This window comes from Hyaena hyaena, unplaced genomic scaffold (genome assembly GCF_003009895.1).
Source record: "Hyaena hyaena isolate Hyena2069 unplaced genomic scaffold, ASM300989v1 scaffold_3, whole genome shotgun sequence".
Classification (NCBI taxonomy): domain Eukaryota; kingdom Metazoa; phylum Chordata; class Mammalia; order Carnivora; family Hyaenidae; genus Hyaena; species Hyaena hyaena.
This window is the reverse complement of record NW_024080635.1, coordinates 8567841-8638883: the sequence shown is the minus strand read 5'-3', so window position 1 is coordinate 8638883 and position 71043 is coordinate 8567841. Positions and strand designations below refer to the sequence as shown.

The 71043-nt window shown below is 43.0% G+C and overlaps 3 protein-coding genes and 1 pseudogene across 12 annotated transcripts in view; 1 reads left to right on the top strand and 3 right to left on the bottom strand.

Moving 5' to 3' along the window:
* The window catches only part of CNR2 (cannabinoid receptor 2), a 25190-nt gene extending 19526 nt beyond the window's left edge, over window positions 1-5664 (bottom strand). For 2 of the 4 annotated variants that reach the window (XM_039234205.1, XM_039234215.1), the window contains exons 1-2: window positions 5455-5664; window positions 4868-5102 (exon numbers count right to left, since the gene is read on the bottom strand). In XM_039234205.1, coding sequence (XP_039090136.1) covers window positions 4868-5038 — 171 coding nt within the window. In that variant the 5' untranslated portion in view covers window positions 5039-5102; window positions 5455-5664. The remainder of the gene's footprint in view (window positions 1-4867; window positions 5103-5454) is intronic. The other 2 variants (XM_039234234.1, XM_039234238.1) reach the window with 1 other exon arrangement.
* Window positions 5665-35546: 29882 nt separating this feature from the next.
* PNRC2 (proline rich nuclear receptor coactivator 2) lies at window positions 35547-39733 on the top strand. Of its 2 annotated transcripts, none has more exons than XM_039233358.1 (3): window positions 35547-35720; window positions 37198-37403; window positions 37677-39733. In XM_039233358.1, the coding sequence occupies exon 3, from the start codon at window positions 37695-37697 to the stop codon at window positions 38112-38114; it is 420 nt and encodes a 139-aa protein (XP_039089289.1). In that variant the 5' UTR covers window positions 35547-35720; window positions 37198-37403; window positions 37677-37694; the 3' UTR covers window positions 38115-39733. The 2 variants fall into 2 exon arrangements, with proteins under 2 accessions (XP_039089289.1, XP_039089280.1); XM_039233349.1 differs by lacking the exon at window positions 35547-35720 and adding an exon at window positions 36145-36331.
* Window positions 39734-41371: 1638 nt separating this feature from the next.
* SRSF10 (serine and arginine rich splicing factor 10) lies at window positions 41372-58382 on the bottom strand. Of its 6 annotated transcripts, XM_039234282.1 has the most exons (7): window positions 58174-58378; window positions 56628-56732; window positions 52987-53090; window positions 47509-47671; window positions 47231-47284; window positions 46996-47097; window positions 41372-43615 (listed from the first exon to the last, which is right to left on the bottom strand). In XM_039234282.1, exons 1-7 carry the CDS (start codon window positions 58236-58238, stop codon window positions 43555-43557), a joined length of 654 nt encoding a protein of 217 aa, XP_039090213.1. In that variant the 5' UTR covers window positions 58239-58378; the 3' UTR covers window positions 41372-43554. The 6 variants fall into 6 exon arrangements, with proteins under 6 accessions (XP_039090213.1, XP_039090202.1, XP_039090194.1 ...); XM_039234271.1 differs by lacking the exon at window positions 46996-47097 and having other exon boundaries at window positions 47231-47281; XM_039234263.1 differs by lacking the exon at window positions 46996-47097 and having other exon boundaries at window positions 58174-58374.
* A 10702-nt stretch (window positions 58383-69084) lies between these two features.
* LOC120231078 lies at window positions 69085-70095 on the bottom strand (annotated as a pseudogene).
* Window positions 70096-71043: the final 948 nt, after the last annotated feature.

Genomic DNA, 71043 nt, shown 5'->3' with positions numbered 1-71043 from the left:
TTTTAAGAGGCAGCCCCAAGTCACAGTTGTGAGTTCTGATTCTGCCTCTTATTAGATCTGTTGTCTCTTTTCAAATTGCCTCACCTCCCTGAGCCTCAGTGTCCTCATCTGTAAAACAGGGATAATGGAAGTACTCAGGGTTGTTGTGAGGAGTATATGAGGCAGGTAGCATGTAGCAGTGGCGTACGTGGCTCAGTACCTGGCTGGCACTTAATCTCCCTTCAAGTAATGTTAGCCACGCTCTTTATTGTCTGTGTGTTAGATTATCTAAGGGTCGTGCCCAAAGCTGAAAAAAGTAAAATAAGGGCCACCTGGGTGGCTCAGTTGGTTAAGCATCTTGACTTCGGTTCAGGTCATGATCTCACGGTTCGAGGGTTCGAGCCCCGCGTCGGGCTCTGTGCTGACAGCCAGCTCAGAGCCCGGAGCCTGCTTCAGATTCTGTGTCTCCCTCTCTCTCTGACCCTCCCCTGTTCATGCTGCCTCTCTCTCTCTCTCAGAAATAAATAAAATATTTTAAAAAACCTTTTTTTTTTAAAAAAGAAAAAGTAAAATAAAATAGAGTGAGGGGGTCAGACTAGAATATCTCCAACCTCTTCTGACTTTGGAACTGCTTCCCAGTAATATGTAACGTTAGAAACCCCAATAGGAATTATTTGAGCCATTTTGTAATTTTGTATGGCTCGTGAAAAAGGAAGTGATTTTAAGTTAAATGTACTCTTTTCAATATGTGTATCATTTCAGAATTTTTCCTAAGATTTATTTTAAACCATTTAAATTATATGCATGATGTGTGAAGATTAACTTTTGACTTCTCCCCTCTTTCCAAGTGGCTTGATCTACTTTACAGTCATAACAGAACAAAATACCTGGTTGGTGAACACATTTTGTAGCGATGCTACGTTGGGACCAAATAGACATTACAATAGGCTGACATGTAATGAGAGGCTGGGAATCACTTGCATGACCTGAGGGGTTGAATTCTTTTTTATTAAAAATATTTTTTTAATGTTTATTTATTTTTGAGAGACAGAGATTGAGAGTGAGTGGGGGAGGGTAAGACAGAGAGGGAGACACAGAATCCAAAGCAGGTTCCAGGCTCTGAGCTGTTAGCACAGAGCCCCGACGTGGGGCTCAAACCCACGAACTGTGAATCATGACCTGAGCCGAAGTTGGACACTTAACCAACTGGGTCACCCAGGCACCCCGAGGGGTTGAATTCTTGCATTTAATGCTTAAAAAGCCAGTTTGTTTTTTTAAAAACATTTTTAAAAATACATTATTTAAAAATAATTTTTAAAATTCCTCATGGCTTTATTTTATTTTATTATTTTTTAATTTTATTATTTTCTTAATGTTTATTTTTGAGAGAAAGAGAGACAGAAACAGAGTGTAAGTGGGGGAGGGGCAGACAGAGAGGGAGACACAGAATCCAAAGCAGGCTCTAGGCTCAGAGCTGTCAGTACAGAGCCTGACACAGAACTCGAACCCAAAGCCATGAGATCATGACCTGAGCCGAAGTCAGACACTTACCCACTGAGCCACCAGGCACCCCAAATTTGTACCTTTTTAAAAAGAATCTTATGTTTGTCAAGAGAAAGTAATCTCAGGTCCCTATTTGCAAGCCTCTCTCTGCATTTGCCCTGCAGGTGTGGATCACCTTTATGCCCAACACGGGAGAAGAAAGAACACATATTATTTTCTCTTTTTAACAATCTTTGAAATGCTGGGAAGCATAAGAATTTCCCTGAAGTGCTTTGTAAGAAACTTGATCAGATAAACACAACTTATGAATCTTGAGCAAATTTTCAGAGGAGGTATCATCTTCCTTCTCATTTTCTTGTGTTTTTGACATCAGAGTTCCTTTTGCATCCTGTCCTTAATCATTGGTTCAAGAAGGGTATAAATTAAATAATAAACAATTAAGAATAAGACGAGTGTAAAGCCATATATATCAGCCAAAGCCACTCTAGTCGCCAAATAAGAAACATCCTGGGTGGGAATTCATTAGATCACCATTCATCTGATCACTGCTAACTTCTGCTTTTGTTTTTTTTTATCCTAAGAAGCTCTCACACTGAGAAAAAAAATCTTTTAAAGAGAAAAATAATAATTCACTAATTTTTTAAAAAATGGAAAACAAGCACTATGAACCTCTAGTGTGTGAACCTTCTGGAACCCCTTCCTCCTTGTTGGGAAAAGCTGGTAGAAAGTAGAAATACAGACCTGAGCCTGACTCTGGTCTCTGCCATTTACCGGCTGTGACTGAGCCTCAGTGACCTCATCTGCCAAGTGGGTATTATGAAGATCGGACTCACGTGAAGTCTTGGAGAAGGTTTGTGAGACACCCTGCACCCCCTCCCAGTTCTCAGCAGCCTCCCATCCCCTGCCCTCAGCTCCGTCAGATTCCCCAGGACCCAGACAGATCCACGAAGACACACAGAGGATGATTCGCTGTCTAGCAGAGGCAACACCGTGAACGCAGCTGTGGTTCTCGGAGGAACTTTGGGGCGGCCCCAGTCCCCCAGGGAGAGGAGGGCGGCGGCGGGGCCGGTAGCTGCAATGGGAAGGGCTGCCTCTGACTCACTGTGTGAGCAGAAGACTGGGGGCCTCCTCTGGAGGGGTAGGAGCAGGTGGGGCGAGGTAGAGGGAAGCAGCAAAGCCCACAGGACGCTCGGCCCAACCCATTTCTGTCCGAGGGTCTCCCCAACATTCTTGTGATTTGGGTGAGACCCCAGCAGCCTTCCTTCCTGAGCTTGGCTTTAATGACACTGGGGACTTCTCCCCTTCTGACCTACCCTATTGATGATCTGCCCTTTTCTGCCATTTTCTTTCCTGGGCATTTGGGGTGTTCCCTAGATGGGGGTGGGGCAGGATACACCCCATGCTCTGTGGACCCTATCTCTGCCCAGGAGATGGAGGGAAGAAGGAATTATGGTCTTCAATTTTCTTTTCCGTGCTCAGCTGGAAGAGGGTTCACGGTTTCTCAAGCCTGCATTGCACCTTAGCATTTGCAAGGCGCTCTCCACACCCGTTCTGTTTGCTTCTGACTACGGTGTAGCCAGTTCTAGATTCAGACAGAGCCGGGCTTTCTAGATTCAGACAGATCCAGGTTTTCTAGATTCAGACAGATCCAGGTTTTCTAGATTCAGACAGATACAGGTTTGAGTCCCGGCTTTGCCACGGATTGCCAGCTGTGTGACTGTGGGCAAGGTCTTAGTTCCGTGTGAGCTTCAGTTTCTCACCTCGCAGATGTGGGGGGTGACAGCAGGCCTCTCCCTCACGGGCTGTTGTGAGCACTGGGCCAGGTGAGGCGGCCCAGCTAGCGGAGTCTAGGACATAGTGAACTCTTGCTAAATATTAACTTAAGAAAATGAACTTCCCTTTGTGGCAGGTTGGCAATGTTTTGCTTCATTTTTCGAGTTGGAGAAACTGTAGGTTAGAAAGGTGATGTGACTCACCCAAGGCCACCTGACTCATTGGTGAGGGACACTTGTGTCTTCCACAGGATTCAGTGACTGCTAGCACAGGTGGAGCCTAGCGTGCTGGACTTGACACTGGCCGCACTCTTCCTTGGCTGGTCGACCTTGAATGAGTCACCATTACCTAAGGGCCTTGATTTTCCTTCTCTGCCTGTCTCCCTTCAAAAAGCAGCCTTGGTGTCTCCAGGCTCAGGGACTTTTTGCAGGGGAGGAGGTCGAAAGCAGAAGCTGTCTGAAGACAGCCCTTCTTCCTGTCCTTTGTGAGAACCTGAGTTCTGTGAGGTTAAGCGGGGTTCCCAGGTAGGTGGGGAGAAGAGCCTACATCTGTGATTCAAAGCCAAGGACACAGGAGAGATGGCCCCGGAGTATAAAGGGACCAGAGGTCACGGGCCCCTTGAGTGTTGACATCCTAGGCTCTGCTGCCTTGGGGAAATGGGTGGGGGGGGGTGCTCGGGGGGGATGTTCCCGGGTGGCTCACCCTGAAGTTGAACCCAAGGCACAGTGCTTTCAAATCTTGGCAAAGAATCTAGACTCCAGGCCTGCCAGGGAAGTGGACAGGGCTGGACTTCAAGGGATCAAACCCCTTTGGACAATGGCATCTATGACAGGAAAGACCAGGGTGGCACGAAGGCCAGGCTGCCTCCCTCGTTCTCTGCTCTGAGTCCCTAGGATGCCATGCGCGATGCTGGAAGGCGAGGAACGCTCATTACACACCAAGACTCAATTTCTGGTCAGCCCAGTAGGGTGAGAGCTCGGAGTCCTACTGAACGTGCTTTCATAAGAATGAATAAAAGAACATTCTGTGCATATCTGAGAGCACAGGGTACGCAGGATTGATAGGTGCACCAAGATGAGGAGGGAACAGAAGAGATACACTGCGCGGCTGGGCCTTGCTGCCATTTTGCCCGCGTTAACCACCTGGTCTCAACCTTCCCAAAGGTAAAGGGCATGCCCCACCCGTTCAAGGGAAAAACAGCCTGAGCCTCATGGCCCTTATCTCTGCTCCACAGCAGAAGCTCGTAGTGTGAGGATCAGAGTCTCCGCTGCAGTCATTTGCTGAGCCCGGGTACCCGCCTGGTGCCAGCATCAGCCCGCCAGCCCCCACCACAGGCCCCCGCGTGCTGGTCTCCCGCCCAATGTCCTCAGAAGAGGGAGTTGAATGAGAACGAAGGGGGCTGAGTTTCCTGAGGCCATGGAGTTACCAGCACTGAACTCCACCTGGGTGCTGGCCCGGGGCACACTCGCAAACACGACTGTCCTGCTAAGTGGAACCGCTTAGCCTCCTGGGGCTAGAGGGGCTCTAACACCACCCAGCTGCCCCAGACAGGCGAGCTGTGCTCCCTGAGCCTCAGCCTCCCCCCTGTCAAGCGGAGGGGCCCTGTACTCACCAGCTGATCTCTAAGGCCTCTTCCAGCCGATCTTTTGGGGTTCTTTCTGGGCCCCACGGTCTGCTCATTAGGCCTGACCGTGTAAGGCAGGACACCCTGGTGGTGAAAGGGTGGCTGTGGAGCGGAGAGTCTGAGTTCAATCCAGTGCCTCGCCGAACGGTCATGTGACATTAGGTAAGTCACTTACCCCCTCTGTGGGCCGGGGAGTGATAACGGCACTGACTGCAGACAGCTGCTGTGAGGGTTAAATAAGTCAGGCCCCGTAGGACGGTGCCGTCTGCATCGGTGACTATCTCCTGTCCTGACCTTGCTGGTCCTGTCCAAAGGGGAGGCCCGCACCAGCCCCGAGCGTTGCTGTGACTGGTCCTCAAAAACCTTAGGAGTCATCCTCATATACCGTCAATTTCCTGGCCCCGGGCAGGCCCCCCTCCCAGCTTCTTACGTCCCTGGAGGGAAGGGGTAAAGTAAGAACACGGGTTTTCTGGAAGGCAGCTATGCTAACCACTCCACCACCAATGGCACACACAACACAGTTTTCTGCAATGAGGATGAAGCCCCGAACACAACAGCTACAGAAAGCTACTCACGGTGGTCTGTGGCTGAGCTCCCCGATCCCACTGGGCGTCGCAGAGTCCTGGAGGGACCTGGCCCCGGGTCCCGGTCAGATCTCCTATTGAACACCCACCCAGTGTTCAAGTGAACGTTGAACAGCTTTCACTTGCTTTTGCTCTTTCTCACAGATGAGTGAGTGTGGGGAGGCCTGGCCTTCCGTCCCGTCACCACTTCCCTTCTGGGTCACCATTGCCACAACATTCTTGTGCCTGTAGCTGAGGTGTTTCTCACAAGGAACTCTGGCCAGGGTAGGGCAGAGGTATAGGCCCTGGGGTCAAGGGACTTGGGTTCTAATCCAACAGAGCGGTTATGACCTTGCGCAATTCGCTTAACCTTCCTAAACCTCAGTTTCTTCATCTGCAAAGTGGAGATAACGCACCAGCCTTACACAGATCACCTCGAAGGACATTCCATTCCAATCCCTCTTGCCTGCAGATCAGAGCTTTGAAATCCAATGCCTATAGGCACCTGCCAGAGAACATAAACAGGTGAAGGGTGCTGGTATGGGGTAAGAGAAAGTAGTGGGGACTGTGGGGGAGCGGAGACATATGACCCCGTCAGAGGGGGCCGGCACCTCTCAGTTCCAGCCAAGCCCTGCTGCATGGGAGTGAAGACCCCAAATGCCAGCTGGCCCAAGCATTTGGAACACGTGCCCCTTTTTCCAAGAGATAATAGAAATCCTGACCTTTGCATAATGGCTTCCAATTTTAGAATGTTGACCACATAGTCATATATTTCAAAAATGCTATGTGGGTCAAACCAACACTATTTTTCATTCACATTTGCTAGATCATGGGCTCTCTGAAGGCAGGGATTATGTCCCTAATGCCCTGGTTTTTCATACCTGTTATCAGATAGGATATTTATGTATTTTTTTATTGTTTCAGGTTTTAATCTAAATTCCAGTTGGTTAACATACAGTGTAATATTAGTTTCAGGAGGAGGATTTAGTAATTCAGGACTTCCATACAACACCCAGCACTCATCCCAACAAGCACCTGCCTTTATCTCCAGCACCCATCTGGCTCATCCCCCCCACCTCGCCTCCAGCAGTCTGTTTTACGGTTTATCAGATACAATATTTAATGAGATCTACTTCTACCTACAGGTACAGAGATGAGTATGATAAAGTGCCTGCCTCCAAGATGACTGGCATTTGATTATCTCGTTAGATCTTTTTAGTTACTGCCCCCACTTCCCAGACCTCAGTGGATGGAGCTAGGCCTTCTCAGGAAGGGGGATTTTGCCCTTGAGGCAGAAATGCTGGACTCAGCAAGAAAAATACAGGGTGGGAACATCCGACATACAGCTACTAAAAATTATTTGTTGTTTATCTGAAATTGAAATTTAACTGGGCATTCTGTATTTTGTCTAGCAACCTTGCACAGAGGGGACATCTGGCAATGCCTGAAGACATCACAACTGGGAGGGGTTCTACTGATGCCCAGAGAGTGCAGCAGAGAATGCTAGAAAACACCCAGCCCAGTGGCAACAGCGCTGAGGTGCAGAGGTGCCACTGTGGGCCAAAGCGAGTAATGACAGATCAAACGCATGCATGATAATGAATGAATGAATGAATGAAGAGAAGAAGGCAGCTATTTAAAGGCAAAGGTGGAGGGGCACCTGGGTGGCTCAGTTGGTTGAGCGTCTGACTGCGGCTCAGGTCCATGACCTTGCGGTCCGTGGGTCTGTGAGTCCGTGAGTTGGAGCCCTGCATCGGGCTCTGTGCTGACAGTGTGGAGCCTGCTGGTGATTCTCTCTCTCTCTCTCTCTCTCTCTCTCTCTCTCCTTCTCACTGTCCCAAGCCTCCTTGTTCTCTCTCTCTCTCTCAAAATAAATAAACTTGGAAAAAATTTTTAAACAGCAACAGGATGGCTCAGTCGGTTAAACATTTGACTTCAGCCCAGGTCATGATCTTGAAGTTCTTGAGTTCGAGTCCCACGTTGGGCTCTGTGCTGACTGCTTGGAGCCTGGAGCCTGCTTCAGATTCTGTGTCTCCCCCTCTCTCTGCCCTTCCCCCACTCATGCTCTGTCTCTTTCTCTCAAAAATGGACAAACATTAAAAAAATATATAAAAAAAGATTTTTCAAGGCTGGGGTAGAAAGAACACTGGGAATCTGTGGTCTTGGCGACTGCCTGGCCACGTGATGTTACTTCCTCTGTGTAGCAGCATTTCCCCATTCCTAAAATGAGGAAGTCGGAGCTAATCGATGTGTCTATAACTTCCGCATGTATCTGAATGGCCCTGAGGGCTTGTTCAAACACAGATTGGCTGTCCCTTCCACCCCAGGTTTCTGACTGAAGTATTCGGGGTGGGGGGGGAAGGCCTGAGAATCTGCATTCTTAACAAGTCCCCAGGTTGGCCCTTGGACACTTTTTGGGGAGCCTGGAGAAGACAGTGGATAAGGCCCCTCTTGCCCGGTCAGCCCAGGATCTCCAAATTTCCCGGCTACCCTGGGCAGGGCTGATGGGACCCCCAAAGGAAGTCTGTTCTCTTTTTTTTCTCTTCCGGAGAGGGCTAGGTGCCTCTGCAGGGGAGGGTCCAGGAGCTGGTCTCCCCTCTGGACAGCCAGCCTCACCAGCCCGTGCACTGTGAGACTCCGCCACCTACTGGTGGCATCTGTCCCATGCTGGGCCTCTCACGGGGCTACCTTCAGGGCCTGATTGAAGGAGGAACATTTGGGGTGACATCTTTCCCATTGGGCCCCAGGGAAGCAGACTGTGTAACGTCTGGACCATCTGACCCCTTCCAATGACTCTGTTTCCGGTATGGATGCCGGTGCCTGAATTAACCAAGGAAAATGAAAACAAAATGCACTTGCAAGTACGTAGGATAGCAGGTTTCACCAAACTGTTACTCTTTTTATCTTCTAAAAACCCAACGCCCAGTTATTTTAATTCACTAGATGCAAATGGTGGTGGCGATATTTATATGGAAAAGGATTGTGTCTCTTATGAGTCTTTACTGCATACAGGTCCTCTTTTAGGTGGTTGCGTAAGACCTGTTTAAAATGTGGTGATTCATTGATCAAACTCAGGAACAAACCAAACCAGTAGCAATGTTGGCAGGCAGGCAGTGACACAGACACTGAGCCCACTCAGTGGGAGTGTGGCCTGAAAGGAGGTCGGCTCCGGGCTTTGCAGAGTGGGATAGCGGTTCGAGTGCAGCCTCTGGACATGGGCTACACCTCGGTTTCAATTCTAGCCTGGGGGGAACATACTATACTGGTCAAAGTACTTTCTTAATTTCTTCAGCCAGAGACGAGCAACTTGGCATCTGCTGATGTTTGTCAAACTTCATCAGATCACCAGGACGGCTGGAAGAGTTCGAAGTACAGAGATGCTCCTTGGACAGGTCCAGGGGCCCTGGTAGTACACTTGTCTTAACCAGGTCCCTTGTCACCTACGTGACACCCTGGTCAAGCCCTCCTGCAAGCCTTAGCTTCCTCACCCGGGCATCTTCAAAGGGTGATCGCAGGTATTAAGTGAGTCAGTCCTGCACAGAGCTGTGGCTCGTCTCGTGAATCTCAAACATGCCCATAGCATTTGAGATGGTAATTAACTTGTGGAAACTTATTTTAAGAAATTAATCATATGATCAAAGATGTTACGTTGGCATTATGTATGATAATGAGAACCAAGAGGCATTCTAAATATCCGATAATAGAGGAATTATTTAATAAATTATGGTACATCCATGTGTTGAAAGGTAATACAGCTTTTTGAAATGAAGCTTCCTTTTTTTTTAATGTTTATTTATTTTTTTGAGAGAGAGAGAGAGAGCAGGGGGAGGGGCAGAGAGAGAGAAAGAAAGAGGGACAGAGTATCTGAAGCAGGCTCTGAGCTATCAGCATGGAGCCTGATACGGGCCTCGAACCCACGACCGTGAGATCGTGACCTGAGCAGAAGTCCGACACTTAACCAACTGAGCCACCCAGGCACCCCAGAAATGAAGCTTAAAAAAAAAATCACAATGACTTTGGAAAATGCTCACAATATAAATGAAGAGAAAAAAAGCAAAAGGTGTGGACATTATGAGATGATATCCACATGTTAAATATATGAAGAGGTGTTTAACAGGGGCAGGGGCTGGAGGTAGGGATTTGGGATGGGGGGATAGGCCTCCTCCCCACTCCCTTCTACATTTGAGCCACTGGGGCATCGGTCCTTATCTTAGCTTCTCAAAGATACCACACGTTCTCTAACCTTAGGGCGCTCAATGCCATTCCCTCAACTAGAAAGCTCTGCCCTGTAATTCATTGTTCAGGTGTCAGCTGCAATGCCATTGCCTCCCCTGCGAAGCCCTCCTTGACTACCAAGGTAAGGTTAAATCCCACTGTTATAAGCAGTTCTTATATTTATAATTTTTGTCCTTCCTTGTCTGATGACTACACACCCCAGCGCATCACAGATCTGCCTATTGTACTCACTGCTGTATCCTTTGCAACGGGCCATAGTGTCTGGCACATAGTAAGCACTCTAGAAAAATTTGTGAACGAGTAGTCTTTGGTGAGGTCACTCAAGTGTTATTTGGGAAGCACATGGGAATCAGGAGTAGACTTGATCAGCATAATGTTAATAATCCTTAGGCAATGTTGTCTTCAAGCTCTTCCAGACCTTGGGCGGGTCCTTTCTCTTCTCTGGGTCTCAGTCTCCCCCTCTAGAAAATGAGATAGTCGGGTTTCCAGGACTGGCAGATAGATTTTAGCTTCGGTGCCAGGTCAGGTATTTTGGTGGTTGTTACCAGACCATAGCATTGGGAAGGATTCTGGAGCTGAGTGTATAAGCTCAGTAGGAAACTGTGTCATGATCAGTTAATGAGGTCTGTGGCCGTGGAAGACGCGCAGCAGTAGTCCGCAAGCCGAGTTTTGGTGTCCTCGGAATGTAATTCTTAGGGTTTTGGGGGGGTCATGGCTCTCTGTAAGAATCTGATAAAATTTGGAGTGCCTGTGTGGCTCAGCCAGTTAAGCATACAACTTCAGCTCAGGTTGTGATCTCGCTGTTCTTGAGTTTGAGTCCCACGTCGGGCTCTGTGCTGACAGCTCAGGGCCTGGAGCCTGATTCGGATTCTGCGTCTCCCTCTTTCTCTGTCCCTCCCCTACTCGCACTCTGTCAGTCTCTCTCTCTCTCAAAAATAAATCAACATTAAAAAAATGTTTAAAAAAAGAATCTGATAAAATGTAAGGCAGGTATTGCAAATGCAGCTTTGTGTAGGTGCTGGTAGAGGGCTGGGTATAACATCAGAATGGAGGCTCACTGCTAACCAGACAGCCCTTGCCTAGCTCTGCTGACCGGGCCTTGTGGGAATGGGCTCTCAAGTGGCCAAACCATAGATTTTTCAAAAGAAGTAAAAAAAAAAAAAAAAAATCTGGATTTGTGTGTGAAATCCCTTGACTTTTAAATCTAACCCTGTGAGGAACAAATAACACATGACAGTGGGCTGGACCCATCTTGCCGGCCTCCAGGCTGCAACCTTTGCCCGACGGCCCTTTCCTCGTGTTTCCTCATTGCGCATTTGCTCCCGCACCTGCCCCTCCCAGTGGGGATAGCTGAACCCTTCTAGATGAATATACCCACGTCCCCTCCCCAGGGGTACCTTCCCTTTTCCAAACTGTTGCCTGTGTATTTCAGAGGAAGGAGACAAAAGACTTCACATCCATTCACAGCTACCCCTGAAATCTATCAGACTCAACCTTTGTTATTTGTTAGTTCTTTTTAAAATTTTTTTAATGTTTATTTTTGAGAGAGAGAGAGGAGAGAGAGACGGAGGACTAGCGGGGCAGGGGCAGAGAGAGAGAGGGAGACACGCAGGCTCCGAAGCAGGTTCCAGGCTCCGAGCTGTCAGCACAGAGCCTGACGCAGGGCTCGAACTCATGAACTGTGAGATCACGACCTCAGCTGAATTCGATGCTTAACTGACTGAGCCACCCAGGTGCCCCTAGGCATTTTCTTTCTCACTATGAAAGTAGACAGAAGTAACAGACAATGTCCACGTATGTGCCAAGGTGAAAAAGACAAGTAGCAGAATAAGACATGTAGGACACTACTATTTTTGCAGATTAGAAAACACACTAACAAAACACTACAGCATATTTTACATGCGTGCATTTAAAGTCAAGGATACTTAGCCATCAAAGAGGGACCCCAGAGGGGTTATCTGTGGTAGGAGTGTGGGGAGACAAGGGGATAAAAGAAGCCTGGTATGTCAATAAATCAATGCGCGAAAGGGGCCTTGTGCAGAGCACAGTGGCAGCAAGCCGCCTGCTTCAGACAGTCAACTCACCCAAGCGTCCCCCAGAAAAAGTAATAATTTTCAATGCAGCCTTTTTAGGAATTTTAAAAAATACAAGGAAGAAGACCAAAAAAATGCCCCCAGATGGGAGGGAGACATTGCTAACTTTTAGATGTGTTTCTCTCTAGGCGCTCACATATCCAGGCCAGAGGTGTTGAGGGGTTCAGCGTGCCCATGGGGGCCGTGAGCACAGAGGAGAGACGACAGTTGAAGAGATGAAGTACAGGGTTGATCAACAGAACCTGGCTTTGGAGCCAGCTTTGAGCTCCGGTGCCCAGGCCATTCCCCCGGGGTATTTCAGCCTGTTCTTTGTTCTTGTGGTCCAGCCCCAGCAGTAAACAACCAATGCTATAAATAGCAGCGTGGGTAGGGGCTGAGGGCAGAGTCTGAGCCTGGTACATCAAAGTGTCCAATAATAGCCTCGACTCTGGTTGAGGGTTTCAGGCAGATAACACCCGGGCTCCGGAACAGCGCGGTGCAGGCGCCTTCAGTAGCTGACACTGGATATGAACTTTCAAGCTGGGTTCTGGCTGTGAGAAGCAACACAGCACAGTGGTTAAGGGTCTGGACTGTAAACACAGATGGACCTGGGTTTCTTTCTGCCAGCAAACAGCTGTGTGACCTTCGTCAAGTGACTTGATCTTCTTAAACCTCAACAGTTCTCCCATCTACCGATACTACCTAGCGTTTAATGCAAGAATCAGAGAGGACCGAATAAATATCAGAGACAAGATATCTAAGACCCATAGAAATGCTGTCAGGGACAAAGACTCTCTCTGACCAAACAGAAGTTGGGTTCTTCTGAGCCCTTTTTCCTAGTAGGCCTTGATCTTGGCCCCTGTGCTGTCTCAGGCCTGCCCAGCCTGGTCTTAGCAAAGAATCGTGCTAAATCATTCCTCCACCTGTGATCCCTGATTAGGTTATTTGTCTCGCACCTTTGATGTTTAAGTCCTTGGCCTCCCTTCTGCAAGAATCCTGTTATGTCAGTTTAGTGAGAGGGTCCCCTACCCTGGATGTCTCCTGTCGGTGACCATCTGTCCACTGACCCCCTCACCTCGCTCCTTGGCTGTAAATCCCCAGCCGTCAGGGCAGTGTTGAGAGTTGAGCCCCATCTCTTTCTGCATTGCAAGATTCTTTTTTTTTTTTTTTTATTGTCTTATTTATTTCTGAGAGAGAGAGAGACAGCATGAGCAGGGGAGGGTAAGAGAGAGAGGGAGACACAGAATCTGAAACAGGCTCCAGTCTCTGAGCTGGCTGTCAGCACAGAGCCCGATGCGGGGCTCGAACCCATGAACTATGAGATCATGACCTGAGCTGAAGCCGGACGCTTAACTGACTGAACCCCTCAGGCACCCCTCTGCATTGCAAGATTCTTTAATAAAGTCTTCCCTGCTGTTGAAACAAGTGTCAGAATACTTCTTAACATCCCCAATCTGAAACAAAAAGTTTAAAAAGGTAACCCAGGTATGAGGCAGTAAATCCTACACTTGCATTGGGAACCCCATAATATTCCTGTACCTGGCACAAAGGCCCAGCCCAGGGTAGGCCCTCAGCAAGGATTTATTGAACTAATGAAATTGGAGTGTCCTTTGTGAAAAGATGCTCAACATTGCTCATCATCAGGGAAATCCAAATCAAAACTACAATGAGATACCACCTCACAGCTGTCAGAATGGCTAAAATCAACAACACAAAAACAGCAGGTGTTGGCGAAGATGCGGAAAAAGGGGAGCCCTCTTTGCACTGCTGGTGGGAATGCAAACTGGTGCAGCCACTCTGGAGAACAGTATGGAGGTTCCACCAAAAGTTAAAACTAGAACTACTCTAGGATCCCGCAGTTGCGCTACTGGATATTTACCCAAAGGATACAAAAATACACATTCAAAGGGGTACATGCACGCCAAAGTTTACCGCAGTGTTATCTACAGTAGCCAAACTATGGAAACAGCCCAAGTGTCCAAATGACAATGACTAAAGAAGATGTGGGCATGCGTTACACACACACACACACACACACACACACACACACACACACACACAGTGCTATTACTCAGTCATCAAAAAGAATGAAATCTTTTCATTTGCACCTGTGTAGATGGAGGTAGAGTATTATGCTAAGTGAGAAGAATCAGTCAGAGAAAGACAAATACCATATGATTTCACTCATATGAGGAATTTAAGAAACAAAACAAACAAGCAAAGGGAACAAAAGAGAGAGAGTGGCAAACCAAGAAACAGACTTTTAACTATAGAGAACTAATGGTTACCAGAGGGCCGTTGGAGGGGGGCATGGGGGAAATAGGGGGCAGGGATGAAGGAGTGCACTTGTGAGAGCGCCGGGTCATGTATGGAAGCGGTTGATCACTATGCTGTACACCTGAAGCTCATATTACACTGTATGTTAACTAACTGGAACCTTAATAAAATTTTTTTAAAAAGTGGAGGCATGCCTGAGTGGCTCAGTCGGTGAAGCATCTGACTCTTGATCTCAGTTCAGGTCTTGATCTCGGGGTTGTGAGTTACCAAGCTCCATGTTGGTCTCCATGCCGGGCGTGAAGCCTACTTTAAAAAGGAAAAAAAGGTGGGACATTAGACTTCATAGGAGCCAGAGTGTTAAAGAGCCGAGTTCCGATTGTTCCGTCAGCTGAGGAAGGTGGGATGGGGGGCAGGAGATCTGGGTCCAGGCCCTAGTTCTGCTTGAGCTTCCTCTCTGAGCCCCAGTCTCCTCATCTGTAAGATGAATAGGGGTTGGTAAGAGGGCTGTTTTTTTAAAAATTCTTTTTAAGTGTAATCCACGACAGATTCATGTTACATCATGACCCAGTACACTTATAATACTTAACACTGTATATAAAATTGCTTGCAACATCAATTTTATGAAATGTTCTGACATTTTCGTTTCTTTTATTTGCTTCCACTCTATTTCATTAAAAAAAAAAAAAGGTATTTGTAGCCAAAGAAATAATTTTGATCACTCACCACCAGGTCACAAAGTGAAGTGGGAAAACCATGAGTTAGAGGGAGGGCTTCTGTCTCAGTGTGAATTTTTATTTTTAAAAAAATTTTTTAAATGTTTATTTATGGGGCGCCTGGGTGGCTCAGTTGGTTAAGCGCCCGACTTCGGCTCAGGTCATGATCTCGCGGTTCGTGAGTTCCAGCCTCACATTGGGCTCTGTGCTGACGGCTCAGCCTGCTTCAGATTCTGTGTTTCCCTCTCTCTCTGCCCCTCTCCTGCTCATACTCTCTCTCTCTCTTTCAGAAATAAATAAAACATTAAACATTTTTAAAAAAAATAAAAAAATTATTTATCTTTGAGAGAGAGAAAGACAGAGCATGAGTGGGGAAGGGGCAGAGAGAGAGGGAGACACAGAATCCGAAGCAGGCTCTGAGCTGTTAGCACAGAGCCTGATGTGGGGCTTGAACTCACGAATTGTGAGATCATGACCTGAGCTGAAGTCGGACACTTAACTGACTGAGCCACCCAGGTGCCCCTCAGTATAAATTCTAATCTGCTGTGTATTGCTGCCTGCACGTCTCGGTTTTGCCACTCTGCCAGCCTGTGGGCCCATCCCTCCGGCTCACCTGTTTGATCTCTGCTCTTCCAGGCCTAACTCAAGTCCTTCCTCGCCGGGAGCGTTGTCTGCCACAGCCCTGGTCTCACTTCTCAATCGGGTTTGCTTGTTTTTCTCAAAGGGCCATATCTACCAATTAGTACTTGTGTCCTCAAGTGTCTCCACCTGTGCTTGGGACAGTGGGGGCGTCCTAAGTCAGAAAGGTCCAAGACACATTTGGGGTCCAGGTACCGAGTTGGCGGGAGTAAGACTCAGGGAATAGGGACCATGAGAAGCACCCATGAAGTGGTGACAATCTCCTGTAGGAAGTAGGGACCCTCTTCACTCATCAACTGCACCCCTGCCCGAAAGAATTCAGAGGCGAGGAAGGAGGGCAGACAGGGGGCTGTGGACAAAATGAGCTGCTAGCCAGGCAGGGGAGGAACAGGAAGAGCTGTCTCTTGAACAAAGAGGAGCCAGCATCCAAGGTCCCAGTGCAGGGGTCAAGGGAAATGGGTCAGAGGGAGGCGCCTCCTGCCACCTGGCTGGCTGGGCCTCTGGTCATCCAGCAACCCCGGGGTCAGCAGCTGGGACTTCCACTCTGGGCGGACGCCAAGGCGTCCACTGGCTGGATACTCCTGACCCAGGGTGGGCTGGAGAAGCTATGGATCGGTTTAGCTGGAACCTTCCAAGAAAGCAAAGTTATTTCATGGTTTTAAATCGTCCACTGAATAGTGACAAAGACTCTCCCTTGACCAGACTCCATTCAGTCTCCCCTGAGCGTCTCAGGGATTTCTGTGTTTGTTCCTGCGTTGTCCTGTGGCAGCGAGAATCCTGTTAGGTCAAGTTAGCCAGAATCCTTCCTTGTTCCTGCTGTTTTTCCTCCTCCTCCTCCTCCTCCTCCTCCTTCATCTTTTACATTTTTTCTATTTGCCGTTCATTTATTTTTGAAAGACAGAGACAGAGGATGAGCGGGGGAGGGGCAGAGAGAGAGGGAGACACAGAATCGGAAGCAGGCTTCAGGCTCTGAGCTGTCAGCACAGAGCCCGACGCGGGGCTCGAATTCATGGACCATGAGATCATGACCTGAGCCGAAGTCGGATGCCTTACCGACTAAGCCACCCAGGCATCTCTGTTTCTTCTTAGTCACTGTTCATCAACAAACCCCCCTCCCGCCCCCCCGCTGCCCCTTATCATCTTAAATAAGTGTCGTGAATAATGTTCTTTAACAGTAGCTTGCAGGGCCCGTGAGTGGACGTAAGAAACAGTCTGCAAGCGCAGGGGCGCGGGGAGGCGGCTTGGGGGACGCTTGGATGGACGAGGAAACAACAATGCAGGGATGAGGGACGGAGTTCTAGTTCTGGCTCTGCCTTGCTGTGGCCGCGTGATCCTGAACAAGTCTCTGCCTTGGATCCCTCTTCCATAAAATTAGAGAAGGGGACGGACCATCCAGTTCCGACTTTCTGTGGCTATTTAAATGCACACTGAGTACACGAGAAGAAAAAAATAACCATCTCCACGTGGTGAGCTGCCTACAAGGCACAGAACTCATCCCAGATATTTTCTTGTTTGATCCTCACAACACTTAGCAATAAGGACTTTTGTGTCCATATGATGGTATATATGGAAATGTAGTATTCTCCAGAAAGGAGTGGGATGAGCTCCAGGTGCTTTGGGACAGTCCTTGGCGCCCTGAACTCTCATCTTCACGTGGTGCCATAGGCCAGGAGGTAAAGCTCCGCTCACCTCTCCCCAGAATCCCATCTCCCTGTTTTCCCAAAGCATGTATCATCATCTGAAACCCACCGTATACTTCACTTAGTCGTTCATTTGCCTGCTCCTCCTTGAAATATAAACTCCCTCAGGGCAGGGATCTGTGTCTGCTTTGGTGCTTGGTACTAACAAGGTGTTCAGCTATTATTTGTTGAATGAAGAAATGAATGGAGACAGTAGCCGAGCCTGAGGGAGGTTAAATAATTTACCCCATGTTATCCAGCCAGCAAGGGGCAGAGCTGAAACTCAAGCCCAGCACTGGGACGCCCTTGGCCTCAGCCCACGTGACGTCTATTCCGTAACTGCCGCATTCATTCTGAGAATGTTTAGTGAGATCCTAATGCCTCTTGGGCACTGTTCTAGGTGCTGGGGACACAGCAGTGAACAACACAGACCAAAATCCTCGCCCCGCTCGCATCCTGGTATCCTCTCGTGTGAAAGGAGGTGTGACATTTTGAGATTGGGAAGGTGGATGCAAGGCCCGAGGCTCCTAGTGACATGTCAATGGTAGACAGGACTAGTTGATCGAGGTCTTTATTTCTGTGGAGCCCAGATGCTGCTCGCGATCATCCTCAGTGTAGCGCTCCAGGCTGCCACTGTCGGCTGCAGGGGGCACCAGATAAACCCGGGTGTCAGGCATGAATCCACAAGTCAATAAAGGCAGGAACCCTTGTGAGCCTGCACTGTGTGGCCAGAACCTCTGAGACCACAAATGGTCCTATGGTTGCCAGCACAAGACTTGGGGTTCGTTCCCACTTGCCCCAAACATTGTCTCTCGATTCCTTTCCCAGCTACTGACCTGCTCCTGGGAAATGGAGGGCAAGGAGGTTTGCCAAGGTATGGATGAAAAGGCTCTAGAGTTGACCAGATTATGTGGAGGCTGGGAATGTAGTCTGATGTAAAGAATGGGCAAAGGCTTTAGAATGGGCAGTTGTGGGTTCAAATCATGGCTTCTCTGTTCGTGTGACTTTGGGTAGATCACTGACCCATTGTGAGCCTCAGTTTCCTCACCTCCTAAATGGGGATAATGCTGGGGGGCGCCTGGGTGGCTCAGTCCATTAAGTATCAGACTTCGGCTCAGGTCATGATCTCACGGTTCATGGGTTCAAGCCCCGCGTCGGGCTCTGTGCTGACAGCCAGCTCGGAGCCTGGAGCCTGCTTCAGATTCTGTGTCTCCCTCTCTCTGTGACCCTCCCCTGCTCACACTGTCTCTCTCTATCTCAGAAATAAATAAAACATTACAAAAATTTAAAAAAATAATAAAAAACGAAATGGGGATAATGCATGGACTTCCAAGGGTTGAAATAAGTGAAGACTAAGTGAAATAATCAACATAAAGGGCCTAGCTTAGTGCCTGGCACATAGTAGGTGCTCAACAAGTGTCTGATGAGTGAACACATTTATACATGAGTGTTCTAGCAGGGAAGGCAGACACAAAAACACGTCTGGCAGATCATGTTTTCGAAAGATGACCTCAATAGATAACTCCCATCCATATGACTTCTCCCGCACAGAGGTAAGGTCTGTGTTCCCTCCCCTTGAAATTAGGAAGACTTTTGTGACGATTTCAACCCATGGAGTATTGCACAATTAACTCTATGTGACTTTCAAGCCTCAGAATACTTCCTCTTGGGGCCTTCAGTTTCCAAGTAAGCGATCTGACTGCCTGGGGTGGCCATGCTGTGAGGCACCCAAAGTCTCCCATGTGGAAGGACTGCCGGGGGAGCCTCTGAGAGGTACATGAAGACACAGACATGACCAGTCAGCTCCCAGCTGTTCCAGCTCCATCTACCACCCCTCCACCAGAGGTTCCATGATAGACCCCAAGTCAGGCCGCCCAGCTGATCCCTTCCTGAATTCCTGACCCTCAGAAACCTTGAGAGGTGATAAAATGCTTGCTGTTCCTTTAAACCACTAAGCTCTGGGGTGATTTATTATGCAGCAGCCAAAACCAGAACAGCAGGTAACCCAAATGCCCTAGACATACAGCGTGTTGGAGAACACAGGGCGGGGCAGGGTCAACCATTAAAAGTGGTGGAATGTTCTCCATGAAGAAAGAAATTACCCTAATATATCTAAGAGGATACACCATCAGGGTGAGTTGTTGGAAGTAATCTTCAGGTGAAGGCTTTCTGATTCTGGAGCTTAAGAAAAGTCTGCACTTCATAGATCTTAGGAACTTTCCGGGCTTCCACCCCCCACCCCCAGCTCCATCCTTTTCCCTAGCCCCAGGAGGGAAAGACTCCCATAGCTTTTTGGCTGCCAGACAACGGAAAGAGCACCGGACTTGGAGTCCTGGGTCCAAGCCCCACCCCACCACTCACTAGCAGAATGATTCTGGGTCAGTTAACTTAAAGCCCAGCCACCTCATTTATAAAACAAAGAGACCATAACTGCTGACATTTCTTGAATGTTCTACACATCCTGGCGCACAGCTGGTTAAATGGACCGCTTCACTTAATCCTCACAACCAGTCAATGAGATAGAGAATATTATCTCCATTTTGCCAATGAGGAAACTGATGCAGATGCATCAGAGTTGAGTAACTGATGCAGAGAAGTTGAGTAACTTGCCCAAGGCTATGCATCCTCCCAGAGCTGGGATTCAAACGCAGACCATCTAGCTCCAGAACTTGTGTGTATGTGTGTTGTTGTTGTTTTTAAATATTTATTTATTTTTGAGAGAGAGAGAGAGAGAGGGAGAGAGAGAGAGAGAATCCGAAGCAGCTTCAGGCTCTGATCTGTCAGCACAGACCCTGATGTGGGACTCGAACTCATGAACCTTGAGATCATGATCTGAGCTGAAGCTGGACACTTAACTGACTGAGCCACCCAGGCGCCCGTCCAGAGCCTGTGTTCTTAACATTGTGCTGATCCAGCCGGGCTGGGCAAAACTCAAGGAAAGCTTCACAAAGTAATCAATAGTGGCACCTCGTGCCAGGGTGAGGAGCCCTCGTCATGGTGTTTGCAGCTCCCTCAAGGCACTTGGCATGCTCTGCCCCACCGTAGACACAGCTGCTCCCATTTCTGGATCCTACTGTCAAGGCTCCTTAAAGGCAAGACCCAGGATTCGTCTCTGCGCCTGCACAGCACCCATCCCTGCTCCAGGGACTGAACCGGAACTCCGAGATGAAAATGTGGACCGTGTGGCTTCCTCTTTTAAGCTGAAGCATGAAGGCAATTATACCTGCTCGTAGAAACATCATGAAAACAAGAACACCTTGGAAAAACACGTGTGAAAACACTCTCAACATTTCTGAACCACTTTTGACCCAAGATTTCTATCCCGGGCTTTAAAACACAACCCAATGTTTTCCTTCTCAGGGTTTGCAGATGTAATCACAAAAGAAGGGGAGAGAGAGAAGCAAGGAGTCTTTGGGACTCCTTTACATACTCCCTGAGGCACTCCTCAGGCTGGGAAAGAGGCCTTCTATCACAAGTGGCAGAATCCAACCGGGGCGGGCGGGGATGGGGTGAGGTCCTTTGAAAGCAGAATTCTCTCAGGCCAAGAAGTTCTGTGGAAACTTGTTTTCACAAAGTTCTCTTGTGTGTGACCTGAGCCAGAAACTCTGGGGAAGTTCAAGAGAAATTTGATGTTAGGAGGCAGCCGCCCCTGAAATAGGGTCCAGAAGCTTCTGTCAAGCTGAGAGGTCCTTCGTTTAGAAGCCTGGAGAACCTAAATAGTTTTCAGGAAGCCAGAAGGGAAATTCTTCAACGTGTTCAGTTAGTGAGTTTGTCCTTCCTTTTCCACAGTGGGTGGCAAATTTCCCTAACAAGTTGACATCGAACCAAAATAGAAGAGTTTTTCAAATTCATTTGACTAGTGCTAAATACAGCTGAAATAGCTTATTCTACTCATGAGCAGTCATCTGAGATTTGGCCAATCATAGAGGTAAGCTCTAAATTATAACTAATAACATTTTACAAGCATCTGAAATATTGAGGCAGCAAGGGTGCATGGTTCATACAGTGCTTCAAGGTACAGCTTTGGATTTAGACAGGTTGGGTCTGGATCCCAACTCCAGCATTTGTAGCCACGGGGGCATTGGTAAAATAATTTAATCTCTCTCTTTAAAAAAAAAATTAATGTTTATTCACTTTTTGAGAGACAGAGCAGGAGTGGGGAGGGGCAGAGAGAGGGGAAGACACAGAATCCCAAACAGGCTCCAGGCTCTGAGCTGTCAGCACAGAGCTCGACGTGGGGCTCGAACTCACGAACCACACGATCGTGACTGGAGCCGAAGTCGGAAACTTAACTGACTGAGCCACCCAGGTGCCCCAATAATTTAATCTCTTTAGATCTCAATTCTTTCTGGTAAAAATTAGGTGTAATAATAGCTCCAGATTCCCAATGTTACTTTCAGGATTAAATGACGATATCGATATATATATATATCGCTTAAGTATTAAGTCCTTAATAACTGTTAGCTATTGAGGTAGACAGCCCCTAAAATGGCTCCAAGGAATCTTTGTCTCCTGGTATTCACAGCCTTTGTGTAATCTCTTCTTGATTGTGGGTCAGACTCAGTGACTAGCTTCCAACAAACAGAATATAGCAAAAGTGATGAGGTGTTAGGGACTCCAATAGCCAAAACAAACTTGAAAACAGAAGAACAAGGTCGGAGGTCTCACACCTCCTGATTTCAAAACTTACCACAAATCTCTAGGAATTAAAATATATGATACCAGCATAAAGATAGATATGCAGGCCAATGGAATGGAATAGACAGCCCAGAGGTAAATCCTCTTGTACACGGTCAAATGGTTTTCCACAAGGGGGCCAGGACCATTCAGCAGGGAAAGGACAGACTTTTCCACACACGGTTCTGGGAAAACTGGAGATCCACCTGCAAGAGAATGGAGTTGGACCCGAATCTTACACCATAGACAAAAAAGAACCACAAACGGAGAAAGACCTAAACATGAGAGCTGAGACTCTCAGGAAAACGTGGGATAAAAGCTTTACCGATTAAGATTTGGCAATGATTTATTGGATTCTGACACCAAAGGCACAGATAGCAAAAGAAAAGATAGAACGGATTTAATGAAAATTAAAAAACTTCTGTGCATCGAAGGACACTCACTATCAACAGAGTGAAAAGGCAACGCGGGGCCCTTATGTGTCCACTCCAGGGCCCTTCACAGGACTATTGGACACTCCACTAGGTCTCGATTTCATTTGTACCAGATTTTAGGGACACATAAGCAGATACATTACCTTCTATTTCAGGCAAAAGGGGCCCTTGCTCTGGGCCCGATGATTTAGAAGGCCTCTATCACAGCCACACACAAAATACATGTATTGAATAAGAGGTAAAAATGAAATATCAAAATCAAATTACAAGAAGGGATTGTTATCAGTGAAGCACACAAGCAGGCGATCAGCACCCTGTTTCTAAATGAATCCAGGAATGCGAACCAGAAGGTCTGAATAAACCTAATTCTGTCAGCCAGGAGTTAAATGACCAGGTGGCCACATGGGTGGCTCCGCAGGACAAGAACACATGGGCACTTCTGGCTCCTCGGGCTGGCACGACACTGCCCTCGGCATCCACTACGTGCATATCTCTTGCCCCACAACCTCGAAACAAAAGGCAAGTGCATCCATGATATGAAGGTTTGAAGTTGATTCCGTCGTTATGAATGTCAGTTTGACAAGGTAGGAATATAGAACAACTTTTAGTTAGTTTGCCCCATTTAAATATTTAGACAAATATACGTGGGTCTCCGTTTGTACCCTCACTTCAGACCCCATATATGTCAAGCAAGTGTAATGGTATGTTGAAAAAGAAGATCCATGGTATAAAGAAATACTGGGGCGCCTGGCTGGCTCAGTAGGAAAAGCCTGTGACTCTTGATCTCGGGGTCATGATTTCCAGCCCTGTGTTGGGGGTGGAGATTACTTAGATAAATAAAATTTACAAAAAAATAAAGAAGTATCTCTATTTTACTTTTTTGGGGGGTCAATTTAGCATTTGTCAATTTTAATGTCAATTAAAATATATACGGCATAAAATACATTAATTTACCAACTTAATCAAAAGAAGGTGTGCAGTCCAGTGATTAAGTACACTCATACTGTTGTGCAGCCATCAGCTTTACCCACCTCCAGAACTTTTTCATCTTGTAAAACTGAAACTCTACACCCATTAAACAATAACTTCCCATTCCTGCCCCTCCCCGCCGAGTCCCCACTTTCCTCCCCCCTCAGCCTGAATCCCTGGAAATCACTGTTCTATTTTCTATGATTCTGATTACTCAAGGAACTGCGTGTAAGTGGAATCACACAGTATTTATCTTTTGGTGATTGGCTTATTTCACTTACCCTCACGTCCTCAAGGCTGATGGACTGAATAGTATTACACTGTATGCGTATTGTATATCCATTCATTTGTCCATGTATATTCGGTTGCTTCCATGATTAAGCTGTTGTGAATAATGCTGCTGTGAACAAATATCTTTTCAAGACCCCACTTTCAATTCTTTTGGGTATGTGCCCAGCAATGGAATTGATGGTTTATACGGTGCTTTTATTTTTTATTTTTTTCAGGAACCACCATATGATTTTCCCATCCAAGAACTAACCAGGCCCGACCCTGCTTAGCTTCCGAGATCAGACTAGATTGGGAGCGTTCAGGGTGGTATGACCGTAGACTACCAAATGGTTTTCCACACTGTTCCCCCTAACAATCACAAAAGTTACAATGTCACCCCATTCTTGCCCAGACTTGACATTTTCTGTTTTTTTGTTTTTGTTTTTATGATAGTCATCCTGATGGTTGTGGAGTGGTGTCTAATTGTGGTTTTGATCCCACATTATGTATTTCTCTAATGATCACTTATGCGAAGCATCATTTCATGTACTTATTTGTCATCTCTAGATCTTTCTTGGAAAAATATCTGTTCAAGCCTTTCACCCATTTTGGAATTGGGTTGTTTTGTGGTTGTTGATTTTTAGGAGTTCTTTATGTATTTTGGATATGAAGCCCTTATCAGATATATGGTTTTCAAATACTTTCTCCTAATCCAGAGGTTGCCTTTTCTTTCTGTTGTTAGGGTCCTTTGATGCACAGAAGTTTTTAGTTTTCATAAAATCGAATTTGCCTATCTTTTCTTTTGTGGTCTGTGCCTTTGGTGTCAGAATCCAATAAATTCTTGCCAAATCTAATGTGGTAAAGCTTTTATCCCAAGTTTCAGCTCTATCTAAAGTTTCTTTAGGTCTTTATTCATCTGTGTTTTTTTTTGTTTTTTTTTTTTTTTTGTCTATGGTGTAAGATTTGAGTCCATCTTCATTCTCTTGCAGGTGGATCTCCAGTTTTCCCAGAATCGTGTGTGGAAAAGACTGTCCTTTCCCTGTTGAATGGTCTTGGCACTCTTGTTGAAAATCATTTAACCATATACACAAGAATTTACCTCTGGGCTGTCCATTCTATTCCATTGACCTGCATATCTATCTTTATGCTGGAATCACATTGTTTTGATTCCTGTAGATTTGTGGTAAGTTTTGAAATCAGGAAGTATGGGACCTCCGATTTTGTTCTGTTCTTGAAAGATTGTTTTCACTATTCATTTTTTTTTAGTTTCACATAAGTTTTAGGATGGATTATCCTATTTCTGAGAAAAAATATCATTGAGAATTATCTGTAGATCACTTGGGCAGTATTGACATCTTAGCAACATTAAATCTTTCATTCTATGACTATAGATACCTTTCCATTCATTTATGTCTTCTTTAGTTTCCTCTAGCAATGTTTTATAGTTTTCATTATACAAGTCTTTCACCTCCTTGGTTAACTTAATTACTAAGTATTTCATTCTTTTTGATGCTATATAAATGGAGGTGTTTTCTTAATTTCCTTTTCATATTTTCATTGTTACTGTATAAAAATGCAATTGAGTTTTGAGTGTTGACTTTGTACCCTGCTACTTTGCCAAATTTATTTAGTAGTTCTAGTAGTCTTTTGGTGGGACCCATAGGGTGTTCTATATATGATTATATCAGGGGTGCTTGGTTGGCTTGGTTGGTTGAGCATACAACCCTTGATTTTGGCTCACATTATGATCTCACAGTTCATGGGATTGAGATCTGTGCTGACAGCACAGAGCCTGCTTGGGATTGTCTTTCTCCCTCTCCCTCTCTCTTCCCCTCCCCTGCTCTCTCTCTCTCTCAAAAGTAAACAAGTAAACTTTTAAAAAAAGACCATATCAACTGTGAGCAGAGATCATTTTACCTCTTCCTTTCCAATTTAGATGCCTTTTATTTATTTTTCTTGCCTAAGTGCTCTGTCTAGAACTCCCAGTACTGTTTTGAATAGAAATGGTGAAAGAGAGCATCTTTGCCTTGTTTCTGCTTAGAGGAAAAGTTTTCAGTCTTTCACATTGAGAATGATGTTTGTTTCAGGTTTTCCGAATATGGCTTTTATTATGTTAAAAGAAGTTTATTTCTATTCCTAGTTTACTGAGGGTTTTTTTTTTTATCATGAAAAAGTGTTGAATTTTGTCAAATGCTTTTTCTGCATCAATTGAGATGATATGTTTTTTTCCTTCATTCTGTAAATGTGGTGTATTATGTTGATTTTTGTATGTCAAACCATCCTTACATTCCAGGAATAAATCCTGCTTGGTCATAGTGTATAATTGCTTCATTATGTTATTGAATTAAGTTTGATAACACTTTGTTGAGGATTTTTGTAGTAAATGTTCATAAGGGAAATTGGTCTGTAGTTCTCCCTTCCTGCAGTGTCTTTGTCTGGATTTGGTATCAGAGTATTATGGAATGAGTTAAGATTTATTCTCTCTACTTCCTCTTCCTCCTCCCCCTTCTCCTCCTCCTCTTCTTTTTGGATGGTTTGAGAATGATTGGTGTTAGTTCTTGAATATTGGTAGAATTCACCAGTGAAGCCATTAGGTGGAGGGCTTTCTTTCTCAGGAGATTCAATCTCCTTACTAGTTACAGGTCTAATCAGATTTTTTTATGTCTTCATGGTTTAGGCTTGGTAGGTTTTGTGTTTCTAGTAATGTTTCCATTTCATCTAGGTGATACAATTTTTTGGAGCACAATTGTTCATAGTACTCTCTTACAATCTTTTTACCTTTGTAAAATTGGTAGTACTATCTCTACTTTCATTCCTGATTTTAGTGATTTGAGATTTCTTTTATTTAGTCAATCTAGCTAAAGGTTTGTCAATTTTGTTGATTTTTTTCAAAGAAACAATTTTTGTTTCATTGATTTTTCTCTATTTTTTTATTCTCTACCTCACTTATCTCTGTTCTAATCTTTATTATTTTCTTTCTTCTGCTAGGTGTGCATTTAGTTTGTCCTCTATTTCCTTACGTTGTAAAGTTAGGTGGTTGGTTTGAGATCTATCTTGTTTTTTAATGTGTTTATACCTAAACGTTTCCTCCTTAGCACTGCCTTCACTGGGTCTCCAAATTTTTGGTAGGTTATACTTTCATTTTTACTCAACTAGTATTTTATAATTTCCCTTGTGATATATTTTTTGACCCATTGGTTGTTTGAGAGTGTGTTGTTTATCTGTCATGGCTGCATGTACAGTTAGTATTATAGTGAGAGGGTGAAGACCCTGAACTAGAAGGGAGGTGTAAGCCATCTCTGGGCTTTATGCAGGGGGCCTATCTGGTGTTGCCATTGAATTTACACCTGCCACAGTATATAAGCTATATTAATTATGTGTTTTGCATGAAATTACCAAAATGCAGTAACATGTATATAGTGGTATAAGACCTTGATAAAAAATCTATATGTTGTGCCTTTTCTCTGTGAGCAGGAGAGTCATTTCTAGTGGGTGACTGCCATTTGAAGATTCAGTCGGATGTATACCTGAATGTCACATTGTACAGTATTGCACAGTATGCACATTATTGTTTGTGGTTGGATATGGCAATGAAGTGTTTGTTTTATTAAAAAAAAAAAAGACATCTGTGGGGTGCCTGAGTGGCTCAGTCAGTTAAGCGTCTGACTTCGGCTCAAGTCATGATTTCCCGGTTCGTGAGTTTGAGCCCCATATCGGACTCTGCTGACAGCTAGAGCCTGGAGCCTGTTTCAGATGCTGTGTCCCCCTCTCTCTGCCATTCCCCTGCTCACTTTCTGTCTGTCTCTCTCCAAAATAAATAAACATTAAAAAATTTTTTTAATAAAATAAAAAAGACATCTGTTATGTAGAGTTGAAATAAAATTTGTCTTTGCTAAGAAAAAGAGTGTATTGTTTAATTTCTGTAGTTTTGAGAAATTTCCAGTTCTCTTCTGTAACTGACTTCTAACTTCATCCTGCTATAGTCAGAGAAGATACTTGGAAGGATTCCTAGATTATTAAGTCTATTGAGATTTAATTTGTGGCCTAAAAGATGATCTATCCTGGAGACTGTGCATTTGAGAAGGGTTTGTCCCACGTGCATTTGAGAAGGAAGTGGATGTTGTAGTTGTTGGGTAGAGTGTCCTCTACATATTTATTAGATCTACTTCATTTATTATGTTTTTCAAATACTCTATTTCCTTACTTATCTTCTATCTGGTTGTTCTATCCATTATTGAGCATGCGGTGTTGAAGTTTTAAACTACTATTGTGGAAATGTCTATTTCCCCCTTCAGTTCTATCAGTTTTTGGTTCAGGTATTTAATGGTCTGTTACTAGTTGCATAAACAACAACTTCTTCTTCTTTCTTCTTCTTCCTCTTCTCCTCCTTGTCCTTCTTCCCTCCCCACCCCTCCTCCTCCTCCTTCTCCAAGATTTTATTTTTTAAGTAATCTCTACATGCAGTGTGGGGTTCCAGCTCACAATGTGGATATCAAGAGTTGTATGCTCTACTGACTGAGCCAGCCAGGCATCCCAAACTTATTCTTCCTTTAAATATAGTCAAGGTTGATCATTCTTCTCCAGCCAATAGATGAAACATCCATTTTCATGGCAAGGTGACCATTTTGCATACTCCTAGGGAGGGCTGACATTTAACCAATATGTTCCTGATGGCTCTATTTGCTGTCTAATGTTGATTAATCAAATGTCTGATTGGATGTGTATGTGCTACACTAGTTGATCTTTTCATTATCCCGCCTTCTTTTGGGTAATAGAATTCGGTGGTCATTTAAAAATTTAAATTCAATTTTGATTCAGTAATTAAAATTGGTCAGCCCAGGTAATAATCAGAACTCTGAGCTTGATGGACAGTTGAATGCTCTGTCCTTCCTTATTCGTCCTTCTGCAGCTGGCTACGTATAGCTTTTGACATCTCTGGGATTGCAGTCAGGGAAGAAGGGTAGAGGAGAGCAAGAAAATTCCTTCTGGACCAGAGCTCTTGTCAGATGGCTTCATGGTTTCCTAGCTTGATGGGTATCTAAAGCTGCCTCTTTCTGTCATGGGCACTTTGGGGGGCTCTTCGGCAACTCCTCCTCATGAGTTCACTTGGTCGCAATTTCTTTGCAGTGGACAGCATTCCTCCTTCGGCCCTCAAAGCTGCAGAAGCTTCTTCAGCTTCTGCCTCTTAGCAGTATTCTTTCATGGAACGATGCACCCTCATGGGCAGGAGGCCTTTAAAAACAACTCCATATATGGAGGAATATATAAATACTCTTTTTTTCTTTGTTTTCTTTCTAAAAGGCAGTAAGAATATATGTGCAAGTTTACTGGGCTGATGATAGCTTGGACTCAGAAGAGTGGCTACCTCCTATTCTACAGCAAGATGTAGTCTGAGCCCTTCGTAGAAATATGGGCCCTGAGGACTACGCCAGCATGGCAGAGTGGCTACGAGCAGAGGTTTTGGTATCACACTGACCCAGGTTTGAGTTCTCTGTGTGTGACTTTGGGCAAATCACTCTACCTATTTCTCCAGGCCTCATTTTTCTCATCTGTTAAATGGGGATAAAAATACCACTGACCTCAGTAGAGTTACAGGGAGAAGCAAACAAGATAATGTATATAAACTGCTCAGTGCAGTGTCTTGCTCATAGTAAAGTGCTCAGTGCTTACTACTGATGAGGAGCACCGTTAGGGTATGCGAAAGAATATCCTTGAATATTCTTGAATTCTAAAAGGTAACAGTTATATCGGTTAAAGGCAAGGAGATGATACAAAAATTCATCCACGGTGAAATGGAGTCAAGAGGTCAGACTGTCATTGGGGAGGTTACTTCTCCCTGTGTGTGGGTTAATGTGGGTTTAATGGAAGCTCCCTTGACGTCTGCTGTTGTCAGGACTGGGAGTCCTCTTGTGGTGTGAAGTAGGCCAAGCACTTTGAATCATCTATTAAAACCAGGCCGATCTGTGTGTTTTTTCTGTTGTGGCAAAACACAGGCTCTTGTGCCACAGCAGCTTGACTCACAGTGTCTGCCATCAGCCAGAGGACAAACACTGGCCTGCCCGAGTCAGTGAAGAAGTCCAGACATTTGTGGCTCATTAACTGCCAGATTGATGGCTATGGAGGCTGTGTCAACTGTGGTGAATAAGTATGTCTTGTTAGCATCAAATCCCCTATAGGAAGCTGTCCCACAGGCATAGTTCTTAAAATTGGAGGCAATACATAACCTGTAGTCTTTAAAAAAAACTTTTGGGGCACCTGGGGGGCTCAGTCGGTTAAGCGTCCGACTTCAGCTCAGGTCATGATCTCGCGGTTCCTAAGTTCAGCCTTGCTTCAGGCTCCATGCTGACAGCTCAGGGCCTGGAGCCTGTTTCAGATTCTGTTTCTCCCTCTCTCTCTGCCCCTCCCCATTTCGTGCTCTCTCTCTCTGTCTCACAAAAATGAATAAACGGTAAAAAAAATAACTAAAATTTAAACATTTGAAAAACTTTAAAAATTCTTTTGACAATTTCTTTTTTATGAAAAGTTACCAACCCTTCTTACAGATCGAGGTCAGTGAAGTGCTCATAAATAACCAGGTTGGAGCATAGTACCCTTAGGGCCAGAAGCCTGAGACTGGACTTTAATGCCCTGATGGTGGGGGGGGGGGTCCGGGGGGAGGTAAGTCAGAAGTCTTACCTAGATATTTACTGTGGTAATTTCACCTCTAGGAACTTATTTAAAGGAAATTTATTTAAGAAAATGAAGATTTATCTGCAAGGATATTCAGATCAGCATATAATAGCAAAAAATTGGAAATGACAGTAGGGGATGGTGAAATTCACAACACAGTCATAATATAAAATACTGCTAATGGTCTAGGTGTGTATACATACACAGAAACAGGTTCACCATCTATTGAGTTTTTTTAATGTTTATTTATTTTTGAGAGAGAAAGAGCAAGCAGGGGAGGAGTAGAGAGAGGGGGAGACACAGAATCTGAAGCAGGCTCCAGGCTCCGAGCTGTCAGCAGAGAGCCAGATGTGAGGCTCGAACTCATGGACCTCATTGTGACCTGAGCTGAAGTCAGATGCTTGACTGACTGAGCCGCTCAGGCGCCCCATCACAATGTATTGAGTTTAAACATGAAAAATAAAAGGTAACAAAAGAAAATATACCATTTGTTATCATTTTTATGAAGAGAAAAACCCCACAAAGACCATCACTGGAGGCTTTCTAAGTACTTCAAAGTTGTTGATCTCAGGCATTGTTCTGAGTACTTCAAAGATGCTGATTTGCTTAATCCTCACGCTAACTATTAGGTGTTGTTTTTATCCCCATTTTACAGATGAAGAAACTAAAACACAGAGAGGTTGAAAAGCTGCAGAGTGGAGCCTGTGGGCAGGCTGTGGCGTCTGTGCGCTTCTGCACACTGCCTCTCAGTATGGATAAAAGACTGGAAGGGCACTCCCTCAAAACCTTTACAGTGGTCAGCACGAAGCCCAACACGGGGCTCGAACTCCCAAACCGTGAGATCATGATCTGAGCTGAAGTCGGACGATTAACCGGCTGAACCGCCCACATGCCCCTTTAAGGTGGATGTTTATTGCAGACTTGAACCATTCTCTCAGAGCCTCAGTTTCTTCATCTACAGGATGGTAATAATGCCTATCCTGTGGAGCTAATGCCGAGATTGAGTGAGATAATGTATGTGAAAAAACTCTGATAGTGTAGATTTGGAATACGTTAAAAAGGCTGTAGGTGCTGTAATACAAAGCAACACAAAGTAGAAAATGGGAAGAGAAAAACGTCCACAGGAATTCAGAGACCGTCGAGCTGAGCAAACATGGCAGGAGCTTGAATGGTGCGCTATCTCACTGGATTCTCTTTAGAGCCTTCCAAGACACCTAATGACGGTGTGTCTTTTCTTTTCTTTTTCCTTTTATTTTTTTATAGTGTGTCTTTTCTTTAGGCCATAGGTGTGAATAATTGGGAGACAGGGATAGCCATGGTCTTACATAGAATTAGATGGCTCCCTATCCCAGTTTTTTTTTTTTTTTTCCCAGTGAGTATTGGGTGTCCCAGATTTCCTCTTATTATCAATCCAGTCGCCAGTCTGAGCCTGTTTGGGTTGTTCTTCCCAAGGTTGCTGCCCATCTTTCTGTTCATACAGCTTCTGGCCTGAAGGACTGGCAGCTCAGACCTCACAGTAGGCCACGTAATGGACAGTTTGGACCAAGAGACTAGCAAGGAAACTGATGGTAGACTCTGGGAGTCCACCTGTGTGATGAACACTTTAAAAAGCTGACCCAAATAACTCTGGGTGTTCATTTTTTTTTTTTTTTTTGTGGCTGTTTGGTATAATCACTGCCTTTGAGGATACAAAGGACAAAGGAGGTCCCCTTCGCACACACAAACCACCTCCCTCCCGTCAGGGGAACTGCTTTTAGAAAAACACAGAGTGGGGACACCTGAGTGGCTCAGTTGGTTGGGCTTCCGACTTCGGCTCAGGTCATGATCTCACGGTCTGTGGGTTTGAGCCCCACATCAGGCTCTGTGCTGACAGCTCAGAGCCTGGAGCCTGCTTCACATTCTGTGTCTCCCTCTCTCTCTGCCCCTCCCCTGCTTGTGCTCTGTCTCTTTTTCTGTCAAAAACAAATAAACATTTAAAAAATAAAATAAAGAAAAACACAGAGCAGTTCTCAACCAGAGTGAGACATTGGAATCAGCTGTGTAGGGGAGGCAAAACCTTAGCTCTACCCTCTCAGGGTCTCTGGCCTGAGAATTAAAATCGACAGGCAGCTTTCATAGGAGAAAAAGACACAGATTTATTTCATATACATTTTAGGTGATAGGGAAATAAAGACCCAAAGAAGTGGCAAAGCATAAATGCCTTTACATTAGGCTGAACAACAGATACAATTTTGGAAGAGTAACTAAAATACATAGGGAAGGTAAAGGAAGGTAAGTTATTTTGACACGGTCTGTTGGTAGAGAATTCCCCCGGCCTCCACTCCCATCTCTGGTGATGAGAATGTTTCTTTCCTCCTGATGTTGGAGGACATGGGAATTTTCTTGTTTTCAGGAAGACAAAGGGAAGAGAGGTCAGAGTGGCCTTCTTGCACCTGCTGCTTTTCAAGTGCCTTTACTTCAAAATAATCCTTATGCCACGGTGGCAAATCTGGGAGTGGCACATTCTGGCACCCTTCAGCTCCGCTGGAACACCCTACCAGCCATCCTCAAAGATTCAGATTCTGGGGTGCGGGTCCATGCATCAGAGTCCTTTACAGGTCCTGGAGGTTGAGAACGCCTTGGATCACAGTCACAGGAAGTGTGGGAGTTTAACATTGACTTCCTGTACCCCATTTAGTAATTAGGCTGAAATGGCCACAATGACTGAGAACTGATTTGCAACAGCTTGGGAATGCGTGAGCAACCGGGGAACGTGAGGCAGATGCTTCCCCAGAAAACACAGTCACGGTGTGCGGAGGGCTGTGTGTTTTGATACCAGCTGGGCAACAAGATTAGGGCCCTAAGGCACATCAAGCCATCAGACAGGTGTTCTGCTTTGCTTTTTGGGCAAGTTCCAAGAACTCGCTTCTCCTAACTGGAAGTAGCTATCGATTGACCAACCCACAAGCATTCAAAGTTGTACTTTCAATTCACAGGTGAGCTTGAGGAAGACAAATGACCCAACCAGCTTGTTTTGAGATAGACACGCTGGGACATGATCTGGCCTGAAAGCCAGTGGGTCCAATTAGAGACTTGTTTGAAAGGTGTGGCAAAGCTGGGTGATTGCCTCACTGGCCTGCCACTCACGGGGCCTAAAACATAGTATCAGCCTGCAACTTGCCAATCCTGCAGAGCCGGACCTGCCCAAACACATTTTTGCCCCTCTTTTATTTACAGCTTAGGTAGGTAAATTTTACGTATCAGAGTTTGTCGATTTTGGCTCCCACTGAGACAAAATTCAAAATTCATCCTCCCAGGAAAGGATTCCTGCTAATGTTCAAATCCCTTCCTTACCCCTCCATTCCAGGGCATCCAGGGATAGTGTCTGTAACCTGCACTCTGTAGCAATGTTAGCAGGTTGATTTTGGGACTTACAATTGGCATTGTCCTGGAGTCTTAGGGGAAGAACCGAGGAAATGAAGCTCCCCAGACACCCGGCTTTCCTCTTTGATAAACCGTCCAGGGAAGAGCCTTTGAGTTCCTTTTACCCCTGGGATGTAGCCTCATTCACTTTTGCATCCGCAGGGCTTGGCAGAGTTCCTGCCGCAAAGGAGGCAGCAGATAAATCTTGGTTAAATCCATGTTTGGTATTAAACACCCACGTATTTATGGCATTTGGCTCCCAGCATTGGTGGCTGGTCTACATCCCGAAAGCTGGTTCTCCGGATCACCATTTTCCTATCGGAACCGAGAGCCACTAATTGGATTGTGTCGGTGGCACTGACTTTAAAGACTGGCAGAGGCCGCATCGGATGTCCTGAAGAGCTCCTGCTCTCCAGTTCTGAACTGCAATTGGCACCGGGTAAATATTAATGAAGGATGAGGCTGAAGCCATGTTGAAAGGCTGCTGGGAGTCTGAGACATGGCAAAGGCTTTAACAGTGTTTTCCTGAGGGCAGCCTGACTCTGAGCTGGCAGAAACGGAGGCTTCATATTACCCAAGCAAGCCCGCAGCCCTGTCAACAGCTAGCGGCTCCGTGTCTGCTCTGGGCAAAGCACCTTTCAGGCACCGCAGAAGACCGAGGAGACTCAGACACAGATGCTGCAGGGAACGCAGAGCCTGGGCTCCGGAGCCTCAGCACTCGGCCTTCAGCTTTAACCTGCCTGGGCTTCACATTCTCCATCTGCACCGCAGAGATCAAAATAGCACCTACCCTCTAATTTGTGCAAATAAGCAAAAACAATGTAGCACAGGGAAGGGGGAGGCAGAGAACGTAGCCAATACATTGTATTTCTAAGAATCCAATGTACTAGGGGCGCCTGGGTGGCTCAGTCTGTTAAGTCGGGGACTGAGGCTCAGGTCATGATCTCACAGGGGTTCAAGCTCCGCTTCAGGCTCTGTGCTGACAGCTCTGAGCCTGGAGCCTGCTTCAGATTCTGCATCTCCCTCTCTCTGTGCACCCCCCCAACTCTCTCGAAAAATAAATACTATATATATATATATATATATATATATATTTAAAGAATCCAATATACAACACACATAAGAATCAGAGGGTAGGGCGACTGAATTCTGTTATACAATTTGGAGCCAAAGAAGTAGTTTTGTGTTTCTTTCTTTCTTTTTTTAAAGTAACACAGTAAGATCCGGTGGAGAGCAGAGAGAGGAGGGCGGGTGGGAGTATACTAGGGATGAGTTTGAAAGATATTTGGGTGATAGGAATAAAAAAGATTTAGAAGAAGGTGCTCAGACTCAAGCCAGACTGTTCACTTTATAAACCATTATATTAAAACAAAACAAAACAAAACAGTTCATTGTAAGGGTCTTTTTCGAAGTTAAAATCGTGAACTCATCAAACACAGCCTGGTAATTATCTGGCATCTTGAGTTTTTCCGAAACGGATTACACTTCGAGCAAGCTAGCAGGTGCTTATTACATACATCTTATTTGACTACAATATGATTAGCACCAGAAAGCCCCAGGCTCAAAAATAACCCTTCTGTATATTTCACCCAATTAATTTGATTAACAAACTCTTCTTTTAAAATGCAGTAGCTTAAGTTTTCTTAAGAAACCTAAGGTCCGTGACTAGAAAAACATCGGGGTGGGGGATGATGGTAGCGAAAACCTGAAGATTAAAACACGAATTACGTGGGACTTACACCTAAACTAGATCTTTTCTCCCCGTCCACATAACTGCGCAGAAAGGGGAATAAGGGAGCCCCCGTTCTCTCCACTAAGTTTTCTTGTGCACTTACAACGTTCGAGAGGCTGTGTTCATAAAACTACAAGCCGGTGGGTGGGGTGGTGGTGGTGGGTGGGCTTCAGATACATACGGTGAAGGGCTCTAAGTGAAGCTTAAGGACCAGCGGGGACACAAAGGAGGAAGTGATGGACTTGATCCGCGCATGTGTCGGAAACGCCTTCACAAGGGAGGCCACTTGGGGAAGTTTCGAGGCGGGGGTGGGGGACACAGGAGAGGGCCGCTGGGGAACCGCGAGCTTTGGGAGCGACAGACGAGGTCCCACGATGTAGGAGAAGGAGAGGAGCGTCAGGAGCAAAGTGGGAAGGGACCAGGCCTCGGGAGTCAACTTTGTTTTCTTCCATCTGTAAAAACTGGTTACGGGGCACAGCGAACCCACCTCGGGAACCGACGCCGCTTCGGTAATCCGCACCCCTCGCCCGTGGGTGGGAGGCGGGACCACCAGGTGGGCTCAAGGCCGCGGGGCCGCGCGCCCGTAGCCCAGGCTGAAGCCGCGGCCCAGAGGGCGGCGGACGCCCCTTCCCGGGCGCCGAGCGCGCGCGGACAGGCAGGGCCCCTGGGGTCGCGGGCGCCGCCGCGTCCGGTGGGGCCGGAGGCAGCGGGGAGGGCGCCTCCGCGGACGGACGGGCGGGCGGGCGGCCGCCGGGACCGCAGCAGTTGTTCCCGACATGCTCCTCTCGGGGAGGATTTCAAACCCCCGGCCACAAACTCGCCTCCCTCGCCCCTGCCAACCCCAGCAACAGGCGGTGGCGCGCGTCTCATTGGCCGGGCGGCGCGTCGGCGTGTGTTGATTGGCCGCCGTGCCTCCCGGCCCCGCTTCGGCGCTCGTCGCCTCCTCCATTTTGTCGGTAGAGGCGGAAGGAGGAGGTCTGGTCGGGAAGCCGAGGCGGTCAGCAGCTAGCTCGTCGGTGCCCGTGGGTTTTGTTCGTTCCGTGCCTCGTCTCTCCCTGGAAGGGGAGGGGGGCTTTGACGCCGAGCAAGGGCCGCCGCCGCAGTTCCGAGCTTGAAGTCGGTGAGTGGCGGCGGCGCCGCGGGCGCGGCCATGTTGGCGGCCGCGCTCCCCATTGTTGGGGGAAGGAGGAGAGATCGGGGAAACCGGGTCGGGCGCGGCGGCCGGGGAGCATCGGGGCCCCGGGCCGGGCTCGAGAGAGGGAGCCCTACTCGGAAGTCAGGCCCCGATAGGAAGCCCCGAACTTTCCGGGTTCGCGCTGGGGATGACTCAAGGGCTGTTAAAATAGCCCGGAAGGCCCTGTTAGCCTTCCGAAAAGAGGGCTAATTTCCTTGGGAACTTGTTTGCTTGGGATAGTGAGAACTCGGAATGTTAAATGCTCACTGATAAGGAGGCATTTTATATAGTTAAGAGGGAAAATCAGCTTGGGTTATGGCTTGTGAAAACTTAAAGATGAGATCGAGTGGAGAGTTCATAACTAAAGGAGACAACTTGTCATGACGTAGGCGAGTTGGGAAAGGAGGTTGTTTGAAAACGGATGCGCGGTCTGTCGCAAGATTGGAACATCCCGTAAGGACTTTAAAAACACGGGTCTCTCTTTAGGAAGCGCATTTTTTGCCAGCTTCTTGGCATGGCTGCAAAAGCTAATGCTTCCCTAGTTTGGCCATTTTGGTGACAAAATCCGTGTGAGACTCGGGAAAGTTCCCCAGTAAAGATAAGTAACTTCTAGGACTTGCAGACCCCCGTCTCCTCCAATTCCTGGATCTCAAGGCTGAAAGCTTTTAAATGATGACAGTTACGAGACTATTTTCTACTTTTGTCAGTTCAGGAAGTAGCCATTCTTAACTGTATTTCCGCCGAAAATATAAACGATCACTTTTCCCCGTGTTTTTGAATTGGAAGTAATGAAGTCATCTTTACATTTCTAGTTAGGACTTCTCTCCTACTTGTGTGCTGAGGAGACTCAGATGTTGGCCTCAGCTCCCAAGCTGAACTCAGCAGATCGGCCCATGAAAACTTCTGTATTGAGACAAAGGAAAGGATCCGGCAGAACGCACCATCTATTATCCTGGGCCTGGCAGCAAGGAAGGGGACAGGTAGTGGAAATCCTGCAATCCGAGAAGCAGACTGAAAGGTATAAAATCCCTGTTGTGGGGGCACACCTCCTAAACCATTTGTTTTTGTTTCTCTACTGATTCAGATTTGGGGAGAAGCCTGCTTTTCAGAAGGTAATAAAGGCTGTGAATAGAATGAAGTGTGAACATCCATCAACGATAGGGTTAAAGCCGTTGAATAGCAATTTGAAAATGACTTCTGGAATTATAAGCTGAGGCTAGCTATAGAAGCTTCTTAAAGCTTGGAACTTTTCTTCCTGGAACTTTGCTCAGTATTTTCCCTTTACTTACAGGTGACAAAGAAGCTGAAGATGGGTGGCGGAGAGAGGTATAACATTCCAGCCCCTCAATCGAGAAATGTTAGTAAGAACCAGCAACAGCTTAATAGACAGAAGACCAAGGATCAGAATTCCCAGATGAAGATTGTTCATAAAAAAAAAGAAAGGGGACATACTTACACCTCCTCAGCAGCTGCACGGCAGGCCATGCAAAATGGGGGGAAGAACAAAACTTTCCCAAATAATCAAAACTGGAACTCTAGCTTATCAAGTCCTAGCTTGCTTTTTAAGTCTCAAACTAATCAGAATTATGCTGGAGCCAAGTTTAGTGAGCCACCGTCACCAAGCGTTCTTCCTAAACCACCAAGCCACTGGGTTCCAGTTTCCTTTAATCCTTCTGATAAGGAAATAATGACATTTCAGCTTAAAACCTTACTTAAAGTACAGGTATAAGATAAAACACTGTTTGAATGAAATTTAGTTATATTTGAGGGTAGTTGTCAATTGTTTCTGACCAAATTCACTAGGGCATTAATCTATTTGTAAAATTGCTAATGTAGAAAATCAAATTAGACTTCCTCTTGTTTTAGGTGTTGTGCGCACTGTCATGTAACGGTGGCATCAGTGCAACTTAAAATAACAAAATTATTCATAATAGTACTTGATATTAAGTGTTCTCAATTGAGTAACTTACATGGTTTTAAGTTTAGATTTGGGGAATGGTGATCAACTTTTCCTATTGTTTGTTGAGCGGAAATATGAATTTCAGATTATCATTCGCGGATCAGTAGACTGACCTGTTGAGAGCTAGTGAATCTAATTATAAACATCTAGTTAAGATACACAGGGACTGAAAAGTAGGTGAATATTTGAAAGTTTCAAGTCCTAGAAGCACCTAGACCAGTAATATGCCAACAACCTGATGCACTGCCAAAAAGAAAATGTGAATTTTTCTTACAGAAGGGTTTCATTTTAGCAAACTATGCTGGTGAATGTAGAACGGGCACTAGTGGCTACCGAGTTTAGGAGACCATACACCCCAATGGCCGTTTCTTTGATGCAGTGGCTAAGCGTCTGCTAACTAATGCACCCCAAAACCAGTTTTTATAGAAATGGTATTTGGTGGTCACTGAGTAGCTTTCAAAATACATTTTTGTATTCTAGCACTGCATAAGCTATTCTGACAGTGATCTGGTCTCAAGAGTCATCCTGCAAAGCTTAGTTAAGTGGGGAGCTGTATAATGTGAAAGTTTTAAGTACCTAGGAAAAGAGCCATGTAAATACATGTAATAAATTTGTAGCATATGTAAAGTTTTGTTGGCATTTATCCTATAAATATAGAATATTTTAGTATGAATTTGCTGAATGTAAGACCATGACACTTGTTTTTTATGCTATGGCCTGATTTTAAAGGTCCAAAATAATCTTTTTTTTTAAAAGTTTGCCCTTGTGCTAAAGTGCCAGTGTATGTATAATTGATCTGGTGGTAAACTATATTTCAAAATAAACCCTAGTGTAATAAGTTTTATATAACTGTAAAGGTTTTAAAGCTGCTAAAACACTTCCTATTTTTAAGAGATGTGAAATGCAGTATGGGACTATTTTAATTTTTCCTCCTTAAGCCCAAAGATTCACTATTAAAAGGTCCATCCAACCTTAAAGATTCATTTTGGCTTTTAATTTTTGTAATCTATATGAATATAGTTTAGCGTATGATGCCAGTATATATATTTTTTGTTACTAGTAAGTGCAACCCAGGGGACCACTTATGTAAAAGACGTAATTTCTTGCATAATACCTTGCGATAACCTATTTTACCTAAATGTAAGTTAACCCAATAGTAAATGACAAATGCGTGTGGGAGAGCCAATTTAAAATTTCTGATTTTAAGTGCCCTATTCTAATTTGGCAGCTTTTTGGCATTTTAAAAGAAAATGGCAAAGCTGTATTTCTCCTAGGTAATGTTGCCCAAATCAAATAATGGTATTCTAAAGACAAGTTTACATAGTACCTAATGTACATGTGCAAATTTCAAGCATAAAATTAAAAAATAAAATTGCTTCTTCCCCCCAGCGGTTTGTATTTTATAAAAAAATTGTTATGATTGAGTATTCTTACACGCACATAGTTAATCCAACCAGAATACTGTAGGACTATTGGGTTTTTACAAGGCAACCAATGTGCCAACTGATAACATACATTTGGATTAGTTCAACAGCTGTAATTAAAGCTATGGTTTATGACCAGCCACCCCCACCCCCAGCAGGGCAGACCGTAGAAGGCCACAGCATACTTTGGAAACTGAGATTCTGACTCAAGGGAATAAACCAGGTTTAATTCCCTGCCTCTCTTTTCTCTGCATTCTAAGATTGATGTTTATAGAAAACAGGATTTCTCAAACTGACAAAAACGGTTGTTCATATGCTGATATGTAAAAAGTGTAATTTCCACCAGGGGACTTGGGTTGGGGTGGCTAAAGGCATCAGAACACTTAATAGGTTCCAAGAGATAGGGGTAGCTTAAACTACTAGTTCAAGACTAGGTGAACACCACAGCCAGGCCATTACTGTATCATGAAAACAGGAAGTAAATGACTTGGAGGAAGTACAAATCTTGAGTCTCCATCCCCACCCCCCCATTCTCTGCGTAATGTCTATGGACACTGCCAAATTCTTTAACCAGTGGAACTTGACTAGATTTAACAGTTCTCAGCCTAGGTATGTTAATTCTGGGTTTACACAGAATAATGTTTTTGGTTTGGGATGGATTCAAGTGATTAAGTGTTCAGACTTGAGGGTGGGTGAGAAGAGGCTTTTAATTGAAGCTTTTAAAAGTTAACCTAAAGAGGGGCGCCTGGGTGGCTTAAGTCGGTTAAGCGTCCGACTTTCGCTTAGGTCATGATCTCGCGGTTCGTGGGTTCGGGCCCCGCGTCGGGCTCTGTGCTGACTGCCTGCTCAGAGCCTGGAGCCTGTTTCAGTCTGTGACTCCCTCTCTCTCTGACCCTCCCCTGCTCACGCTGTCTCTCTCTCCTAGAAATAAATAAAACATTAAAAAAAAAAAGTTTAAAAAAAAAAGTTAACCTAAAGAAAAAGTTAAAGATCTCAACATCTCGCCCCAGAGAGGTACTAATAGCTTTGGTTACCCTACAGGAATTAGTGATAGGAATTTCCCAAACCACTGTACTTGTGAGAACAAAAAAGTTGTTGAAAAACCAACTTCTCTAAGGCTTCAGTCAGCCATAGTGTGAGCCTTAAAATCAATGTCCATATTTGAATCTGTCATTATCTTCTTGATGGCAGTGTATAGTATGACAGAGTAACTCTAACCTATCCTTACATCTAATTCCTGGTTAATAAGTTCTATTCTTCCCAAAAGCAAGCACAAGGTGGAAAAAAGAACTGAAGGCTTCTGGGTAAGTTTTCTGGTTTCTTTAATTGCATTCTCAGTGGCAAGTACTTTGCAAAACAGGAGGGACAGAGTACATCTCCAAGGCCTCCTATGCAAATGAGGAAGGCCTACCCAGCCACACACCTGGAGGGCAGAGCTAAACCTAAGGAAATGAGAGATTAAAAAAAAAAAACCCAAATGTTTGGCTCCTAGACCAGTTGTTTATTTCACTCTCTAGCATTCAGAGATGCGATCTACAAAAACTAGACACAAAGGCCTTTTACTTCTTTACAAACTACTCTGTCAATTACCAATGAAAGGAATTTACATGTCTTGCTTTTTATTCCAAATAAAGAATCCCATTTTAATACGGTGAAACAGCCATTAGGAATACACAGAAACACAATGCAATAAACATCACCAACACTGTTGGAAAGGGGCAGAGAAAAAACCCCAGACGGACACTTTTCTATAGCAACTAGCTACATCTTGTAGATGTCAACACTTGAACGAAAACAAGCAGGTTGCTTACTTCATTTATAAATGGAACAGTTTGCTCCTAAAAGCCCCGACCTTCTGGTTAGAAATGCCATTAAGATTATTTATTCCTCCACTATCATTGTGCTGTCTCAAATCACAGCCGCCTCTTTTCAAAGTATCTCAGGATTTTGTAAACAATAGGGTCAAAATGCAATACAGTGTGAATGAAATTTGGAAAGCCAGGATGGAGAGCCTGAGTCACAACAGCTGTGAAGTCTTGGATTACATTTAACCTCTTTTTCATCCACAAAGCACAAACAAAATACTTTTTGATATTATATCTTTTTCATAAATCTATTAAATCTTCCCTCTGCATGAACTCTAGATCCCATTATATTAATATTATTAAGTCATAAAATCTCCCATTTGATTAAAAAAAAAAGGCACAAAACTAGCAGGAACCAAATAAAAAACCATGAACTCTAACCTAGGATCTGCCACTTACTTGCTGTGTGATCTTAGGCAAGTTTGGGAAAAAAAAAAATTTTTTTTTTTTTAATCAAACAGGAATAAAAATACCTCCATTTCGTATCTCCCATAGTTATGTATATTCTGCAGTATTTTCAATTGTTTTAAACAAAAGGCTTGGACACTTCCGTATTTTCAGATGAAGAACTTCACACACAAAAAAATGTGGCAGAAATGACAAAAATCAAATATGAATGATGAAGAATCAATGTATAGATAAACAAACTTAATATCCTAATAAGGAACTAAGGAATCCAAAACATTTTTGTGATACTATAAAAGTTATTTATTCACTATACACAGAACATGTCCCCTATAAAATGTACATGTAAATCACTAAAAAGTATAATCTGGTGAACATTTTCTCAATTACAGAACACACTAAATCAGTTGGGATAACAGCTCTCTGTCTGCCTCAAAATAATCTAATTATAGCACCCAGAGTCTCCTTTAGTCTAATGCAAAGTTACTTATTTTTGGGATTTCCTAATGTGTGTTTGAGGAGGCAGAGTTAACAATTTAATATAACTCTAGTATATTACAGTCACTGCACAATAAATCAGTTTATTACAGATTAAAACATTTTTTCATTATTTGTATTAATGGGATGCAAACAGAAATACTGGATACTTTTAAATGGCAGATAACCACAAAATTATCATTGATAGTATTCTGGGTTTTATAATTACATTTAAGATATGAATGGTGTAAAATATTATGAATAATACACCTCAAAACAATGAGGTCATACTGTAATGATTGACTAGATTGTGCTCAGTAGACATTTATTAAATAAGTGAATTCTATTTTTCTCCCCGATTACCCAGTACAATTTTTGCCCACAGTTAAGGGCTCAGTAAATGTTTTCTGAATATACTGACTTAGGACAGAGGTGAGAAGAGATGGACCCTCTTAGCTAGATGTCAAGTATTTTAATTGGAATTTACCTGGAAAAGAGTGTAAGATGTAAACTGCACATGGCATACAAGTAAATAAACTCAGATGCCAACAAAGCAAACCATTAAGCAGAAAAACACTGGCACTGGAATAAACAAAGGCAAGATTTGCCAATAGCGAAAATGGAACTGACTTTAAGAGATAACCAGGAAAAAGTTTATACTGGACCATACCTTTTCTCACCCAATTCAGTTTGAGACAGACCAATAGAGGCACTGTAAGAGACTATGGCTGTCTTCCTTGATATTCAGACATCCTAGTTTCCAATAATTTATTAGGGACCTGTTACCCATGAATCAATATAAACCTATTCAGATTTAGGGATTAGTTTCCACAAGTACAAAGTTGAATTTCCTTTTATTTGTCCTAAAATGCTTACTTTCAAACTTGAAGGGACTTCAATTATTCCATGTAGTTTCGATAACATTCTTTTATCTTTTCAGACCAGAGTCAAAATATTCGTACAGTATTCATACTGCAGCACCTTCCACCCACCCTTTGGTCGCTTGAACTGCCCTTCTTTGGTTCTTTTTCCGCTTTCTCAGATCTTTCTTGAAGTGTAGTAAGCAGAACTGTACTGGGTATTCCAGCTGCAGTTTGGTCTTAAATAAAAGAAGGATGTTTGTCAGTTTGGTTTTCTTTATTCTTCTCTGTGGTATACAGGATTTTGTTAGTTGAACTGGATGTAGCAGCTTACTGGGCCAAATTTCAAGAGAATAGTACAATAGTTCCCAGGTCTTTTTCCTGGGTTGTAAACTTAACAGCTCATACTCTATGTAGCACCTTTCCTTTCTCACTGAAGCATTATCTGTCATTTTTCTTCTTGCCTACTTGGCTTCAAAACAAAACAAAACAGAACAAAATGCAGAGAGAGCTTAAGTAAAAAGTGAGGTGAAGTGTCAGTCCTCACTGCTTCTTGATAGGATCTATTCTAATACTGACAACAGTGCCAGACACACAGTAGCTACTCCCTAACTGTGGAACTATGTAGCCCAAAATGAAAGCACTGTGTAAGGATCCTCATCAAGTAGGAGTAGGATCCCATCATGGGTTCAACTATAATTTAGTCCCTCTGAAGCTCATTAGGTAGATCACTTTAGAAGTAACATAAAACGTTCTAAAGGAAATAGTGCGAGTCATTTTAAGTGACACAAGTAGAAAATAAAAATGAAATCATCATCAGGCCTCCCATTTCTACACAAAGACTGAGAACAGTTTCAATGGGCTATCTCCTCAAACTACTTCCCTCAAATTATAGTCCATTAAAAAAAAAAAAAAATCACCAAGGACCAGGCCTGGGCTCAAATCTTAGGTCTGCCTTTTTTATGGCTTTTTCTTTGTATCTCAATTTCCTTATCTATGATATGGGGTAAATCTAAGTATCTTTCTCATAGGGTTTTGTGAAAAATAAATGAGCTAACACAAAGTTTTTAGTACTGTGTCTGGCACATCATAAATACTAAGTATCCTCTATCATTGCTGTCATTATAGAGCAGCTAGAATTTCAAACCATAAAACACCTAAATCAGTTCCCCAAAGTGGTTATCACTTAATAGTCTAACTGCTCACTGACATTCAATGCAAACGTATTATATAAACATAAGGCCCAATGCATCTTGTTTAGGACAGGAAAGAGCAGAATTATTATTGGTCCATCCAATAATGAAAATATAAACTTATAATTTAGCGGACTCAAGTTTCATTTTAATACTTCTCTTAATACCACCAATAATCTCTTAAGTTATTTAACCCAAGGGGCTTAAAAAGCAATCATGAAACAACTTTGAGACATTACATAAGGAACTTTTAAGTAGTATATAAAGATGTACCTTTCTGGCAAGTTCTATCGATTCCAAAGTAAAAAAGTTAGTTGTGCCTAGTGCAACACTGATTAAAAATATTCCTAAATCTACAAAGGATTGTTTCCATTGTTATTTTAGAATCTCATTCAAAACTATAATAATTCCAGTTAATCATTATTTCCTTCATTTTGTTTTTATTATAGCATGTTTGCTTAATTTACAGCAAGCAGAAAATAAGCTGGTCTTGTTTTGATCCAAACATTGATGTTTTAAAGGTTGTACACAATATTTGTTAAAAAGAACATATAAAAATACCTTTTTAGAAGCTTCTATAAGAAAGAAAATACAAAGTTTAACCCCACAACTTTCCTCTTTGCTAGAACTGCAAACTACTGCTACAGTTTTAAATAGACTTTTTGTTGTTTAAACTATACATCCAGGAAAATCTAAAAAATTAAAGAAACGTGCATATAAATGATTGCATAGCAGAACATGAACATTAACTGCAAACAGTAAAGAAATGAAAGTTAGAAATACTATCAAATATACAAAGGTTCTAGAATCAATCCTTTAAACACATTCCACAAACAGTATTTAAAAACCATCTTTTGTTCTTTACAGGCAAGGCCTATATTACTAAAACCAAAATTGAGAAAAGTAATCCTCTAAAAGGAATTGTTTCCCCACAATATTTACTTATACCTGCAAGCAAGCAATCTGAAATTTTAAAGATGCTAGCTTTTATTCTGAAATGAGATTGGACATGTCCCTTTTATTGTCCCCAAACGATCTCTCAGAGAAATGCTAAAAATTATAAATGGTTAGGGTATTGTGGTTTTTTTGTTTTGATTCCTGTTTTTTGTTTGTTTGTTTAAGTCAGGTACTGCTGGTACTACATTGATAATCCAACTCAGAGATGGGACTCCTACTGAAAATTGTTTTTCCAAAATATTTTAAATTTCATGGCACCACATAATTACCTAGAGTGGGAGTGTTCGCTTTCAACTTGCCTCACAGGAAATAAACTGAAGTGTGAAGAACAAGCCTCCTTCATAAAGTAGTAGGCGAATTTTGATGCAAATGCACAGACCCAGTGCTAGAAGCATCAAATTCAGTTCTTTTACACTATGCATATGCATAAACAAAACCTACTTTGAAACAATGTACTTACTGCCTTTTTTTTTAACAGCAGTAAGAAAACTAAGCAATATGACCAACAATGCTCCTTAAAGTTTAGAGTAACTACATGAGAGCATTTTTTCCCCCTTAAAATGATTTCTGCCATCATTGACCTGCTCAAATTTTAAGGTTTGAATTCTTCCCATGTTTATATGTTCCAACTCTTCATAGAAAACAGAAAAAAACAGTGAAGGCTCCATGTTTCAGTCAAAAAACTCAATCTGCCCCCAAATCCTACTTAACCCAGTTGGCATCATTCCCCAAGACAGTGGGGTTAACAAAAGAACTACTCCACGCTGTCATAAATTAACTATTATTATCACGGGCCTAGACATCGTAACAAGACAAGAAGGTCCACCCTGAACCTAAATGTGTCTGATCAGTCAGTGTTGTACTGTGGCTACAACTTCACTTTTGTATCCTTCTATCTTATTAGCAAGCTACATTTCTAGGTTAACAGTTCTACCAAATATGGATATGAAAGTTTATTTTTAATTAGACAATGTTGCAAATTATGGTCAACCAACATCTTTTCACCAATACTTCAAGCATAAAAAATGAGAATCTTTACAAAAATATACAGAGACACCACAAATTGGTAGCTGCCCATAACATTAAACAAACTGGACTCTTAAGAGTGGCTTCTCAACAGCATATCATTTTAATTATAACCATTTGCCTGGTACAGGGAAAACTGACAAGTGTTTTTTAAGCATCATTGCAACATTGTATTCCTGATAATTTAAGTAAACCAAACTATGAGTAAATGAGTGATACATGCCTAAAAATATCAAGGTTTATACTATCAGTGGCCACTGGACTTAGGACTAGTCCAAGACCTTGATCTAGATTTTGACCTAGACCTAGATTGTGATCTTGACTGAGATTTGGATCTAGGTGGTTCTTTTTTCCTTGATTCCTTTTCATATCTTGAGCCAGACTTATAATGTGTTTTGGAATCTGTTTTAGAGGTGCCTCTAGTTTTGGTGTGAGATGCAGACCTAGAACGTGATTTAGCCTTCATTTCTTTCTTGGGCTGGGACTTGGACCGTGATCTTGAATTGGATTTAGATCTTGAAAAAGATCGATTTCGGTGTTTGAATCTTTCAAAACAGAGGAGAGATACAATTAGAGTAAAAATTAGATTCTATATTAATCAAATTTGTTATTTTTAGAGCAAAAGTTCACTCTGAAATTGAAAAATGTAGAAGTCATTTTCAAAGCAAAGTTATTTACCTATCATTGTCGGAATGGCTTCTGCTACGCCGTGGTCTTCCAGCCGGTCTACTGCTAAAAGGTACATCAGAAAAAGCAAACAGTGACAAATGTCTATTTACAGTCTTCTCAAGTTTCTAATTAAAAAATTGAGCCATAAAACTTTTAAAATAAAGTACTAAAATAATCTTAGTCTCAATGAAGCATACAATGTATATAATTAAGTGTACAAAAAGTTAAAAAAATTAAAAGCTAACAAATCTTTTCTGACAGATTACTGTACTACACATCAAACTTACTTTCTAGGACTATAAGATCTTCTATAGTTGTAATCAAAGGACCGGCTTCTTGATCTTCTTCTTTCATAACTTCGGCTTCTAGAACGTCTGTATCTGTCATAATCATCATAGCGTGAAGAACTGTACACATTCCTCCCTTCCTTGGCTTTCATTTGATTTGGAGCTATGATCACACAGAACAGAGATATTTAGAAAATAGAGACATTTAAAACCTAGTATTTTAAGTCTTCAGATTATAGGGAAAATGTCTGTATTCTCTTCCCTTATACCCCCAATCTATGTCAAGGTTAAATGTGACTATTAACCTTGGAAAAAGTATTTGTTTCCAAGGAAGTCTATCAGAATACTGTTTTCGGTTAAAAATGATACTCTCAAATGTCTTCCCAACTATTTTTTTTCACAGACCTTTCACCATCTAGCTTGTTGTCTAAAAATATGCCAACTATTTCAACATTGAGAACATTTACCATATTTTTTAAAAATTCCAAATTAAAATACAAAATGACTTTGAACCATATGCTAACTTGGAATTATTCTGTGTGGTTTTCATTTATTAGAAACAATGAATAATGAAAATACTTATTGGTAGCCTATGGACAATGCTTTAAGTATCAAAATGAAGTAACATATGGTTATATGGTTCTGAGACCATAACAAAGGTAGAAAAGAGTGAACACTTATTGGATGCCTTAGACCCACCAACATCCCTGGACAGTCCTCAAATTTTGATGTCATCTCATTCAATTCTATGAAGCAGATACTATATGCATGTGTGTGTTTATATAAATAACACAGTGAATATGCAAGGACCCATCACCCAACCCAAGAGCCAGAGAATTACAGCCTGCATCTGCCTAAGTGCCCCTCCTCTTCTTCAGCAGGTATTTTCATCTCTATCTTAAAAATTTTTTTTAAATGTTTATTTATTGAGGGGAAGAGGGTGAGAGACCCCAAAAACCAAAGTCAGATGCTTAACTGACTGAGCCATCCAGGAACCCTCATCTCTTTTACTGTCTTGTCCAAGGTAACAAAACGGTTGAGCCATAATTTAAACCCTGGTCTACCTGACTCCAAAGCCTGTAACTCTAGCCTCATTAGCACGCAGCTACCAACACCTAGTGCATGCCTGCATAATAAAACATTATACTAATATGAAATGAATTCTAGTTTTAGTCTATAATCATCTGCTTAATTCTATCTGTTCATTTCCATAGCCACACACCTACACAAATACTGATTCTGGGGCACCTGGGTGGCTCAGTCGATTGAGTGTCCCGACTTGGGCTCAGGTCATGATCTCATGGCTGGTGGGTTCAATCCCCTCATCAGGCTGTGTGCTGACAGCTCAGAGCCTGGCGCCTGCTTTGGATTGTGCGTCTCCCTCTCTCTCTGCCCCTACCCTGCTCGTGTTTTCTTTCTCTCAAAAATAAACATAAAAAAAAGGTTTAAACAAACAAAAAACAAATACCCAATTATACCTTGAAGATCTTTATGAAGAGAAATGGCTGAAAAGTCCCAATACTTTCCAATTTCCCTTTTAATTCCACCCCCAGAATATTAACCACGCCAGAGTCCAAACATTTCAGTCATTCTAATCTTCACATTCTACCTGTCTGCAAAATGTATCTGAGTTACTCTATCTTTCCAAAAACTCTTTTTAGATTTTAAACATATAAGACAAATTGCCTAAGAAACATCAGAGCACTGTTTCTAAAATGATGTACTTATACATATATTAGGCATAAGGGTACTTACTCTTCCGATCTCCTTGTGCAAACTGTATTTCAATTTGGCGTCCACAAATCCATTTTCTGTCCAAATTATGTAAAGCATCTTCGGCATCACGGACATCCTCAAATGTGCTAAATGTTAAGGGGCTTGGGAAGTTTTGCACACTTTGATAACGAGTGAACTTTCAGTTGGTAAGTCTGGACCATTTCACAATCTCTCAACATTATTCTAGAAAATCATCCAGACCTCACTTAACTTAGGTTGGTTGATTCAGCTATAGACACTTGACAGCATTAAAACACTTGTGATTTCCGACAGCATACATTTGAAAACACATGTGAATACATAAAATTATTAAAAAATAAGAGCTGTTATAGCTGAACTACCAAGTAATCCTATCAAAATTTTTTCCTGAGTTTTAAGTTTTAGAAAACAAGAAAAACAAATGTCACTTCTATGTTGTATGTTAAAACAAAATTTCTTAAAATAAAACCAAAACTGATTTTCATATTTTTGTTTCAAAGGAAAAAAAGAAAATGCCAATAGTTCTTGTGTAAGCAAGCATAATATATCTTACCTTATAAGAGACAAAAGAATTAACTTCAAATCGATTTTGCTGTTTTTCTCAGATATATCTAACACTATTATTTCACACAGTTGTCTTCCTTATACTATACAGGGAAGACTGGTAGGCTATCCATCTGAGGATATCAAGACATAACCGAGCAATAGTCAAGACATTGCTACACCAAAAGCATATTACACCCATGCACAGACTATAAGAGCATGCGGTCAAGAAATAACAGACCATTTCTAAAGATTCTTGGACTGGAAAGCCCTAACCATAATACTAAACATACAGCTTACTGCCAAGAAGTGAATTTGGCACTGGTTTTCAACTTCGGAAATTTCAAGGTAACATTTATAAACCTGACCCAGGAACTGCTGGTACCTTGACTGGAGAAGCTGCTGCCTTGCTCTTCCCTGTCAGCAATAGTACTATGACAACTCTTGGCTTTACAAATTTAGCTCCTTTCCTAAAACCACCATTCTGATGGAAGCCAAGCAAATCAGAGCAGTATTTGATATAAAAGCTTTGGAAAGGGAGTTAGGTTACGTTGGGGTGTAGATTTTCATTCTATCCTAAAAATTACTATTCTAATTGTCCATTTATATTTCTCAAAATTGAGAAACAAGAGTGCAGATCTTAAGCTGAATAAAAAACAGCACTGACAAGACTTATTCTCTCCAAGACTGATACTAGTATCTGTTTATTTCAGATACTAAAATGTCTGCCTCATCAGATTTCCTATCTTTCATTCTGAAAGCACTAAGGACCACAGCCCATTCCTAGGTCTCTCTTCCCAAAAAATTATGTGGATGTTAAAGGAGAGGTTTTCCCAAGTCCTAAGTCACATGACTTTCAACAAGAAAAAAATGTTGAGAGGGAGTTTAGAACCTTGAGTATGAGTACTATAATTCAACATCTGTCAAGGTTAATGCAGTTGGGCTCTAAAATATTTAAAGAGGAAGCTCGCTTAACAGGTGTACCACTTTATTACCCCAGGAGGCAGAATATAATAATTTTTTTAAGGATTAAAATTAAAACATATAAGAATTATTGAGAGTAAATCTAAATAATTCTTTGGGTCTACCCCCCAAAACAGAATCCTAGCCTGAATGAACCATAGCAACATTCTACTATACATAAGAAAAGCCTCATTGGGAACAGTGTCAAGTATCACTCTGATGCTAGTTAAGGAGAAATTTGTACTTGGGATCTTTGCAAAATCCTGAGACCTACTTAACTATTTTAAGACTACAGAGAGACATTACGTATAGAAAGTATATGATTCTCCTTTAGTTGACAACCCTCTTCTAGCTCAAGTATCACACACTCCCGAGGCAAACTAGTGTTGATCCTGGTTCCCAGGCCACCCCAAACCAAGTAAAAGCAGGTCAACATTGTAAGCCAGAAAGCATCGCCTTTAAAAACATGCAACCAACCAACCAAGCCAAAGATAGCTCTTATCCTCTCTGTAACAGAACTTTGCCACCAATTCCCCCAACTGTCCTTGATCATTAGCTTTGTAGAAATAGCAGCTTTCAGCATTTCCCGTAAGTCTCCCTAGAACTCTTCCTAAGTTTCAAGAGACCCACTGAAAAATTTTTCCTAGCCTGACACCCACAGCCCAAACCTTTGCTGTCTCACTGAAGGAAGAAATGGCACCTAAAACTCTGGGTCAGGGAATGATTTTCCAAAGGTCCTGATTAGGTACCTATACCAGGGATAAGGCCTTCTGCAATCCACTCAGGGCCAATTGATCCTATGTGCTACAGCAGTGCAGGACCTGAGGGCTTCACAGAGCTAAGTTAAGAAGTCAAGAGTACGTGTGTGCCCATAGCAGCCACTTTAAAATCTCTAAACAAGTACTATTTTCAGTGGATTTGACCTTACAAGACCACCAGAGTTGTTTCTAAGGAGGTCCCAATGCCAGCACCTGTCTCCCTTTTAGCATGGCTCTGTGGAGTTGGCTCGACCCCAGAACCTCATGCTCCTCCAAAGAGCACTGCCTGTAACCCTATGGCATCTGACAATATGGCCCAAAACAGAAATATGCTGAGTTTAAGCTTAACAACATTACATCCTGGTACACTTTAACTTGACAATCTAAGAGAAGAGTGCATTTTTACAAGACCACAATCACAACATCAAAGGCCCACATAAATCAAGTTACAGGTTTTGTCACTAGACCAAACCAGAATGGTTTTGAAAATTAACTGCTTACAAAACATTAAAAAAAAAAAAAAGAAAAAAAAAAAGAAGGAAAAAAAAAGGAAAAAAGTTATTCTGTAGGATACATCAGGTATGACTCCTTTAATCTTGGCCATCATTNATTTTTTTAAATGTTTATTTATTGAGGGGAAGAGGGTGAGAGACCCCAAAAACCAAAGTCAGATGCTTAACTGACTGAGCCATCCAGGAACCCTCATCTCTTTTACTGTCTTGTCCAAGGTAACAAAACGGTTGAGCCAAAATTTAAACCCTGGTCTACCTGACTCCAAAGCCTGTAACTCTAGCCTCATTAGCACGCAGCTACCAACACCTAGTGCATGCCTGCATAATAAAACATTATACTAATATGAAATGAATTCTAGTTTTAGTCTATAATCATCTGCTTAATTCTATCTGTTCATTTCCATAGCCACACACCTACACAAATACTGATTCTGGGGCACCTGGGTGGCTCAGTCGATTGAGTGTCCCGACTTGGGCTCAGGTCATGATCTCATGGCTGGTGGGTTCAATCCCCTCATCAGGCTGTGTGCTGACAGCTCAGAGCCTGGCGCCTGCTTTGGATTGTGCGTCTCCCTCTCTCTCTGCCCCTACCCTGCTCGTGTTTTCTTTCTCTCAAAAATAAACATAAAAAAAAGGTTTAAACAAACAAAAAACAAATACCCAATTATACCTTGAAGATCTTTATGAAGAGAAATGGCTGAAAAGTCCCAATACTTTCCAATTTCCCTTTTAATTCCACCCCCAGAATATTAACCACGCCAGAGTCCAAACATTTCAGTCATTCTAATCTTCACATTCTACCTGTCTGCAAAATGTATCTGAGTTACTCTATCTTTCCAAAAACTCTTTTTAGATTTTAAACATATAAGACAAATTGCCTAAGAAACATCAGAGCACTGTTTCTAAAATGATGTACTTATACATATATTAGGCATAAGGGTACTTACTCTTCCGATCTCCTTGTGCAAACTGTATTTCAATTTGGCGTCCACAAATCCATTTTCTGTCCAAATTATGTAAAGCATCTTCGGCATCACGGACATCCTCAAATGTGCTAAATGTTAAGGGGCTTGGGAAGTTTTGCACACTTTGATAACGAGTGAACTTTCAGTTGGTAAGTCTGGACCATTTCACAATCTCTCAACATTATTCTAGAAAATCATCCAGACCTCACTTAACTTAGGTTGGTTGATTCAGCTATAGACACTTGACAGCATTAAAACACTTGTGATTTCCGACAGCATACATTTGAAAACACATGTGAATACATAAAATTATTAAAAAATAAGAGCTGTTATAGCTGAACTACCAAGTAATCCTATCAAAATTTTTTCCTGAGTTTTAAGTTTTAGAAAACAAGAAAAACAAATGTCACTTCTATGTTGTATGTTAAAACAAAATTTCTTAAAATAAAACCAAAACTGATTTTCATATTTTTGTTTCAAAGGAAAAAAAGAAAATGCCAATAGTTCTTGTGTAAGCAAGCATAATATATCTTACCTTATAAGAGACAAAAGAATTAACTTCAAATCGATTTTGCTGTTTTTCTCAGATATATCTAACACTATTATTTCACACAGTTGTCTTCCTTATACTATACAGGGAAGACTGGTAGGCTATCCATCTGAGGATATCAAGACATAACCGAGCAATAGTCAAGACATTGCTACACCAAAAGCATATTACACCCATGCACAGACTATAAGAGCATGCGGTCAAGAAATAACAGACCATTTCTAAAGATTCTTGGACTGGAAAGCCCTAACCATAATACTAAACATACAGCTTACTGCCAAGAAGTGAATTTGGCACTGGTTTTCAACTTCGGAAATTTCAAGGTAACATTTATAAACCTGACCCAGGAACTGCTGGTACCTTGACTGGAGAAGCTGCTGCCTTGCTCTTCCCTGTCAGCAATAGTACTATGACAACTCTTGGCTTTACAAATTTAGCTCCTTTCCTAAAACCACCATTCTGATGGAAGCCAAGCAAATCAGAGCAGTATTTGATATAAAAGCTTTGGAAAGGGAGTTAGGTTACGTTGGGGTGTAGATTTTCATTCTATCCTAAAAATTACTATTCTAATTGTCCATTTATATTTCTCAAAATTGAGAAACAAGAGTGCAGATCTTAAGCTGAATAAAAAACAGCACTGACAAGACTTATTCTCTCCAAGACTGATACTAGTATCTGTTTATTTCAGATACTAAAATGTCTGCCTCATCAGATTTCCTATCTTTCATTCTGAAAGCACTAAGGACCACAGCCCATTCCTAGGTCTCTCTTCCCAAAAAATTATGTGGATGTTAAAGGAGAGGTTTTCCCAAGTCCTAAGTCACATGACTTTCAACAAGAAAAAAATGTTGAGAGGGAGTTTAGAACCTTGAGTATGAGTACTATAATTCAACATCTGTCAAGGTTAATGCAGTTGGGCTCTAAAATATTTAAAGAGGAAGCTCGCTTAACAGGTGTACCACTTTATTACCCCAGGAGGCAGAATATAATAATTTTTTTAAGGATTAAAATTAAAACATATAAGAATTATTGAGAGTAAATCTAAATAATTCTTTGGGTCTACCCCCCAAAACAGAATCCTAGCCTGAATGAACCATAGCAACATTCTACTATACATAAGAAAAGCCTCATTGGGAACAGTGTCAAGTATCACTCTGATGCTAGTTAAGGAGAAATTTGTACTTGGGATCTTTGCAAAATCCTGAGACCTACTTAACTATTTTAAGACTACAGAGAGACATTACGTATAGAAAGTATATGATTCTCCTTTAGTTGACAACCCTCTTCTAGCTCAAGTATCACACACTCCCGAGGCAAACTAGTGTTGATCCTGGTTCCCAGGCCACCCCAAACCAAGTAAAAGCAGGTCAACATTGTAAGCCAGAAAGCATCGCCTTTAAAAACATGCAACCAACCAACCAAGCCAAAGATAGCTCTTATCCTCTCTGTAACAGAACTTTGCCACCAATTCCCCCAACTGTCCTTGATCATTAGCTTTGTAGAAATAGCAGCTTTCAGCATTTCCCGTAAGTCTCCCTAGAACTCTTCCTAAGTTTCAAGAGACCCACTGAAAAATTTTTCCTAGCCTGACACCCACAGCCCAAACCTTTGCTGTCTCACTGAAGGAAGAAATGGCACCTAAAACTCTGGGTCAGGGAATGATTTTCCAAAGGTCCTGATTAGGTACCTATACCAGGGATAAGGCCTTCTGCAATCCACTCAGGGCCAATTGATCCTATGTGCTACAGCAGTGCAGGACCTGAGGGCTTCACAGAGCTAAGTTAAGAAGTCAAGAGTACGTGTGTGCCCATAGCAGCCACTTTAAAATCTCTAAACAAGTACTATTTTCAGTGGATTTGACCTTACAAGACCACCAGAGTTGTTTCTAAGGAGGTCCCAATGCCAGCACCTGTCTCCCTTTTAGCATGGCTCTGTGGAGTTGGCTCGACCCCAGAACCTCATGCTCCTCCAAAGAGCACTGCCTGTAACCCTATGGCATCTGACAATATGGCCCAAAACAGAAATATGCTGAGTTTAAGCTTAACAACATTACATCCTGGTACACTTTAACTTGACAATCTAAGAGAAGAGTGCATTTTTACAAGACCACAATCACAACATCAAAGGCCCACATAAATCAAGTTACAGGTTTTGTCACTAGACCAAACCAGAATGGTTAAAAAAATTAACTGCAACAAAACATTAAAAAAAAAAAAAAAGAAAAAAAAAAAGAAGGAAAAAAAAAGGAAAATAGTTATTCTGTAGGATACATCAGGTATGACTCCTTTAATCTTGGCCATCATTCAACTTCATCTTGACCTTTAACTCTTTAAGTGCTTGTCAGAAGGACTTGTCATGAGATGCTTGGCCAAATATGACAGATGGCTTTATCTTTAACTTTGAAAAACAACCTTTTCCCCCTTTTGTAGATAAAGCGAGGCTTTGTCTCCCATTAGGCTTGTCCTTCTTCCAGCTTTTCTTTATTTTTTCTTTTCCCAAACTCTCCCTTCTCTTCAAGCCTGATCCTTAAGAGGTCTTTGGCTTGTCTACTTGCCTTAAGTGTTGAACTCTACTCTAAAGGTTCTTTCATGCTTTCTCTTTGGGGTCGCCATAACTGTACAGCTTTACATTCTCTGAGGTAACAACAGAGGACAGCAAATTAGGGGACAATATTAAAGAAGTTTACCTCATTGTTATACAATTTGTTTTTGATCAAGTGATTCAAATTAACAGACAATACCAAACTTTAATTGCTAAGCACAAGAACATATTAACTTTTAATTTGACTTACATTTAAAGGTGGTAGCAACCAGAGTGTATGCAAATTTAAATCACAAATCATAATCACTGATTTGAGTTTCAGCAGCATGAATGGGAATTTAAATATTTTACTATTTTTGGATTAACTTTAAGAAATAGTTAAGAGCAACGTGAGTCAGAATTTTCAAAAATTTGAAGACAAAACATTTATTAGAGGACAAAAGTAAACTACTTTTTAGATGTTACCTCTTACATAAACTTGAATTTCAAACTTCAACACCCCTCACTAATCAGCCATCTGAAGAAAGGATATTGAACATAAGCAAATCCTCTTGGACGACGCGTGTAGAAATCAAGTGGAACATACACATCAACTATAGGACCATAACGACCAAATTCTCGTCGTAAATCTTCGGACCTAAAACATCATAAAAAGACCCCCAATTTTTATGTTCACTTCTTTAAAAGAATGTCTCTGTAAGAAATAGGTATCTTTCTGTAATCTGTCATTAATAAAAGGGACTGTGCTGCATCCCTGGTTACCTAAAACAGACAAGCTTTCTAAGTCTCAACATCAAGAGCCAACTTTAAGAACATACACAATATGTACAGGCAATAGATCTTCTTGACAAAGAAAAGACCTAAGATTCTAGATGATAACGCAGTGCCTAATAAAATCCATTACTATCTTACATACAACAGGAAAACACGGCTAAGGCAACGTGGTCAGTTTACCTATTGTTTCTAACCACCTTTTAATTTTTCACAGGAGGTACAATAGCATTAGATTGTATAGTAAATATTACTGTTTTTCTTTTACAGTATCAAACCAACATTAGTAGCCTGAAAAATACCAATCACTTTTATCCATAAAATTACAGCGACAGGGTTAGGCACTTGGTAGAGAAAGCTTTGAAAAATAAAAGCCACAAAAATATATGTAACTCCTTAAATAATAAAGGTCAAAATGATCTAAGGAGAAATTTTTCTACACACCAGAATACTGCTTACTTTCCTACTTAAGAAGTTAGGACAGAAAAATGTAAATCACAAGGCTATCAAAATAAAATTGACTTCGGGGGTGTCAGAGTGATTGTGAAAACGTAGTCTTCTTGTGATAAGATGTGTTCCAAAAAATTCTGACGATAACTACAAGCAATTAAGGTAACTGGTGAGAACAAAGGCACGGACTGGATTAATGCAATTTTAGCTTATCAACGCCGAAATGGTTATTACTTCCTAAACCTCACTTTTCAAAGGGTGACTAGTTTATATTTCCGGGAAATGAGAAGAGCTAGAACGCACGGTCTACTGGAATAATTTTATCTCCCCATTTTCAACCTTCCCTTTCTCTAAACATCTACAAGGTTTTAAAAATCACAAACATAACGACAAAAAAGGAGTAGAGAATGGTTCGCCATAATGCCCCTCCCCCGATCCCGTTGTTTCGTTGCAATTTTTTAACTACGAAAAAAAATTCTAAGCGCCGAGGGGGCGTGTACCCCAAAGAACGTGAACTTCAAGTCCGTGGGTAGCGGACTGTCCGCCGCGGCGGGGGCTGGACGCGCGGAGAGGAAGCGAGGAGGAAGAGGCTCCGAGCTGCGGAGGAGGAGGGGCACCGAAATCCCGCCACGCGGCCCGCGTTCCCCGCGGCGGCCTGGGAGGACCCGGGCGCCGCCCTCGCTCCCACGCGGCGGTTGAGCCGACGGCGCGGCCTAGTTGGGGCCCGAAGGCCCGCGCGGTACCCGCCATCTTCCCCCTTCCCCTCCCCCGACCCAACGCGCCGCCGCCGCCGCCCGGGTCCTCCCCGAGCGCCTGCGGCCTCCCAGGGTAGGCCCGGAGTATCTCCCCGTACATACCTGGTATCGTCGGCCACGTTCCTTACGAACAGAGACGTGTTGGGGGGGCGCAGGTAGCGGGACATGACGGCGACGTGAGTCTCGACAGGGGTACTAACGGGCTCACTAAACCGTCCGCGGATCCGGCGGCGGATCCTCAGACACTCTCAGCCAGAGGGCTCCGCTACGAAACAGCCTCTTCTCGCGAGACTTCACTCCCGCCTCCACACCCCTCCTCCCACCTGGGCGCAAAGCCTGGACCCGCAACGGTTCTTTCCCGCGAGATCACCCGACGTGCGCCTGCGCAGGCGGGCGGCTAGGGTACGTGCGGCAGCCTCGGTCTCATTCATTGGCTTCTTGAGCTGAGTCTTTCCCCTCCCCCAAGCCCGCTCTTTCTTTCTTTGGTGCTTTATTTTCCCGCCCTTTTCTGCCTTGCACCGGTTTTCCCTTTCTTCCCCCTCCCCATCCCAAGTCGGGAAGCAGACGTTTTAACTCCTACGCCAAACTTTACAGTTATTGGTAACTTAGATGGAGTTTTAAACGTTAGAATTGAGAGAGACTGCCGTACGGTTTCCTGTCTGGTCCAAGTTAGGCCGTGGCTTTTATTAGATCGATGACCAGCGAGAGAAGAATTTACAGCCTCTCGTTTTGAGAGTATAAAAGGGAAGGAAGTGTGTGTCCTTGAGAAGAGGTGGGCCTGCCTCCAGGGCTTTCAGCGTGCCGCGGGGGTGAGGACACTCCCGGAGGGCCTGTGCTGGGGCTGCACCTCGCCCACGCCCTTATCACACCTGTCTTCCGCTTTCCACGCGATTTCCCCCTGATCGGAGGCCCATTTTGACTTTCAATTGGGCCATAGACCTCACATTTTAGTCTCTGTTGTCATCCACAGCTAGCCTTTTTGCTAACGGCCTCTGTCGCAATGGTCTTTCAATTTTTTGGTCTCAGAACCTGTTTGTTCTCTTAAAAATTATGGAAGACCCCACAGGGTTTTGTTTATGTGGGTTCTGAACATTTACTGAACTAGAATTTAAAATAGAGAACGTTTTATGGCGCATTAACGCACAAGCACACATTCTACTGCCCTTCGTCACATCATGTGACCTCCCAGAAGCTCTGCTCTCTATTTGTGAAAGACCTGAAAAAGACAAATAATGCTTACTATAGTTTTGATCCCTTGAAAGGGTCCTGGGGATCCCTTACCAGGCATTGAGAACCTCTTGCTGCTCTACCAGACTGGATTTTTGGAGATGAGGCATCACTTATTAAAAAGCCTCTGGCATGTAGCATAATGCCAAGGAGATAGCAGGAACTCAAGTACCGTTTAATTAAATGAGTTTTTATTTTATAAAAAGCCATAAAAGCATTATTTTTGCTTCAGTCCAAGCAGTTACGTGACTTGACAAGGGTGGTGATGTTCTCTGTAGCAGAGCTATTGTTTTTCTACATTTATGTTTTCCAAGAAGCTTTGGACACAATTTATTAAAACACTTGTTAATTACTCGTAATGTGTCAGACATTGTGCTAGATAATGGAAATGCAGTGATGAAAAACATGGAACTTAGATTTTCATAGAAAATTAACATGGGGTGCCTGGCTGGCTCAGTCCGTTGATCGTCTGACTCTTGATTTTGGCTCAGGTGTGATCCTGGGGGAGAGGGATTGAGCCCCTCATCAGGCTCCATGCTGACTGTGGAACCTGCTTAAGATTCTCTTTCCCTCCCTCTGCCCCTCACCCTTGCTTGCATGCTGTCTCTTTAAAAAGAAAAAGAAGAGGAAAAATAATGTTAAAAAATGATTCAGATGGCAAGACAATAGTGGAGCACTAAGCCAAGGGTAAGGTTGTTTCGAGTGTGGTGCCCTGTGTAAGTACACGGGTGGCACGTGCCCACGAAGACTGTTCTGAATGTTAGCAATTACTGTCCTTACGCATAATATTTGAGAAATAACAGGAGCAGGTGAGGTACAAATATTAACTGGAATTGCTTTCTGCTTCACATACCAAGTGCCCCTTTGATCTTTCATGGTTTAGAATCTCAGAGCCTTAAAGATGATATTGGGAAAGGTACAGAAAGCGAGGCCCTTTCAGCCACCTGGAGCTCAAGGGGAAGGTTTACCAAACTGCAGAGGCACTGCACTTGGGGGAGCAGAAAGATACACCAAGGAATTGTGGAAGTACAATAGTCACTCATAACAGTGCTGCCCAGTGTGGGTAAGAGCATCACCTTTTACTCGGGGCACACAGTACCGGGGCTGGTAATTTTTCCAAAGGCCAAACGTCAGTCTCTGAAAATGGTCTGTTAGTCCTGTGCTGCTTCTTGAAGAAATGAGGTTTTATTGGGATTTATGTTGTCAGAAAACCCCTTTCTTTGGATAGTATTCTCAGAACCACACCAGTAAGACCAAAATGTACAATAACACAACTATGAATTTCCTTGATCCCGAAACCGCTGTTTCTTGATTTATGGGCCGTAGCACAGACGTCACGCCCGAGTGAGCTGTGCTATTTGCTAGAGGGAGACGCACACGCACAAATTCCAGGTGCCAAAGCCTTAGAATGATGGGCGTCTCCATGAGCAGGATCCAAACCTGGAGTCAATGTATCAAGATTAACTTTACAGGTATAACCATTTAATTGAGACAATTGTCACAGACAGCGCTTAGCACTGGGCCTCTGTCTCCATGAGCGATCAATTAGAAGCATGCTTTTTAAATTTATTTAATAAGAGATGCCTAATGTTTCCTATAAGCCGCCTCACTAATGAGTAGGCAACAGGCCAAGTTCCCCAGAATGAGTAAGATTTAAACATTCCTTGCTTGTGGGTTGGAAACTTTGGAGCACAAACATATATACATATTATCAACTTACTTGTGTTCAGATTCTTTTTGTAATCTCTGGCTCTCACTAGTTCTGCTCTGTGGGCAAAGACACTGTGAGTACCCACAAGTGTTCTTCATATTCCTTAGATAATCTATTAGCACGGAGATTGCTACCTTGAATTTGCTTAAGGTAAAAATAAATCACTCATTATATCCTGGCATCATTTTAACATCTTAAAATAACATTTTCCTTAGTTATAAGTGTCCGGTGTGTATTTTAAAAATTTCCGAAATAATTTCTTTCCTATAAAGAAAACAGAGGCACCTGGGTGGCTCCAGTTGGTTAAGTGTCTGAGTCTTCGTTTCGGCTCAGGTCATGATCTTGTGGTTCCTGAGTTTGAGCCCCACATCGGGCTCTGTGCTGGCAGTGTGGAGCCTGCTTAGGATCCTCTCTCTCTCTCTCTCTCTCTCTCTAAATAAATAAATAAATAAACAAACTTAAAAAAATGTAAAACAGAAAACAAATATCACCTGTGATCCTACCACTAGAACTAATTAAATATGCAAATTCTATGCATTTATGTCATTGTTAAAATTGGAGTCATACTGTATAGTTTTATAATGTGTTCCCTCCCCCCGCACCAGAGATTTTATAAAGACTATCTTCCCTGGCCATTAAATAGTTTTAATAAATACTGTTTTGAACAGCTGCTGTATCAATTATAAATTGGGTTCAATTGCCAGTAACAGAAGCCTGGAATAATCTGGATGATGAGTGCTGACACTTATGGAGCACATCAATGCCAGGCATTTTTCTCATGGAAAAGCAAAAGAAAAAACTCACGTAGTAGAATGTTACAGTTTTAGCAGCCATTTAACTCATGCTTTTCAATGAAATGTTTTTTAAAAGTCACATATAGGAACCCATTTAATCCTCCCGCCAAATTTACAGGCTAGGTTACTATTATCCTTTCCATTTTTTGATGAGGAAACAGGTTTACAGAGTGGACTAAACAAATTAGGAGTTTCACCTGTATACTTATTTTTTGTATAAGGAGAAGTCAGAAATAGGGAGTCCAGGACTGGTAGCAGCTTCAGAATATGCAGGCTCCTCCTTCTTTTTTTCTTCTCCATTAACCCCGGTGCTGGCGTCTGTGTTCCAATTGCCTCATGGTCACAAGATGGCTGCTGGAGCTGTAAGCATCCTGTCTATATCCCAGGAAAAAGAAAAGGGAAGGACCAAGTTCAAAAGGCATATGGTAGCTAAATCACCACACAACCCCAACACCCAAGGTACTTTTGTTAAACCTGTTCCAACAATTCCTACTTATACTTAATTGGCCAGAACTGAGTTTCATAGCCAACCTTATCCTCAAGGGAGGCTAACCATTGTTACTGTCTACAAAATCAGAGTGTGTAAGGAAGAGGGAAAGAAAAGATTTTGTGAATATGATACAAGGGTCAATTGAGGGAGGTATTATAACTCTGACCATGATACAGATGAAGGAACTGAGACTTTGAGACATTATGATGCTTTCTGACCATATATAAGGCTTAGAGGGTAAAAGATAATTTAAGATACTTCCTGTGTTTTCAAGGGGTTCAGCAAAGTACACAGTGTTTGTAAAGTTGAATTTCAGGTTAGTTTTATATTGTTCATAATTCATTTGCCTGAATTTTAATCAGGTTAGTTTATATAAGCCCAGCTGCTCAGCAGTAACAATTGAATCCCAGAGATAGGATAGGATAGGATAGGTCCTAAAGACCGTGGCCGACTTATTTACAGTTATCGACTTACTTTATGAGTGTCACTGAGCTATAGTCAGAGATTGTTTGAAACACACAAAGTAAGCAAACAGTTGACTTGACTGGGTCATGGATGCCAGACATTTGGTCAAATATTATCCTCGGTGTGTCTGTGAAGGTGTTTTTGGATGATCTCATCCAACATTTGAATCCTATAGAGTGAAGCAGATCGTCCTCCCTAATGTGGATGGGCCTTTATCCACTCAATGGAAGACTGAACTAGAACAAAGAGTTGGGTAAGAGGGAATTTTGCCTCCGTGTCTGATTGAGCTATAGGGCACTTGTCTTCTTGTGCTGTTAGATCGGGACTTATAACATTGGCTCTTATAGGTCTCCAGTTTGCTAACTGCAGATTTCGAGACTTCTCAGTCTCAATTCAGGTGAGCCATTCCATACAATAAGTCTTTATATGAATGAACAAGAGAATGAATGAATAGATAGATAAACATACACATATCCTACTGATTCTGTTTCTCTGGAGAATGCTGACTAATGCACATGGCTATTTATAATTTGTTTATCCATTCACCGATTGCTGGATATTTGGATTGTTGGATATATTGGTTTGGGGCTATTATAAATGAAACTTCCATGAACGTCTGTGCACAGGTATGTGTGTGTGTGTGTGTGTATTTCAGTTCTCATGAGTAAATATCTAGAAATGTGAAAAATAAACCTAATGCCATTTCCCCCCATAATTGTGGGCCTCCTCTCATGTCCCAGATATAAAAGCAAATAACAAGTGATTATGAAATAAGGTTCCAAGAAGAACATTAACAAACTTGTTTACTGTTTTTTTAATCTCTGCAATAATATGAGCCTAAAAATAACAAGAAAACTATAATTACATACGATGAGTGTATATATGTATGTGTGTATGTGTTTTAAAAAAATCCCCTACACAATTTTTTGTTACCATATATTTATACACCATAGTGAGAATATATATAAACTCTATATTACATATGTACACATGTATACATACATAAATACATGTACATACATTCATATATATATATGCCAACTACAAATTTTATTTTATTTTTCAAGTTTTATTTAAGTAATCTCTGCACCCAAAGTGGGGCTCAAATCCACGGTGCCGAGATCAAGACCTGTATCCTCTTCCTACTTGTGCCAGCCAGGTGCCCCTAAATTTTATTTTATTTTATTTTTTTCAGTGGGTCGAGGCTGTCTTTATTTTTTTAAGATTTTATTTATGGGGCGCCTGGGTGGTTCAGTTGGATAGGCAACCGCCTTTGGCTTAGGTCATGATCTTACTGATCATGGGTTAGAGCCCTGCGATGGGCTCTGTGCTGATAGCTGGGAGCCTAGAACTTGCTTTGGATTCTGTGTCTCTTTCTTTCTTTGCCCCTCCCCAACTTGGCACCCTCTCTCTCTCTCTCTCTCAAAAATAAATAAACATTAAAAATATTAAAATATTTTCTTTTTAAGGGGCTCCTGGGTGGTTCAGTCATTTAAGCATCCAACTCTTGGTTTTGGCTCAGGTCAATTTCTCACGGTCATGAGATCGAGCCCCAAGTCGGGCTCCTCGCTGGGTGTGGAGCTTAAGTTTTTCTCTTTCCTTCTCTCTTTCTGCCCCTCCCCTGCTCATGCACTCTCTCTCAAAATAAACACTTTTTAATTACTGATTTATAGCATGTAAATTAAACCTCAATAAAGCTGTTTTTAAAAACCACCCTGCATGAGATTTGAAAGCAAACTACAAATTAGCAGAATATATTTGCCATGAAAATAACTGGGACAGAAGTATTTTTACAATGAAAAGAACTCCTCAAACTCCTAAGATAAACCTTTATATCCCAATGGGGAAATGGGCAAAAGAAGAAACAGAAATAAATGGTCAACGAACACGAGAAAAACCACCTTTGCTGGGAATCAAATAAACATTTGCAGTAAAGTTTTGGGGCACCTGGCTGACTCAGTCGGAAGAGCATTGGGTCCTGAGTTTGAAATCCACGTTGGGTGTAGAGATGACTTAAGTAGGTAAACTTTTTTTTAACATTAAAAAAAAGGAAGCAAAAGTTTTAATTTATAAAAATGGCAACTTCTTTTGTAAGGTTCTATCCGGAACCGGGGAGGGTGGCTGGCCCAGGCTGAGAAAACTTCTCGGTCTCCCAGGCATCACCTCCCTTCCCAACCAGGACTGAATTAAGTCCTCCTGCTCATGTCTCGTGTCACCCTAAATTTATATCTGTCACGCCTTTTTGCTACTGGTTACATGACTGTATCACCCAGTTAGATTTCACATGGAGAGACCTTAGGCTCAAAAAGCAAAGACACAGAGATTTAATTATTTACTTTCGCTGTACTCACGACTATGTGACTTGGTTATCGGCCAGCCTGCTGGCATGTGGGAGGATCAGATGACCTGGAACCCTCAGTGAGAAGTTCAAGGTGTTACCTGGTTCTGATTTAGGGCAAGATGACCTCTGTCCCATCTTTTAACTGTCCTCTCTCCTGGCTCCTATCCACAGTGTGGCCCACTTCGGAGCATCTGTTTCTTTCTCTTTTTCCTTTCTTGAAGTCTGACACTTTCCAGAATCCTCTTTGCTCACTGATAACTGTGAAAGAGCAAACGGCCTCCATTGTTACAATTCACCTCTTCTTGACCACAACTCTCACATCAACCCTCTTTAGGAATGCAGTGCATGATCCATGGGGAAGATCTTCAAGAAGCTGGAGACATGAGAGGGAAGGAAACAAGTGCTGATGATTAATAGGCAAGTGTCTCAAAGGCTACAAATTATATGGAATAAACCTCTCAGATCTGGAATCTTGAGAGTAAAGAGGAAAGCACAGGGGTACCCTTAGGGAGGCCCAAAGAAGCAGGGACCACAAGGAATTCTCCTTGGTGGCTAACATCATCACAAGAGAGGCATAGGAGTTTAGTTGGGGCCCAAAAGACTGACACACTTTATTTTATTTATTTATTTATTTATTTTTTAATTTCTAGGAGAGAGAGAGAGAGACAGCATGAGCAGGGGAGGGTCAGAGAGAGAGGGAGTCACAGACTGAAACAGGCTCCAGGCTCTGAGCTGGCAGAGAGCCCGATGCGGGGCTCGAACCCACGAACCGCGAGATCATGACCTAAGCGAAAGTCGGACGCTTAACCGACTAAGCCACCCAGGCGCCCCAAGACTGACACACTTTAAAAGTCAGAGGATGCAAATAATTAAATAGTTGTTGCTGTAGGAATTGCTGGTACTTGCATATCCTAAAAAGGACCCAAGCCATCACCCCTATTTGACAGATGAGAACACTGAGGCCCACAGTAAAAACATCTGTATTCAGTGACAACATCAGGATGGAAATTGACAGGGTGTTTATGCTACATCATGGCTGTTTCCAGCTAATTGAATGTGCTAATGCCTCTGCTTGTTCACTGATATCACAGGAATGTCAAGTTTGTAGGGGGATTCCGAAGCATACAGCAAGTGACATGGGCAGCGGAGTTAAAAGAGAATGTCCTTTGGAGTCAAGAGGTGGGTTTGAGTCCTTGTCCCAGCCACTTTCTAGCTATGGTGAGGACTCCTGGGAAGTTTACTCAATATCCCTTATTAATCCAAAGATAAAGATGACAATCTTAGGATTTCATCAGGTTTAAATATATGTATGCAGTAATATATGTAGAGTGGCTTGCGCAGAGTAGGTGGCCCATAGTGTAGGGTGCTAGTATCCTTCAGCTCCTGTCCATGAATGAGAGTTAATCCTTGAGAGTACTTTGTTCAGTATCAGTTATTAGTGTAGTTTTATCTCTGCTGGTAGGGACCCAAGGTAGGGAAACAACGGGTATTAAGAAAATAAAAAGCGAGACATTCGGTATTTACAAGAGTGCAGAGCATAATCAAAGTTGCTATGTACAGATGTTTAGGTTGTATACCACCCAACACGGGGGTATAGTTTACACAGACTGTAATGTGAATGGTGACCTCTGGATTTGTTCAGTGTACAACCTGAACAATCATGGTGGTGGCCCTGAGGATAACCTAGGATTAATGGCCTTCATTCAATAATGGGATGTTTTGTAACAAGGAGAGCAGAAAGAAGTTAAAGAATTTCTTGGTTGGAAGGTCCCTTGGAGATTATATGGTTCCACTTCCTCATTTTTCAGATGAGAAAACTGAGATCCAGAGAGGGAAAGGGACAGGCATCATCCAGGGCAGAACTGGGGCGAGAATCATGTCTCTAGGCTCTTTGGTAACTGCCTTTTGTGCTTATGAATAATTTTCTCTGTTGATAGGAGTTAGGACTCTGCATCATATTTTAAAACTTCCATAGAGAAAGAAGATCTATATCTGCTTTGTTTTTTCTAAACTTTGTTCCGAATAGACTCAGGAGCACTAAGCAGAAATGTATTCCGTTCTGGGTCTTTGCACTTGAGTGTCTTGGAAGTTTCCTCAGGGCAAAAAAAAAAAAAAAAATCCCTGTGGAGCAACACCCCCGAAAGCACCTTGTGTGCTTCTGTTTTTGACTTGAAATTATTTGACAAGCTGTGTGGTTTTCTAACGCCCTCAACTAACTTAGTATTAATCCAAAGACAGGGCCTCTGGAGACGAACTCAACTCCTTTGAAGTTTGTGCAGAATTGATAAATTGCTTCAAATTATAATTCAAAATCAAGCAGGCAGAACCTTAGTGAGGCCTATGGGAGGCTGCTGGAAGCTGATAGTGGGTGGTAAGTACCTTGGGCCCCCAAGTAATAGCCAGCCGTGCATTGCCAAATCATCTTCCCTCTCCTCCACAGCCACGTATCAGGCAGTAAATGGATATGTAGGAAGCAATTGACCACTCGGTGCTGCGGGGACACCAGGAAGGCTGGGTGGTCTCTCGGTGGTGTAGGCTAATGGACTATTCAGAGAACAGCACAAGTTGTGAGGCTGGCTGAGGCTGGTGCCTTTAGGAGAGGGCTATGTGGAGGAATAGAACCCGAGCCATGACTTGAAAATGGGTAGTCTCGAAGCAGAGGAGGGAGTGAAGAAGAGAAGGAAGGAATGCATTTGCGGTGGGAGAAATGACAAGCTCAGAGGCTTGGAGGGAGAAATATGCAAGACGTGTTCAAATGGAGTATTGAGGGACGCCTGGGTGGCTCCGTGGGTTGAGTGTCTGACTTCGGCTCAGGTCGTGATCTCACGGTTCATGAGTTCGAGCCCCATGTTGGGCTCTGTGCTGACAGCTTGGAGCCTGGAGCCTGCTTCGGATTCTGTGTCTCCCTCTCTCTCTGCCTCTCCACTGCTCATGCTCTGTCTCTCTCTCAAAAATAAATAAACATTAAAAACATTTTTTTAAATAAATGGAGCCTTGAGAAATTATGAAAGGGAGTTTGGTCTAGCTTAGCAGGTCCTTAAAGGTCTAGGCTGTGGGGTTTGACTACTCCTCTGAAAGTTTTCACTGTGGCTTTCTCAAAAGGATGCTCCTCATTGGCCACTTCTCCAATCCCTAGGGGCAGGCGTTGGGTTAGGAGCCCTCCTTCCTTCCCAGGGCTACTTCTGAGCCATTTTTTACCATGAAGGCCTTGTTTCTACAACTATCCGAGCATCTAGTTCACCCACCTTTGCCCTGCCCTCTCCCTATTTCATGGTTATTTCCTCTCGTTCACTGCAGATTGGGGGGAGGTCGTATCATCAAGAATGCAGGCTTGAGGAGTCAGGTATTCCTGGGTTCCGGTTTCAGGTATGCCACTTCATAGCTAAGTGATCTTGGGCAAATCACTTAATATCTGAACTTGCATTGTCTTAGATGTAAAATGGGATAGAAAGAGTAACCACCTTGTAGAGTGGTTCTTGGCATTCAACACTCATTCAGCGAGAAAGCAAACAAATAATCATCAATCGATGTATATTCTCTTAAGGGCTTGAGGTAGAGAATAAAGAGGGGTTCCGTCGGGGAGGGGGCTTGGAGAGGGGGGTTGCCATTTAAGCTGAGACCTGAAGGAAGAGAAGAAAGATTATATGGGATGAAGATATGTGGGAGCACTCAGCACCATGCTGGCCCACGATAAATGTTAGTGATGATTACCACTGTTGGTGTTGCTGCGTTGAGCACTTGGCTCTGAGCCTTCCTCTGAGTCTATGCAGATGACTTATTCCACATCCACTCTGTTAGTTCCTTTATCTTCCCCCACTTTCCTGAATGTTATAAAAGAAAAAGCAATGATGGTCAACCTCTAGAACATCCTCAATTTCCTGGGATCCCTCCCTGGAAAATGTGGCATTTGACTTCCAAATACATGCTGGAGCATACATTGTTCCCAGTTGTATGAAGGAGGTGAAAAGCTGAAATCCTAAAATGTTTATCCTCCAACTTTCCCCAGTCTTGGTCTGGCTTTCAGCTGCCCCCCGCCTCCTCCTGCCCCCATCTTGGTCTCTGGATCCGCAAGAATCACCTGAACAGCTGCTACGATTTCATGAATTTTTGTCTGCAGCTCTCTGAGCTCTTCCGTGTGCAGCAATAGCAGAATTTGAGCAGCTTCATTAAGAACCACGTCTCCTATTCTGAGATAGTCTTATCGAAGGCACCAGGCAAGCACTCTTTTGTTTGATTTGCTTTGGCAACTGCATCCAGCAGTCAAGAGCTCTTGGACTAAAATGTAAATTGCCTGGAGCATGACCAGGTCATCACCCTGACTTCCCAAAGAAGGTTAACCAGAGCCAGCGCATCAGCCTTAAAACCAGAGCTATTTACATCCAGACTGATCGATGGTTCTGCGTTTTTAGTTGCACCGCCGATATGTTTCGCATTACCCGGTACTGCGTTCTTGTATTTTTCTGCGTTATCTCCATGTTCAAATAGAACAGCTGACCCAAAAAGGCAGTCTGTTGCTTCTTTGGCAATCTTGAATCTTAAAAGGACAGTTAACATCTCTGAAATACTTTTCAAAGAAACTGGGCCAGTCACTGCCGTGGATGTTTCTTAAATTACTTCTGCCTTCGATCTTGTAGTGTTTGATTTCCTGGTCTTTGGACTAAATAATGAAGTTTCTAAATTATGTGTCGTCTTTGCTGTTGAACCTGGTGTGCTTGTGACACGGTCCTGGCTTCTCACTGTTTTCCCCCTAGGCTTCTGCCGGTGATGGGAGAGGTGAGAAGGAGCGGGCAGCACAGCCAGCCAGGGACACTGCGAGGGCAGCCTGTTAGTTCTTTGACTTCAATACCAGTGACTTTTACCTCTGCTTCACCTAAGTGGCTACACCCTGGCTATACCCTGGACCTTGCATCACCTAGGACTGTCTCATTTCTCAACTCTTAAATTCAAGTCTTGAGCCTTAAAGGCTCTGTAAAAGGAGACAAAGCTCTACCCCCATTCTGTCTGGGTTTCTGCCTGGACCTGAGAATTAAATTGACAAATACAGATTAACAGGCAAAAAGCACATGGATGTTTACATGGACTTGGGAGCCCCAGAGGAAAATGAAGCTCCAAAAAGCAGGAAGGCCCAAGTGCTTATGTATCAGGTTGAGCAAAGAGAGGCGGTTGTGGAAAAGTAACTGAAATACATGGGGAGGCTAAGGGAAGGTAAGAATTGTTTTGACAAGGTCTGTTTGGACAGAATGACTCCCCATCCTTGGTGATCAGAATGTTTCTTTCCTCCGGGTATAGGAGGGCATCTTTCCTTTCCTTTCCCTTCCTTCCCTTCCCTTCCCTTCCCTTCCCTTCCCTTCCCTTCCCTTCCCTTCCCTTCCCTTCCCTTCCCTTCCCTTCCCTTCCCTTTCCTTTCCTTTCCTTTCCTTTCCTTTCCTTTCTTTTCTTACAAATAGTTTATTGTCATGTTGGTTTCCATATAACACCCAGTGCTCATCCCCACAAGTGTTTGATTTCCTCCTCCATGCACATCTCCCCCCTCCCCCCCCACACCCATCAGTCCTCAGTTTGTTCTCAGTATTCAAGAGTCTTTCATGGTTTGCCTCTCTCTCTTTCCCCCACTATTTCCCCCCTTCTTCTCCTCCTTGGTCCTCTGTTAAGTTCCTCCTAATCCTCCTATACGTGCAATCATATGGTATCTGTCCTTCTCTGCCTGACTTATTTCGCTCAGCATAACACCCTCAAGGTCCATCCATGTTGCTACACATGGCCAGATTTCATTGTTTCTCATTGCCATGTAGTATTCCATCATATAGATAAACCACATCTTTTTGATCCATTTGTCTGTTGATGGACACTTAGGCTCTTTCCATGTTTTGGCTACTGTTGAGAGTGCTGCTGTGAACATTGGGGTCCATGTGCCTCTATGCATCAGCACTCCTGTATCCCTTGG

Coding starts and splice junctions, on each gene's coding strand:
- PNRC2 (XM_039233358.1), top strand. CDS start 37,695: ATGGGTGGCGGAGAGAGGTATAACATTCCAGCCCCTCAATCGAGAAAT.
- SRSF10 (XM_039234247.1), bottom strand. CDS start 58,238: ATGTCCCGCTACCTGCGCCCCCCCAACACGTCTCTGTTCGTAAGGAAC. Junction 53,091..56,627: donor AGAGGATTTGCTTATGTTCA/ATATCCTTTCTT, acceptor AACATTTAGCAC/ATTTGAGGATGTCCGTGATG. Junction 47,672..52,986: donor TGCACAAGGAGATCGGAAGA/GTAAGTACCCTT, acceptor GTGTGATCATAG/CTCCAAATCAAATGAAAGCC.